This window comes from Tyto alba, unplaced genomic scaffold, assembly GCF_018691265.1.
Source record: "Tyto alba isolate M040663 unplaced genomic scaffold, T.alba_DEE_v4.0 Super-Scaffold_41, whole genome shotgun sequence".
In the NCBI taxonomy this organism is placed as follows: Eukaryota; Metazoa; Chordata; class Aves; order Strigiformes; family Tytonidae; genus Tyto; species Tyto alba.
In genome coordinates, this window is record NW_024881317.1 from 23864842 (window position 1) to 23932627 (window position 67786).

At 46.2% G+C, this 67786-nt stretch overlaps 3 protein-coding genes, 1 long non-coding RNA gene, 2 other non-coding genes and 1 pseudogene across 6 annotated transcripts; 2 read left to right on the forward strand and 5 right to left on the reverse strand.

The window, feature by feature from the left end:
* The first annotated feature begins 8140 nt into the window (after positions 1-8140).
* On the forward strand, positions 8141-22799 carry LOC116961057 (mitotic-spindle organizing protein 2B-like). Its single transcript, XM_042804341.1, has 3 exons — positions 8141-8316; positions 8387-8532; positions 20767-22799. Exons 1-3 carry the CDS (start codon positions 8165-8167, stop codon positions 20922-20924), a joined length of 456 nt encoding a protein of 151 aa, XP_042660275.1. The 5' UTR covers positions 8141-8164; the 3' UTR covers positions 20925-22799.
* A 3562-nt stretch (positions 22800-26361) lies between these two features.
* On the reverse strand, positions 26362-26435 carry TRNAI-AAU. Its single transcript has one exon. It is a non-coding gene; the product is annotated as a tRNA-Ile (tRNA).
* A 119-nt stretch (positions 26436-26554) lies between these two features.
* Positions 26555-26626, reverse strand: TRNAM-CAU. Its single transcript has one exon. It is a non-coding gene; the product is annotated as a tRNA-Met (tRNA).
* Positions 26627-38164: 11538 nt separating this feature from the next.
* LOC104357325 lies at positions 38165-38880 on the reverse strand (annotated as a pseudogene).
* Positions 38881-45019: 6139 nt separating this feature from the next.
* On the forward strand, positions 45020-46531 carry LOC116961048 (olfactory receptor 150-like). Its single transcript, XM_042804313.1, is given in 3 exon segments — positions 45020-45397; positions 45400-45480; positions 46370-46531. Coding segments are annotated over 3 exon segments (621 nt in total).
* A 6126-nt stretch (positions 46532-52657) lies between these two features.
* LOC122154566 (olfactory receptor 12D1-like) lies at positions 52658-53664 on the reverse strand. Its single transcript, XM_042804086.1, has one exon. It carries the CDS (start codon positions 53662-53664, stop codon positions 52726-52728), a length of 939 nt encoding a protein of 312 aa, XP_042660020.1. The 3' UTR covers positions 52658-52725.
* A 980-nt stretch (positions 53665-54644) lies between these two features.
* LOC122154567 lies at positions 54645-59213 on the reverse strand. Its single transcript, XR_006166609.1, has 3 exons — positions 59137-59213; positions 55970-57885; positions 54645-55647 (listed from the first exon to the last, which is right to left on the reverse strand). It is a non-coding gene; the product is annotated as an uncharacterized LOC122154567 (long non-coding RNA).
* Positions 59214-67786: the final 8573 nt, after the last annotated feature.

Below are 67786 nucleotides of genomic sequence, written 5' to 3' on the forward strand. Positions count from 1 at the left end.
GCTTGCTGTGTCTTTGGGACCCTTCACGGGCAGCAATGAGCTGATTTTGGACTTGGCTGTTATTCCCTGTAGAAGAGGGTGCTCTTTGGGATCTTTTGCCTCCTTGTTTTCCTTCATCCCTCCTGTGTCTTAGGCAAAATCCCTGAATTTCACAGATCTTCTGTTCTCCTCTGGGTATTTACTAGCTCCTGTCCTGTTCTTCAGCTTCCTGACACCTTGTCTTTGGGCCAGCTTGCTCCTTTTCTTAATTTGGCTGAAGCTAGATCTGCTGCTCTGTAGCATTTAATGCCTACCTTGCCTTCTAACCTTGTTCCCGGTGTTGCTGCTGTACAAACATACACGTTTCCTCCATCCATGCTTCAGATTAAGCTCAGTCTTGCTGTTACTCCCCTGCAGCGTGTTCCCTTTCCCTTCCCTGGGTGGTCCCACTGTGCTCAGCAGAGGGGCTGGCAGCAGCAAATTGGCTGCTGGACCGGCAAAACCTTTTGCATCAAGCGGAGCAAAGCGTTTGGGGCATTGGTGAGATGTGGTAGCGGTGGCTTGATGAAGGCTTTGTGAAAAAGCATCATCCTCCCCACCACCTGCTCCCAGGAAGGAGCCGGTCCTGCTGGTTTGCAGCGGGGGACAGAGGTGATTGATAGGACCGTGGGGACCTTGCGTGGGTTGAGCGCCGCAGCCACAGCAGGAATCCTGCTCTGCCATCCGGGGCTCTGGGGTTTTCCAGGCTCGATCTGTAGCTGGGGGATCGCTCTCCTGGCTGCTCATCACGGCTCTGAGCTGCTGTGGGGACCCTTGGGCACAGCCAGTGTGGTCCCTGAGTGCATGCCGCGGTTGGGAGCCTGCAGAAACTGCGATGGTTTGTTCCAGGATGCCTCAGCCTCTGCCACTCCTTAAAAGGCAGTGGTTTCAGCTCGTCGGGCGCCTGGTGTCTCCTTACAGTCCTGCTTGGTTGCTGGCAGCTCTTCAGCTGCCTCTCTCCATCCCAGGGAGGCATCTTGTCCAGCGGGGATGGAGGCAGCTCCAGCTGGCGGGTTTTTCTCCCGGCAGTGCCACACCAGAGCCTGCAGAAAGGGCTGGAGGTGCAGAAATCTGTGGAGATGCTCTTGGATGCCCTTGCTGCATTGAAAAGGTTTCAAGGGCCCTTAGCAGCCCTGCTGTGCCCTGATGGCTCCAGTGCAGAGCTTATCCCCGGAGATACTCTGCCTTCTTTGTGGCCATGGCTGGGAAAGCAGAAGCTTCTTGGGTCTGTGCAGCTGCGGAACAAAGGCACAGGAGAGCCTCCCCATGTATTGTGTTTCATTTTCTGACGAAACTGTGGCAGGGAGCAAACTGCCTGGCAGCCAGCGCTGGCTGTATCAGCAAGCTCGCAGCCTTATGGTGAAGTCATGCCCAAGCAGCCTGGCTCCATCTCAGGGGCATCCCTGCTGAGCACCAAGGGGTGTGAGACCTGTGTGCGTTGCACCAGCTCCCCAGAAATAGTCACAGACCAGCGGGACTGCTCTGGAGCTGGGCTTTGTGTCCAAGTGCTTCAGCTAAGCTCTCAATCCTCCCTGTGGCGATTACATCCCTCCTCAGCCCACTCTTCTCCAGGCTAAAGAAGCCCAACTCCTCAAGCATCTCCTCGTACAACATGTTGTTTGGCCCTGACCATCCTAGTGACCCTCTGCAGGACTCTCTTTGTACTTGGGATCCAAAACTGGACACAGTATCCAGTTGTGGCCTCACCAAATAAAGGGAAATAACCACTTCCTATGACCTGGCTACACTCGTATGACAACTTGGGCTGGAAGGGACCTCAGGAGGTCTGTTGTCCACCCTCCTGCTCCAAGCACTGTCAGCAATGATCAGAGTCAAGAAGGGTTTTTTTTGGAGAGAAGCAGAACTTCCTGAAGCCCAGCTAGGTTTGTTTTTTTCTGCTCTTCATAGCATTACCAGGAGAGGCTGTACACAAGGGATAAAGCACAGCATTACCAGGAGAGGCTGGGCACCAGGGTTAGAGGACTGCAAATTCACTGCAACCTGAGGGCAATGCCTCCAGGCCAGTCAAGCCTCCAGCTCCACGTGGGCCCTCACTACGGAGAAGCTCCAGCAAGAAGGATGTAGGAGCAGGGTGCAGGATGCAGAGCCATTGCAAAGAGCCAGCCCAGCCCACAGCTTGACATTGGGTCAGGGAAGGGACCAGCTCTTCCCAAATGGGGCAGATCCAAGCAGGTCCTGGGTCCTGTTTGGACCCAGGGGGTCTCAAGTGTATGACTCTGGGTCTGGCTGGTGCGTTGCATTCTCTGTCTGTGATGGGAGCTGATCAGGAGCTCCTCAGAAAATTTGAATTGAATCTCTCTTGCAAGGGTATTTTAGTGCTATGTTTGCCATCCCTTGGCTGAAGCAAGTGTTGTTTGGGAATGGGGCGGGTGGGCACAGTCATGCAACAGGGATAGAGGGGTGATGGGCAAATCCCCATTCATGAGGATGCTAATCCCCAGAATGGACAAGGGCCTGAGCAACCTGGTGTACTTTGAGGTTAACCCTGTTGGAAGCACGAAGGCTGACCAGAGGCCTTTGTCTGTAGCAATTCCCAATCCGCTTGTCCCGGCAATCCCCCATGTCTTCCCAGCTGCCTCTGTTCTCTGTCCCTCCTCACTGCAAGTGAAACAGCTCTGTCATTCATCTCCTGATCTCTAGTCCCTTGCTTAAACCCTCCATAATCGCTGAGCTGTTTTAGCATGCTGCAGGCCCTGATAATGAAGGAAGGAAGTTTGTTTTGTAATTGGATTAGCACTGCTGGGAACACGCTCTTGCACGGTGGTCAGGGCTGAGCTGGCATGGCCCCCAAGCCCCGCACCGCTCTGTCTGGTTGTGGGCCAGCTTGGGGCTGCGCTTATTCCTGCACAGGACTTCACTAGCCAAAGGATGTAGTCTTGCAGGAGAAAGGCAACCAAGAGGGGTGAAAGGCTGATTCAGGGCAGAATTTGAGCTTGCCCTCCTTGGAAGCTGGGGTGTGTTTGCGGAAACTCCGTCACAGTCCCTAGCGTCTCCCACCTGCTGGAAATGGAGCACTTTGGTTAGTGTCAAGCTTGACGTCAGCCTCACCACCCGCCCCAGCACAAGCCAGCAAGGCTCCTGAACACCTCAGAGGCTGGAGAGCATCACCCATAATTCTGATCCTTGCAGGACTGGGTGGAACCCTCAGATGTGCGCAGGGTGTGATCCATCATCCATGTCCCCTTCCTGCCCCTCTGGCCTGGAAAAGTTCCCTTAAACCCAAGCCTAGTGATTAGTTTAAAACCCCAGCCCTAGCAGTGATGCCTAAGTTGCTTGAATATCCCAGAAAACACAGTGCCCTGTATTCTGTCTTGAACCACAGCAATCTGCAGAAGGATCAAATAACCCAACAGCTCAGCTGCCAAAGTTTATATCAAAGGAGAGAAATTTGTTTCTGATCCCTGCAGGCTACCAGCAAAACGTGCAGAGTAGCACATCCATAGCACCACACATGCATGTGGCACACACATGGCCCAGCTGAATGCCTTTTTTCATATCATAGAGAACATGTCTGACACAAGGGGCAAGTTTCAGCTCCTAACTCAGACTGCCCCAGCACTGTCTCAAACCAGTTACTTGCTCCTGGTACCCTGTTTGAAAATTGTCCCGAAACGTCCATGCTGGGATGCCTCCACCTAATTTTCAGTCTACCCTCGTGGGCAGTTCTCTCCTTTTCCTTGCACAATTTTGGAGGCCTGGCTCCAAAGCAGCATGCTTGGGCAGATCTTCCAGGTGAGATCTTCCCAGTGCCTAGCTAGTGATGTGGCTGTGTCCCTCCCAAAAACACGTCCCAGGCATGACGACTCCACGCTCCCAGCCCTGCAGAGGTATTAACATCAGCAGGGTCATTTCAAGACTACAGTGGAGGAATCATGCTGGAAGCACCTCTTTGCTCAGAGACACCCCTTTTAATACAACCCATCATTTACTTGATGAGCTGGTTCCTCCTCTGCTATATCCATACCCATGACTTCCAGCATTGGAAACTGGTTTATACAGTGTGTGAATCAAACCCTTTCCTTAAATCTAACCAGTCTAAATGCACTGCATTGCCTTGTTGAAATTAATTATGAAAGAAAAATCATTACATTACACTGAGGCAATGTATCTGTGATAAATTTTGTTTCCATTTGCCTTCATATCTTGAATCTGGGTTTCCTCCAAAAAAAACCTCGGAAAGGTATGAAAGTCTAGGTAAGTTTTAATCCCTCCTTTCCCTTTTCTGGATGTGGGAGGCACATTTGCTGCCTTTGCTATTTGAGCCATATCCAGGTTATTCTAAATCTGGTCCTTCCTCCACAGTGACGTGACCTTGCTTTTTTCCTTCCCGATTTTATGCAGCACCTCCTAGTTGACCCTCATCTCATGCATCCAAAGTGTATCCTCAGCTGGTGGTCATGCCTCAGGTATTTGCTGTCCTTCACACCTTGCTCAGCTTGATGACCTGTGCAGCTACAAGTCTTGCTCTTAATTTCCAGGATAAATGTATGCATCTTCTCCATTAAATGGCAGCACATAGCAAGTCCTGATCGGTGCCTGTGTGGGACTGACAGGCTCTCTGCACATGTGTGTCTTCTCCCACTGTTCCCCTATGGGGTAGCCTTGCTGCGCATGTTCAGTGAGCTGTGATTTACTGCCTATATGCAGCATTACAGCCTCTCTGCGCATGCACAGCATGATTTACTGCACGCATTAAGTTCCCTCTCTGCAAATTCACAGCACGTCTGGTTTTCGTGTGTCTCTCTGACCGTTCACAGAGTGCCCTGATTTACAGGGAAGGCTCTTGCATCTCTCTGCCTCTGTGTAGAGCACCTTGAGTCACTGCTCACACATGCCACTGCCCCTCTCCAAGTCTGCCTCATTTGCCCCTTGTGCATGCAGCAGTCTTGGATTTACTGCGTGTGCAACGGGTGGGCAATCCATGCGGTGTGGTGCAGCCCCCGTGTGCTCAGACCATCCTAATTTATTGCATGTGCATTTGCTGCTTTCCCATGCAGGTGTCTTTCTGGTCCTGGACAGGCACACGGCAGCGGTGCTTTCTGCTTGCGTGCAAGGCACTAACATTGTGTCGTGACGTCTGAACAACCCCACAACTCTAGCTGCTAATTTATGGTAGAGATTGCAGGCTCTGTGCTGCACCTACCTAATTCCCTTTTCCTTCTGCACATGCAGGCTGTCTGAGCCTCCTCTGCCCCCCCATGTGCTCAGCCCCTATTGTAACCGTGTCTTACAAGGGCTGAGATGCACCTGGCTTGTCCTGGCTCACGTGCTGCTCTGGAATCTGTGGGCTGTGAGGTGCCTAAGTGTGAAAGTCCTGCCAGTGGTAATGGAGGGTGTTTCTGGCGGGCAGCAGGACCCAGTCATTTAAGCCAGAGTCCCAGGTGCTACCCACATTGCAGCTCTAGTAATTGAGGTCTTCTCAGGGGATGCTTATGGGATCCCAGTGACTTCCTCTACTGACCTGTTGGCTCGAGAAAGCAAAAGGGGAAACCTGGGGTGTCAGAGATGCCAGAAATGCTTCAGAGGGCAGAAGGGACCGTGCAGTCCAGAGGAGAGTATTATTACTCGAAGAAGTTGCAGAATGTGCCCGTCCAGGCCTACATGAAGAAAGGCGAGGAAGGCGTGACCCACCTCCACGTTCTGTGGCGGTCTGTGAAGGAAGCACGGGAGAGGCAGGGTCTCCCATCCATTGGCCTGGGAAGATCTCCAGCCCTGTTTGTGATGCTGGTGATCAGGGCATGCAGGGACACCTGCCAGCTGGAGCTGGCTGGGGCTGGGAAGAAGGAGGTACAAGCTGAGACTTCTTCAGTTTCTTGTAAGGAAGGTGTTCATGGTTTTCTTGTCTGAGATAAAGAGCATCTTTCCCTCTTCTGCTGTGACTTGTAGCTGAGCTCCCAGATGCCATGGGCTGGGGGAAGTGGTCCAGTTGGGACCAGGAATGTCTGGAGAGTGCATCACCCACTTGGTGAGGGCTCTTACCCTTGCATTTGACTTTCAGCCAGTCCCAAAGGAAGCAGCATGTCATATACCAGAGCAGGCAAGAGAGCAAGTGCAGGGAGGTTGCCCAGTCCCCTCTGCATCTCAGACCCCGCACTGCCCAGCTCAGCTGAGGGTCCCTCCGAGAGTCCATCATTCAGGGTGACCTCAGGCTTTGTGGCCTTAGCATTGTCTGCCCTACAGACAGCATGGTAATTCATGCTGGCAGCAGCTGCTCCCGCTGTAAGCACCACAATAATTGTCCCTGCTGTGCTGGTCCCTCGCAGGGCCATTATCAGCAAGATCCTCGTTTTGTCATTGTACATCTCATTCCCCTCTTGGCAGCTGCAGTAAATGTCTGTCTGTTAGCAAGGCCAAATGCCCACCAGGATGCAAAGTTGGGTCACCCTGTGGTGGGTGATGATTTTGACAGGCTGGCAGGTTGCTCAGGGTGTGGAGTGGCAGCATCTCTCTCCTGTGGCTTGATGTCACAGGACAGGGTCTCTTGCGGTGGTGCCGGGGGGAACGTCCCTGCATCATATCCCCCCCACTCTGCTATCCGTTCAACAGGTCTGTCTGTGGTCTCCGTGTGCTGGGACGGGGGGAGTGGGGACAGTCGATCTCTGAGGTGCTGCTCATTTCCATTTAGATGGAGGAATTTCAATCCCGGCTTGACGTCTCCTTGCCACGTGACTCAAGACGCTAATTTCCAATTTTCTTTCCCACACAACACCAGATGCTCATCACTGGCTTGGGAACTGAAGTGCATTAGAGATGCTGCAGCTCGGCAGAGGAGGACAGTTGGGTGTGTGAACGTGGGTGATTATCTGTGTGTAGCTCTACAAGGCAGCTGGCACATACGGCTTCTCCACACGCAGATCTGCTGCACTGCATGCACCTCAGAGTGCTCCCATTGCCTCTCACTAGCTCCCCTTCCCTGCCCCGGTCCAGGAACAGGAGATTCACATCAGCATCCAGCATTTGCCCCTGTGACACAGGATCTGGATTGCTTGAGGGCAGAGGGTGGTCACACAAGAAGTCCTCACTCAGATGACCATGGCGATGAGGAAAACCAGCTTTTTCTGTCTTCCAGCAGGGAAAATGCTAGAAGAAATCCAGCAAGGGTGTGAGGGTATCCTTATTTGTGGCCCACATTGAGTACATGTTCACCTGCCCGCAGATAGGAGGGTACAGGGAAGCTCGTGATCCTCAACCTGGTTTCCTCCACCACGTTCTCAGCACGTCTCTTCCTGTGGGAATAAAGAAACACTGCAGTTTTGCTCAGCTAAGTATCTGACAGCTTGTGGAAAAGAAGGTGGAGAGGGTTGGTGCGGGAGCTACCGCCTCGTGGGCGATGACCAAAGGCTCCAAGTTTGGAGGACCGGGGACAAGCGTCTACTTTGAGAAAGGAGGTTGACTTAACTAAAGCCAGAGGTAAGGGAGGCCTCCTCGGAGAGCTGAGGTCACGTCCCAGAGCAGAAGGCGGGTGAGGTTGGAGCACGTACACACAGGCCGGCAGCCCGCAATGAACGGGAAGGGCAACCTGGGGAAGACGCCCAGAAGTCCCCATGAGTGGCTGCTTTACGGGTCTGAGGGAGCAGCGGAGCCCTCCGGGGAGCGGGAGGAGGGGAAGAGGCCCGGGGTTCCCGCCGAGCACCGGCGGGCCGGCTGGGGCTGGAGCGCGGCTGCCACCTGCCGGGGCCGGGCGGGCGGGAGGAGCCGGGGTCGGGAGGAGCCGGGGCCGGGCGGGCGGGAGGAGCCGGGGCCGGGAGGAGCCGGGGCCGGGCGGGGAGGAACCGGGACCTGGCGGGCGGGAGGAGCCGGGGCCGGGCGGGGAGGAGCCGGGGCCGGGCGGGCGGGAGGAGCCGGGGCCGGGCGGGGAGGAGCCGGGGCCGGGAGGAGCCGGGGCCGGGCGGGCGGGAGGAGCCGGGGCCGGGCGGGGAGGAGCCGGGGCCGGGCGGGGAGGAGCCGGGGCCGGGGAGGAGTCGGGCCGGGCGGGCGGGAGGAGCCGGGGCCGGGAGGAGCCGGGGCCGGGCGGGGAGGAGTCGGGCCGGGCGGGAGGAGCCGGGGCCTGTCCGGGGCCGGGCCTGCCGCGCCCGGGGCCGGGGCCAGGGCCAGGCCGTGAGGGGGCGGGGCGCGAGACGCCGCCATGTCGGAGGCGGCGGCAGCGGCGGGGATGGCGGCGGCGGCGGCGATGGCGGAGGCGCGGCTGAGGCGGAAGCAGTTCCTGAGCGCGGAGGAGGCGGAGTTGTTCGAGCTGGCGCAGGCGGCGGGTAGCGGGCTGGACCCGGAGGTGTTCCGGTGAGCGGCGGCGGCGGCGGGCGGGCGGCGCCACTGGCGCCGGTTCCGCCGCTGACGGGTGTTCCCGCAGGGTGCTGCTGGACCTGCTGCGCATGAACGTGGCGCCGCTCGCCGTCTTCCAGGTGCTCAAGTCCATGTGCGCCGGGCAGCGGCTGCCGCCGGGACCCGAGGGCGGGCCTGCCGCCGCCCCGGGGCCGCTGCCCGCCGACGCCCGAGGTAGGCAGTGCGCAGGGGTGGCGGCGGCGGGCCCGGGTCCCCGCGTCCCCCCGCGCCCTGATCCCCGCGTCTCCCCGCGCAGAGCCCCCCGAGGGCGGCCGCGCCCCCGCCCCGCACCTTCCCGCCTCCGCCCTGCGGCCGCCGCGGCTCGGGGCCCGCCCGCCGCCCCCCCGGGCCCCCCCCGCGGCCCGCCCGCCGCCCCGCGGCCTCCCCGCGCCGTTCGCCGGCCGCGCCGCGGGGAGGGGGCCGCGGGCCGGGCGGCCGGGCCCGAGGGGGGGCTCGGCCGGCCCCCGGGGGGCCCGCTCGGTGTGAGCCGCGGGGACGGGCCCGGCGGGGGCTCGCACGGCGTCCTGCGGAGAGGGAGCCCCCTCGCCCCCGGTCCTGGGCTGCCGCGCCTCCCGCCCGCGACCTTTTTTCTTACTTTTCAGTCTTTTTTTTCGGCAGCGTAGGGGGCCGCGTGTGGAGGAGCGGTGCCGTTTGTCGGGGAGGAGGTTGCTGTAGTCACTTGTACCACGTTTTGTAGCCTCCCGGTTCTGCCCTCCAAGCCTTCAACAAAAAAAAAAAAAACAAAACAACAACCCGCGACCCTTAATACACGATAACACCCAGTGCTACTTTGCTTGTATCTAACTCAAAAAAAAGGTAAAAGTTTATGGTACATCAGGAATCCCCCGAAAAGGAGGGGAGCTGCGATGCTTCCTCTGCTCCATCCCCACGTAGCACAGTGGCTTCTGCTGCTTCGCCAGCGGTTTCTGTGCCCGGCAGGTGGTACTTAGATGAGAATGTGAAATGGGAGGCTGCGTGGGATTGTCGGCTAAAAAAGTGGTTGCTTTTGAATGTATTTATCTTTCGTTATTGCTCTAATCTTGCTGGACGGTAGCAAATGTAGCCCTGACGTTGTTCCACATATATATTTATATTTTATTCCAAACCAGTTCTAATAAAACTTTCACTTACTCCCTGAACTTTCTGAAGTGACTTTTGGCTGGTAGCTCGCAACCTTGGTGGGTTACTTCCAACAGGTTTTAAAAGAGGTGACTAAAATAAGACAGCTGTCACGAAACTTGAATTCACTGTGAAAAGGCTCTCATTTCTCTAGAGCTCAAAAATACAGTAGTAGAGGGCTGCGGCCAAAACAGCAAGGTTGTCTGTGGTTGCCAAGAACAAAATTGCATGCCGAATGCTCGGCTTGCTGCATGCCTCGGCGCTGCCATACCAGTAACATGGGAGCGCTTGTTCACCCAGTGGGAGCCTAGAAGTGGATGAGATCAAGTCGAATTGTATTGTTGTGTCTTGTTCTTCCTTCCTCTCTCTGTTTCAGGGTGAAACCTCTGTTGTAGCAGATGGGTCTCTGCTGACCCATGATGAATTTTGAGGCAAAACTTTAAAAAGTAACTGCCAACAAGGACTGTGCTGGGAACACAGAGAATGGGGCAAGAAAGCAAAACTTTGTCGGCAAAGGTAACTGGAGCAGGGTGGAGGGAAAGTAAGGTGATAGTATACTGCCACTACTGACTGCTGAGGCTGCCTTGGTGGTACAGGGTGTTTATTCTCATGGCTGTGCTTGCAAGTCTGGTGGTAAATCCTGTAGAAAGTGAAGTTGAAAGGCAAGATTCGTTTGGCCAACTATAAGCAGTCAGTTTTAGGATAAGGGCGATGATGCCACAATCAGAGGCACCTTCACAGTGGTAGAGCCTGCTGCTTCTGCTGTGGATTCCCCCATGGTAAGTGGGTGAGAATCACCTCACTGAGCAGCTGAGTGGCCGTATAGAGACTGTAGAGTGGATGTACAGAGACTCTGAGGAAGTTTGCTAAAGTCCAAATGGAAATTGGAGTGTGCAGATAAAGTGTTTGGGACTCCATGGACTTCAGGTTCCCCTTTATCAAGAGATGCTCTTGATTAAGAATTTCCTGCAGAGAAGTTGGCTGCAGTAAAGAGAGCAGGCTCACATGCGATTGAGAAGTGACTAAATATGTGCAGAGGAAAAAGACGACACCTGGCTGACTAATTTTTCCCAAGCAAAATGAGAGGTGCAGCGTTTGGATATTTTAAGTAAGAAGCAATGTGCTACTCTGGTACCATGTTGACAGGAAACATCTCAAAAGAGCAGTGATTTTGAACAAAAGATGCTGTTAAATTTTGCTCTCTTCTCCTCCTTTGTTGGTGCTTCAGGTGTGATGGGCCACTCAAACTATGAAGGAACTGTGGTAAGGTTTTTGTTCCTGTCCGTCTGTCAATCTGGAGTAGCTCTTGTTCTCTCATGTATGCTGTTTGTATGGAATTTCCTGTAAAAATTAGATTTCTTTTTTTTTTTTTTTTTTTTCCTAGCACTGGACCACTGCTGTGAGCTAGTTTTAGCTAGTAGTAGGCTGGCTCAGGTTTGAAACATTCAGATGGCAACTTGTTTGTTCATCAACATTAGATTTCTCAAGAGAAGCCAGAAACTCTGAGGTAGGGTTGATACACCCTTAATCACTGCCTTCTACCACCTTGAGGTGCTGCAAGCACCCCTTAGAGAGGCTGTGAGTTTGCAGGAATTAGTACCTGTCTTGGGAACTTAATTCAGCTGTGCCTGCATCAATCCAGGATGCTCATTCTGCATCTTTAGGCAGAATATCTCCTGGCCCAAGATAGTGCCTGAGTCAGACTGCAGTCCTAGTGTGTCCAGCCAGACTTTCCTCTCCATAATTTCCCTTTAAAATTGACATGTTCATATCCTCAAGGGTGCTGGGAAAAGCCCTCAGAACTGAGGGTAAAGTGTAGCAAAGTTCAGAGAAAGATGGTGCTAGCTCTGCACTGTTTATGGTGAATATTCACAGTATTAGTTTGGCCTTCGCTGTCTCCTCTTGCTGCTTTATTTCACAAGGCTGAAATATGTCATCAGGGCTAGTTAATGCACTGAGATCACCAGATCATACGCAGCTTACTGAGACAGGAGGATTGTGCCCATCAAGCCACAGTTTCACTGCAGACATGTGGTAAAACTAAATGCTGAACTTGGATTTGCTCTCTTTGCAAGCTGGTTCTTGGTAGTGATGATAAAGGGGCACTTGGGCCTGTTCTCTCTCATCACACTCAGTCCTGACTAAATTCTGATGGGCAGCACTTGCATGCCTTGCCAGAAGGTTTGGTGTTCATGAGAGTTTTTTTTGTTTTCTGAAAGCTTGTGTTATATTAGAGGTGTAACTCAGTTTGAATGAAAACTTCCCTTTTTCGTGTCTGTCAGCCCAAGTGACTTTGCTGTCACCCACAGTCCACTGATGTCAGCTGATTCCTTTGTGAATAAAATCACCGTTGAAAAGCTAACTCTCACAGAAAATTCTTCGAGCAGAGCTTAAGCTCAGTGGAAGCTTATCACAACCATAGACCTGCTTCCTCATTTCTGTGAATATAAGAAGTGCCAGTAAGATCTCATTAGTATTGAGAAGAGGACATGCTTTGTCCAGCTCTCCTTGTGAGGATAGATTTCTGTAGCCTCTCGGATGGAAAGTGGATGTCTACGCTTGCAGTGATTTAGTCAAAGGAGGGGCTGTGTTAGCTCAGTGTCCAGCCTGACCTAAGATGGGTATCAAGTGCCAGCGAACAAGCTTCTGCAGCTTTTTGAAAACTTTGGCTAGCTTATGTCTGACTCCACAGTGCTGTGTAGACACTTGGAGCAGTGTGCCTGGAGGGTCTGTGGGAGATGGGTATGGCTCCTGGCAGAAGGTCATGAAAACAAACAGGTTTCCAGAGAAATCTCTTATGATCTAAAGCAGAACTGGGCCATCAGTGCCAGCCTTGCCTGTTATACTGGACCACCTTAGGCTGCATTAGGATTTGAATGATCTGTCTCAAGACAGGAGCTTGTTTTACCGTAGCCCCTGGGGGAAGCTGTGTTGCTGAAATGAAGGTCCCCTTAAAATCAGCATACCTTTTGCCGAGTAATTTTCTCTTCTTAAATTGAAGAAACAACCTGCTAGCTCAAATTGAAGAGGAGGAGGAATCGCTCCTCACTCACTGGGCTTTCTAGTTCTGGGCACAATCCAAGTCCATCGTTCAGGAGTTGGGTAAGTGTTAATAGGGTGATTGGGGGTGTCCTCTGGGCTGGATCTGTTCTGCAGGAGCATTTGGCTTGTCTTGCCTCCTTTCCCTTTGGGAGCTGCTGCAGGGAAGAGAAACCAAAGCTGTATCTGCTGTTGGCCCTGGCATCTTTTGTTGGAAGATGCTGCTTTGGTTTAAGAAGGGGATGGTGTGGCTTCCATGCAGCAGAACCAGGCGTTTGGAGGTGGGATGTGCCTCCTTCTGTGTAGCTGGGACTTGTTTCTGCTGAGAAAGCCAGAGCTTCTTGCACTAGTACAACGAGCAGTGATTGTCCCATATAAGCTTGCCAAGCTGCTTTGCACAGTGTCCTTCAGCTCTGCATATCTGCTCTTTCTCCCATGCTTCCTCCTTTGTCAGAAGACAGACAAGTGGCTGAAGTAATCTGGGTCTCACTAAAGATTAGCCAAGACTGCTCTGTTCAAGTTGTATCAGTACTGATGAGATACTGGTTTAGGCTTCTCAGCCCATCATGGTGCAGGGAGGTTTTTAAAATCACCTAAAAGAAGACTGTTACAGCATTTATGAACAACACTATTGGTGGGGGTTGGGGGAACTACCCCCCAGTAGTTATTTCAGCGTTTTTTACAGCTGAAGCAACAAGGAGTCTAGTATGAATGACCTTATTTTACATTTTCCCATAGAATATAGCCATGTTGTTCTGCACGGAGCTGTGTTTGCTGGTGACATTACTGTGAGTACTGGAGCATCCATCTAGCATATTTAGCTAGATACAACTTCATCCAAGCTGCAGTTGAAATGGTTCCTCAGCAGTTGATTTGGGAGGGAAAGAGTTGATTTTTTTTTAAAGAGAAAGGATATCCAGGCAATTTCTTTCTGTGCATGCAAGGAGGAGGTGTGTGTACCTGTTAAGACAGTGGTGTTGGTTTTGGCCTAGACTAGGTATGTATATGGTTTACCTTTGTATAGTTAAGTAAACCTTCTTCTTATCTATTATTTATGTGTCTTCTGTTCCCACCAGCCAACCCTAGAGCCCCTGGTGGTTTCCCTGCTGTTTTCTACCTCTCTGGACATGCCTTTGTCAATGCCCTGTTCTCTTTTTCTAGGCTGCTGAATGTTCTTTGAGGCTTCTGTCATTCTGTGCTCCAACTGGTTTTTCCACATTCTCCACTTACCCAGCCCAAGAGTCTTCCATAAAGTTACTCCCCAAATCTTTGCCCCAATTTCTTGCACTAAATGCATTGTTAACATGAGCTTGCTTTTCAAATCGTGGGCCTCTCGCCTGGTCTATGGATTTTAAGGCTGCAAGAAACCATTGCAGCCTCTGATTCTCCATAGCAGAAGTCGGAATGCTTTCCTACCCCTTGAAACTGTGTGTCCCACTTAGGTGCCTGTTGGAAGAGCCACTGAGCCTACCAACAGCCATAGGCTCGGTGAAGGGTGTGGTTTTTTCTCATCTGTGTGAAAAAACATGCTTCTGAGAATTGTAAATCTTTTTCTGCCTCTGCGTTGGTAACTGCTTTCTTTCTGTGTAAATACTTAGATATGATCAAGGTCTCTTCTAAGTGTTGCTGTTCAGTTATTTCCTGAAGATCCCTCTGTGCAGCTTGCTGCCACCTTTGTCGTCTGTATGATCCTTGTGTTTTGTAGCCTTCTCTGTTCATCTCTTTTTCTCACTTATTTCTTGCACTTTCTCTGTGTTACCTGTTTTTTAGCTATGGTCAGCCTTTTGGGATGACAGTTGTTGCTGCAAAGGCCCACACTCTTGGATAGTGCTGGTTAGCCATGCTAGCTGCTTTACATTCATCTTATGCTCACCCTCCACTTACTCAGTCTTACATTATCTGAGGGTTCATCATGATGTGGGATTTGTAATGCAGACTTCTGTATTAAGGAGATAAGGTAGCTGACAGGGATAACACTATGTGGAGCTCTGATACAGTGGAAGGAATCCCTCCAGAGATGCTAAGGATTTATCTTAAATGTACTTAATCTGGTTTTTATACATCATACAGTGAATTTTCCTGTTCGTTGTACTGGCTATTATGCTTCAATTGTAGATGAAACATATCCATGGGATCTAGCTGATAGCAATGTGTTCTGAATCGTGCCACGCTCCTGTAACTGTTGTACTCGGGCACTTCATGGTCTGTATGTCTTCCCTAAAAAAAAAACAATCTGTAGAATGATCTATAGGTGACTTGCAGGATCAAAGGACTCGTACAGTCCTGATCATGGTTTTCTTTCTTAGTTGCTTCAGTCATACTCTAGTTTTTTTTGGTATGTCATCAATACCTCCCCAATAAGTAGATTTCCTAAATTCACTAAAGAGCAGTTAGATTGCCTTCCAGATCTTTGTCCTGGAACCCTCTCTCCTTCTAACTCTTTTTACCATAAGCAGTACAGTTTAAGCCTTTTGAATTAGAGGCCTTTATTCTTGTTTTGTGAAATGATGGACGTGGTAATTACATGTGGCAAGAAGTTTTATGTTCAGAGCATTCCTGATGTGGAGTTGTTGCTTTCTGTCAGCCTTCCCCCCAGGCTTCCATTCCAGAATGCACTTTTTAATTTTAACTTTTCTGTATTGTACACATTTATTTAGTCCATCAGCAACTGAATAGCTTCCTTGTTCATCTTGTGGTACAGAAATGACGATAAAGTGTTTTCTGGATTGCAGGTGCTGATGTCAGTTATTTTACAACTGAATAAAAAATTTCTCACCTGCACTGTGCTTTCTTGGATGGTTGAAAATCCCTTGGTTAAAAGTTCCAGCTCCTTTCCTCTCCTCTCCTGAAGTAGTCTCTTCTACTTCAGCAGAAACAGCAGACAAAGATCTTTTATTTCTTCTTCCTTATCCCAGGAACAACTTGCAAAAAGTCTGGGCTGGAATGCTCAAAACCTGATGTGGGTCTAGTCCCAAAAGAATAGGTGGCTTCATTGTTCCCGTGAAAATGTATTTTGCTCTGGGTAATAACGTACTTTGAAAACTGAAGTCTAAACAAACTTGTCATTTTATGGAATCTTTACCTTTTGAATGAGGGGAAAAAACTCTATGGGATGCTGTGATGGGACCCGCACTACCGTCTTTTGGGAAGGAATCGACTTCCTCCCATCTGAGTACTTTTTTAAGGAAAAAAAAAAAAAAAAAAAGCATCATCTGAGAGGCACAGGCTTCTTCCTTGCTCTTTTAATTGTGCTATGTTCTTTGCAGTGCTCTGCATACAGTGGGAGCCTGTTGCAAACTTGCCAGATAATTTAGCTATGGTCAGCTGTGTCCACTGGAGAAGCTGGTAGCTTTTGAGCAGGCCACAGTTGAAGAGGAGGCACTGTGTGCCGATGCATTCCCTGAAGGTATTGGGATCCCTTCAGTAGTCTTTGTGGTTCTGTGTAATGTTTTTATATATGCTTTAGGTGTGATGGGCATGGATGGGCAAGTTAAAACCTGGACTCGGATGGCACTGGCAGTGCTGTCAGTAGGAGCGGGTAGCGAAGAGGACTGGGGATCTCTAGCCAGTGCAGGTTGGTCTCCTCTCACGCTTCCCCCACAGGAGGTTTGCAGGTTTGCCTGAAGCTGTGAACCTTCCTCTCTGCTGGCTGTTTGAGCTAAACACTGCTCCGGGATAGTTTTTTTCAGTATGTCTTTTCAGGCTGATTTTCAAGCTTTTTTTCTTTTTCATGCTCTGTGTGGCAAGAACTGACAGAAAGAAAAGAGATTTAGAGGAATACTGTAAGTGCCAGACTCATCGTGTGTGGCTTTGTTGCAAGGTAATGAGATGTGAGTTTGTGAATGACAGCTAATTCATTCTTCCCCCTTAACCAACCAAAGAAACACTTTAAAAAAAAATCTTATAAATGTAGGCAGAATAGAGCTCCCTGAGAAAAAGGAGGGACCTCTTCTCCATCTTCTCTTTCTGTAATCTCTGTGCAGGAGAAGGAGAGGAAACGAGACTATCCCAGATTCGGTGGTGAAAATGTGTAACACGAGGAGCAACCAGGACCGTGTGAGGATCTGTAGGGGAAAGGCTGGTGCATTTCATGGTGATCGGTGGATGGGAGAGGAGCTCTTCCTGTGGCTCTGCTGAGCAGCCTTGAAGGGAACCGTCTCTGAAAAGAGTGGGAGAGATGAATGAAAACCTTGTCTTCGTTAAACCAGACGCCTTATAGGTGGTTGAGCTGGCAGCCTCCCAAAGTAAGATAGATACTAGAGTAAGGGAGGATCCAGCCATTGTGTAGATGAGAATGAAATATTATTTCAGAGAGTTGCCTTGGAAAAGGACTGTCAGACTGATCAGACCAATGCAGACCTCTGCCCTGGGAGGGGGGAATTGCTCTGTACCTTAACCTACCTTCAGACATCTCATTTAGAGGCTTCTTAGCCTGATGTGTTAAACTGGGATGTCTGAGCACCCAAGGAGGCTTGTCAATATCTTGAATAGGATCTGTGACTTTGTTAATATAAGCTTGCTTTTGCAGTGATATCTAGTAATGCGGTTGAATACCTTAAATTGTTATGAAGAAACAGGCTTGCTGGAGGATAGAGGAAGGCTGTAAGTTCCGTGTGGGTGATTGATTCACAGGCCTGTGTAGTTCTCCACTTACTTTGTGTTCTTTCTCCAAATCTTTCTCTTCAGATAAGAGTTTGCAAGAAAAAACGTGCTTAAATAATGGCCCTCTGCTCAATGCATACTTAAGGTCTTAGTGAAGTGCTTTGGAAAATGCATTTGAAAACCACCTTCTTATTTTTTCCTCCTCCTCTGTTTCAAAACAGTTCAGCTGGATTTGTTGAGACATATTTTGCCAGTCTTACCTGTCTGCTTTACTCTGTCTTCTCAGGGAGGCTGCTTTAGCAGGGGTGATGTTTTGGCTCTGGAGAGAGGCCAGTGTGCAAATTAGCTGATAAGGATATGGTAGCATCTTTGAAGATCTGAGAACCTGACAGTTTGTGTTGCAGAAGAGGACTACTTGTGATATTTATGTAGGGATGTGAGTAAGACTGCAGGGTAAATCCAGCAGTCTGGAAAAGGACTGAGTATAATGAGCCAGAGTTGCATAGTGGGACTGCTTTGGGGAGTGAAGTCTAGCTGTGTCAGAATCTTCCATGGTCAGGAGGTGATGAGATTGGAAGTGAGTCCCATTACTGTGCATGCTTCTGGTGATGGGGCAAAAGGTGTCCCTTTAGTTGGGTGTTACCTAACACACAGTGATTGCAAAAAGGAGGGACTTCTGCTCTTACAAGTTTGTTTTATTCACACCAAAACCTGAGTCTTTGCTTGTCTAGAAAAGCCAGCTGGTTTACTATCCCTGGTGTAAACCCTACTGTGAGACAGAAACAGGATTTTGGAGAATTTAAATGTACTGTCACGGTTGCTCTAGCCCGTAGTCACTGCCCATATGCACTACAGGAGATATTTTGAGATTTTTGCAGTCCTGATATCCCTGACTGTTACAAGCAAACGTACCAATAGTAATTTATTTATTTATTTGCCAGCGGGAGGAAAATCTGTAGTCCCTGTTACTGCTCAGAGGTAGGAAAGGATACCCTGGGGAAAACAGTGGGCTGAGTAGAGAGGAGACTGGAAGAGAAAAGCTTTAGATTTCTACTTCTGAAAGCATATTTGGAGTTGGGGTTCCTTCCTTAAATCTGATCAGTCTTCACTTGCCTCCTGCTTGACACATGAAGGTGCTTCTTCCTCCCACTACTACTTAAGGCTCTCTCCTCTTGCCTGGTGCCACCCTGCAGACTCCTGCCTCAGTACCTGGTGGCAATCCTCTCCTAGAGGAGGCTGTAGCCTTTTGGCCTTGGGTTTCAGCAGAAATGGTCAGCATTAATGTGTCCAGTGAGCAGCGTGATCACAGTGGGCACTGCTGTTTTTAAATGGGGGGAACTAGCAGTCGGTGGTAGGCAGGGCATGCTTCTGACACTGCTTACATGCACATACCATTCTTCTCAAACTGTGTTTGGCTCTTGAGGAGATAGCTTCTTTCAAAGTCATCTTTGGGGAGGGAGGTATTTGATTAGTCTCTCTTGGCATGTCTCTTGCATCTGTAGGTATTTGAGCTGCGGTTGTTCTATGACAGCCAGACACATCCAAGATAAGGACATCTTGTGTCACCAAGGAAAATATCAGTGGAATCCTTTTGTTTGTCTGTAGTACTTGAATTACAGAGAGTTTGTGGTTATCACCTTTTTTTTTTTTTTTTTGTCCTTTGCATTAATTGAGTCTGTTATTTTTGATGTTTTAACTGGCAGAAGTGCAAAAACCAGGCCCGTCCTTGTGCATTTCATGGGCTGTTCTTGACTGGTTCACAGGTCAAGATAAGATGCTTCCAAAAACATAGTTGTTTTTTGTGCTGTTGAAGTAACTGGTTTGTTTCACTGTGATTTTGAGGCTAAGAGGATGGAGAGCATGTGCTTTGACTGAGCACAGCTTCTCTTCCATAAAGGGATTCTTTTTCCCCAAGTTGTTTCAGCTAGGTCAGAAGATCAAGGGCCTGACTCCCAGTAGTGCTTAATGGTACAGTTTTGCATGTGCACGTGGTTGGAGTTGTCGTACACAGGTTGAGGACCTGCACTCTCACTGGATAGACGCATGTGAGGAAGGGGAGGGCATTCACTTCTAGAGATGTCCTGGATTGCTAAAAGTGAACTATATGGTGAACTATAATGCTTTTTCTTCCTGCCAATGTTTTTTTCATACTGTGAGATCATGTATTGCCTTTGTGCAATTTGTTTGTTTTCATGGACAATACTTGCGTTAGGGAAACTGCTTAAAGTGCTTGAGCTACAAAGAAAGATTGCAAGGCTGGTTGGCTGGCTTGGGGTGGTAACTGCTGGCAGATCACTAGTGTGGTTTACACTAATAGACTTTTTTAAGAGCACCGATTTGGCTGGGATAAGTGAATGTATTTCTTTGGCTGCCCTAGTCTGTCAAATTTTACAGATACGAAGGGGCCACATATTCTTGTTTGGAAGCTCTCAGGTTGTCTTTTTGATGTTGCAAGGTGTTAACTTGTGGTATCGATGTGAGTCCTGTTCTCAGACAGCTGTTTGAAGGAGACAGGATGGTTTGGTAAGTAAAACAGATATCTCCAGTCTGTGCTGTCCATAGCACAAATGATCAAAGATGATGATTTCCAAACCATGCCCACGGAGACTCCAGTGTATGGAGTGGCTGTTGGTATTCTGGAAGTTGCTCTGATAATGATTGCTAAAATGTCACACTTCATTTTAACTGCATGCGTGTAACTACAGTAACTACAGCTCACTGCATTCCTGTGTTTTGTTTCCTCCTTGATATTACTAATTTTTTATGATGCTTCCTGGAGCTTGCTAGCTTTAGTAGAAGCTGTGATCCTTTTGCCTCCTGTTTCTTTTATTTTTATTATCTTCCCTAATGCCTGTCCTACTTCTCATCTGAAGTAGTTCTCTCCAGGGCCAGGGAAAGTCAGTCCCTTGCTTATCCCTTCCTGTCATTTGTTTTCAGTACACCTTGGTCTGTTACTCTCCTCTGGCTGCATCCATCAGGGTGGGCTCCATGCCCCTTGCCTCCCTCGACTTACACCTTTCTACCCATTGCTTCCCTCTGCTGTTGCATTGCATTTTGGAGACGGTCAGGTGTGCTCACAGAAGGATAATTCTTACCTTCTGAGCACAGTAAGAAAATCTGTGAGTAGGTTCTGTGTAGGAGTCTGAGCTTCTGAAAACTCCAGAAAACGATAGGAAATCTGAACTTGCTCATCAAGTTCCAGAAGTGACGTGAAGAGAAGGGTTTCTGATCTGATACTGTGACTGCAGCCTTCAGAAACTGGTGGATGCTGGCACGTGGATTCACTTATCCCAACCTTGAGGTGTCAGATGCTCTTCATGTTATTCTTGAAGTGCTGTTTGCAGTGCTGGTGTTCTGTGCCAAATGAAAGCAAGTGTTTAAAGAACAAAGTGCCTGGTTACTTTGTAGATTAAACCTGATGAAAATTAAGAATGCTCCTGCTGCGACTTGTTTTGGTTTTGTGGCCCTGATACCTGTTGAGCTGAATTCACAAATTAGCTTTCTGTGCTGGATGCTGGATACATTTGCGACATCTAATAGAATTTTGCCTTTTGCATGACTTCTTAAGGAACGCTTGCAGCTGGGGTGCTGTGTGGGTGACATGTAGGGTTGGGACTTGAAAATTAATGTATGTATTTGTTTATTCAGGGAGAAATAAAACCAATTCTGTCAGTGGGACTCAGGTTCTAGCAGAAAGGAGCAGCCGGGAAGGATCTGCCCAGAGGATGCCTCGTCAACCAAGTGCGAGTCGGCTGCAGAAAGCAGGAGCTTCTGGAAAGAACAGTGGAGGAGGCAACAGTACCTAAATAAGGCCTTGGAACTGATGTATTTCGATGTTTGACAATGTATATAAACTGTGCTTGCTAAAACTGCTTGTGTTGTGTGTATTAACCTGGCAAACATGATTTGTGATTCATGGAACAGAGCTGCTGTTTCTTATTTCTGAAACTTCCTTTGGCAACGCAGACTACTGGAGATTACCCGAAGACACCTGGGACAAAGAAAAAGATATGAAGCCTAGAAAAGTCCGGAATAGTGTTCAAGTCACTGTAGAGAAGTCATGACTCCTCTCACAAGCCAGTGCTTCTTGCTGTTTCTTTCCCTAATGTCCATTTTGATATGTTCACGCTAGTTATAGCAGCAGAAAGTCTGGTTGGCTGAATTAAGAGGTGAGTAGTGCTGAGCTAGATCGTATATTAGTATCACTGAGCCCTGCAGTGATGGTACCTTGCGCTGGAAACCTGACTGTCTGGTGGGGATATGTTCTTGTACTTTAACTGGTGGTTGCCCCGTTCCCTTCACGTGCATGCTCACGTGGATTTTAGCACCTCAGTCTGAAAACCAGTTTGACCTGTGTCGTGGTTTGAGCCTGGTCGGCAGCCAAGCACCACGCAGCTGCTCGCCCACCCTCCCCCACTTGGGGCCGGGGAGGGAATTGGAGGGGCAAAGGGAGACTCGCGGGTTGAGATAAAAACAGTTTAATAACAGTAATGAAATAATGGGGTGGCAGTATGAACGGGTGATGTACAATGCGGTTGCTCACCACCCCCGTTCCCGGTTAGCCATCCCGAAACATAAAGATGCTGCGACCGCAATCCCGGAAGTGAGTGCGCGCCTCTTCCCGCCCACCCCTCCCTTATATGGTGAGCACAGCGTCACGTGACATGGAATACCGGCCAATCCGGGCCCGGTGCTCCAGCTGTGTGCCCTCCCTGCGCAGGCAGGGCGCGTGGAGCTGGAGTCCCTGGAATCTCAGTGTGCTGCAGCACTCCTCCAGCTACCAAAATGAACAGGAGCTCTGTTCCAGCCCGAACCAGGACACCCTATCACATACCGTAATCACACAGTGAGTCCTTCCAGTGGTGTTAATGTGATTATTCATTTATAAAGTGTTACAAAACCCTTTACCTGATGAGGCAGATTAAGTACAGAGGTTATGGCAGATAAGGGAGAGAACAGCTTCCAGTGTGGGCTTTCCATGGACTGCAGTTCCTTAGGGAATACCCATTTGCTGTGTCAGGGGCCTGCGTGGCTGTCTGCTACAGCGTGGTCCTCTTCCCCAGCCTGCGGGGGAAACTGCTCCAGTGCTGGGAGCGTCTCCTGCCAATCTCTGCCCTTGGTGTTAGTGGGATTGTTTCTTGCACGTTTATTTTCCTCGCTCTGGGCAGTGTTTTGTCCATTCGTAAATATATTTTTACAGAGGTGCCCACCAGCTTTGCTTATTGCTCGGGCAAGGCCACCCCTGCAGCACCGCCCCCCTCCAACCTTGCCATGTAAACACAATGCACCCTTCCATGGAGATCAGAATTCTTCAAGGGTGGGAGTTGAATATGGGGCTAAAGTAGCTCAGGGCTTGCAGTAACACACCCTGAAGCTGTGCTATAGGAAAGGTATTCAAATGAGATAGCTTACTCTAAGGAAATGTGCTTACACACACACCCCCACCCCCCCCCCCCCCCAAAAAACACCCCCAAAGCCCAAAGGGTACCACACCAATGGGGAAGCTGTAAGTTGAATTTACTGGTAAAACAGAGCAGCTGAAGGGCTGTTTTTTCTTTTCGAAGAATCATTATTGATGCTTTTTGTTCCTAGAACAGGGGTGAGCAGATGAGATGCAACTGAAACCTCCTCTGTGCAGAATATTGACCTTTCTTGAGAATAAAAGCACTTATCAGACATGATTTTTGCCTGTGTGCCCACTGCCTTCTCTCTGACTGGTTTCATACCTGCATTTTTTTCTTTAACCCCCTGCAGCTTGGGATTCCTCCTATTTTGTATCTACCCACCCCTCTCCAACCCACCCCTCCCCATCCTCCTGAGCTCTACTGCCCACTCCTCAATCTGTGGATCAGTGCTCCATCCTTCCCGGTGCCCAATTTTCCTGGGCAGGCCGGCCTAGTCTCCTTTCCCAACTGCCTGGCTGAATAAAAGTGCTCAGTGTGTGCGTTTATGTCATGGTCCTTCAAAACCTCTGCAGCTGGTGAGGCATCCCTGGAGTCGATGTTGCTTTTGGAGCACCTTGATTCAGTCGGTTCTCCACTGTGCTGTTTTTGCATGCAAGCAAGGAAGCGCTTCCAAGGTACCGCTCTGGAGAAGTTCCCCAAACCCTTTCGGGGCTACTGGCATGCCGGGCTGCCTCTCTGCTATGGCTGTCTGTGATGCACACAGCACGGAGAATAGAGATGAGGACCTGGGGATCTGTGCAGTCACAGGATTGCGGTCTTGTTGGGATTGTGGAGATGTGGTGGGACATCTTACATCACTGGGGCGTTGTGATGGAGGGACACAGGCTGTCTAGGAAGGACAAGGCAGGAAGATGAGGAAGGGGACTTGTCCTTCAGGTGAGGCAGCAGCTGGAGTGCCTGGAGCTCTGCCTGGGGAGGGGTGAGCAGCCACCTGAGAGTTTATGGCTTGGGATTAAAGAGCAGAGCACTACGGGTGACACTGTCGTGGGTGTCCACCATAGGCCACCTGACCAGGAAGAACAAGCGGATGAGGCAGCCTACAGCCAGCTGGAAGCGGCCTCACATTCCCAGAGCCTGGTCCTCACGGGGGAATTCAACCACCCGGATACGTGCTAGTGGGAGAACCCAGCAGGGTGTAAACAGCCCCGGAGGTTCCTGGACAGCATTGATAACAACTTCCTGAGCCAAATGATGGGGGAGCCAACGAGGAGAGGTGCTCTGCTGGACCTCACGCCCACCAACAAGTTGGGGCTCACTGAAGGTCAGAGGCAGACTTGGCTGCAGCGGCCCTAAGGTGGTGGAGTTGAGAGTCCCGAGGGGAGGTAGCCAGGCAAAAATCAAGATCGTGATGCTGGACTTCAGAAGAGTGGATTCTGGCCTCTTTAGGGATCTGCTTGATACAGTCCCATGGGATGGGGCCCAAGAAAGGAGGTTGATAGTCAAGGACCACCTACATGCTCAAGAGTGGTGCATCCTGACAACCCAGATCTGCATCCCGTGCCTGAGCTCCAACTGCACCCCTGATACCCCCTCTTAGAGCCACATCCCCACATCTGACATCCAAAGCCGTGCCTGACCCCTCTCACGACCTCATCCTTGTTTCCTTCAGGCCCTGCAGAGCTGCAGATGCTCCTGTGGGGTTGCAGCGAGGCGCAGCAGCCGGGGCCTGGCTGGGGTGCAGCACCTTGAGGCGAGAGCAGTGCACCACAGCACCTCAGCCTCGGGGTCCCGGGGTGCCAGGGGCCGAGGTGGTGCCAGCCCCAGCAGTGGTGGGGGCTGTGGGTCCCCTGGGGCTGGTGCAAGGGCCACTCTGGAAGGGACCGGGGAGGGTGTGGGATGGCACGGGAGGTGTCAGGGTCAGCCAGGGCTGGCATGGAGAGGAGCAAGAGAAGCCAGGGCTGGTAGGGGCAGGGGCTAATGCTGGTCTTTCCTTCCTGGTTCTCTCCCCAAACCACTGGTGTGGGGGAAGAAGGAGCAATCAGATCTGGCTTTGTTGCAGAACGAAGTGGGGTGTTGGCGAAGGCACACTGTGCCTGTTGGAAGGGGCTCTGGGGGGTGGCACAGGACATCATCCTCCACGGGTGCATCCCTCGGGGCTGGTGGGTGCAGGCAGGCTTCCTCCCCTACAGCGTCCCCAGGCCTGGGGTGGGTGCAGGCTGCCTCCAAAGCCCGCGCATCACGAGACAACATGAGGTTACGTGATTAAAGCCTCATCTCCATGAAGAAAGAGGAGCAGAGGAACAACAAGAGGTGGAGGAACCCTGGGAACCTCCACAGTGCCAGAGATCCCCCGACCTGACGGCTCCCAGGGCCGTCCGTGGGCCAGGAGGTGGCACCCATCCTGATGGTCAACTGGGGCAGCTCCCCAGATCACCTCTTGGACTGAGGGGGTGAGGGACGCGTTATGGGATGTAGGGGAAGAGCATTTTGTGATTGTACAAGACTTATTACAGGATGTTCAGGGCAAGGAACCAAAAGTGGGGAAAAAGAGGGATCAGGGTCCACAAATGTAGGAAAATAGAGGGATAAGGATATGGAAGGGGCTGTGTATCTTCTATCTAACTACTCATCTACCAGTTTGGGGTGTATGTGCCTCCTGGGGATACACACTCAGCCTTGCTGCTGGCTAAAGCTGGGACATGGAGCCAGGGCAGCCTCGGCCGTGTTGGGCTGCTGGATTTGGCAGCACTGAACAGAGCATCCCACAGGTATTACACAAAGGGTGCTGGTACAGACTCGGAGGCACCGAAAACTACTAGCTGTGTCTGTTCCTGGTGGAATACATTGGAATACATTAACGATAAATACTTATTATGGGCAAAAATAAAAAAAGGGAGAGAGAGAGAGACAAAGAAGGGGGAGGGGAAACCTCTCTGCAAAAGCCAGCTGGTGTGAGATGCACCGAGCTCCCGTGTGAGCAGCAACCTCAGCCTCCCCTCCAGTGCAGCCAGCTGTGACGGCGCTGATGGTGATGATGTATTTTGCATATTTCGCTTGATCTCATTTGTGACACTATTAGGACACTCAATCACGTGCACGAATTGCACCCTTGACTGGTCACTGACTTGCTGCGCAAAGCTGATTTTTTGACAATTCATCAACGTTTCAATGGGCGCTGTTGTCCGTAGCGTGCGGTGAAGTTGGTCCTTGAATTCAAACGACAACCTGCAAAAGAAGGGGTGGAGAAAGTGTGTGAGGGAGACTAGAGGGTGAAGTGCTCTCAGGGGACTGTCCCCCAGCGCTAAGGGGTGTAGGAACAGGGTGTGGAGGGCCCACACGAGTGCATCTAAACAGGCGGTGCGGAAGCAGCACAGGAGAGAGCAGAGTGGTGCAGTGGCAGTGTGCTGCGTTCATAACCCAGAAGTCAATTCATCGAAATCATCCTTTTACCCCCTCGGTTGTTTTTTTTTTTTTTGTTTGTTTGGTTTTGTGTTTTTTTTTTTTTTTGTTTGGTTTTTTTTTTTTTTTTTTTTTTTTTTGGGCTCCGGGCTGCCTCCTCAAACAGCCCGGGTTGCGCGGCTCCATGACAGGGCTCTGTGGATTTCCACATCATCAGTGCCCGGCACTGGGCAAGACAAAAAGAGGGTCGAGGATAAAATAAAATAAAATAAAAAATAAAATAAAATAAAAATAAAGAAAAATAATAAATAAAATAAAATAAAATAAAAATTAAAAAAATATAAATAAAATAAAATGAAATAAAAATAAAGAAAAATAATAATAAAAAAAAAAAGTAAAAAAAAAAAAAATAAAGTAAACCAACCAAAACAGACGTGTGTGGCCCGTACGGGGATCGAACCCGCGACCTTGGCGTTATTAGCACCACGCTCTAACCGACTGAGCTAACCGGCCGCCCTGCGCCACCGCCTCCCCCGCCGCGCCCAACTCCCGCCACGGCTCCGCGCTCGGTTTTGGGGGCGGGGCCGCCCCCGCGGCTGCCGGGAAAAGGCGCAGTTGAGAAAACAAACGGCTAGCAGAGGATGGTTTCGATCCATCGACCTCTGGGTTATGGGCCCAGCACGCTTCCGCTGCGCCACTCTGCTGCGCTCGGGGTGCCCCGCGGGTGCTCCGCCCCATGGCAGCCACCCGCGGCCCGGCCCGGGGGGATGCCGTGACTGGGGGGGGCGTGGGGTGTGAGTGGATCCCCGCGGGGGGGGCCGAGCAGCGGTGGCACCTTCATTAACAGCCCCGCTGCCCCCCCCCACGAGTGGGTGGCGGTGAACGAACGCGCTGCGGTGCGTGGCTGCCCCGTCTGCTGCAAGAGCTTTAACCGTCTCCCCGGGGGCTGGAGGCGGAGGCGCCCACCGTGTTGCTGAAAGGTGAACAGAGAAAAAGCCCACCCGGGAGCTATTCCCTGCCCGTTGGGCAGGAGCTGCCATTCACCTGTGGGATACAACGGCCTGTGCCCAACATTTTTGGAAAACAGGCAAGTATACTGCAGGGACCATAAAAGAATGAATGCGGGTGTATTTTTGCACAAGTTTCTCACAAATTGGAGGGTCTAGTTTGCAAAACTGCCGGTAGTTGGGAGATTTAAATGTTTTGGGAAAGAAGAAGAAGAGAACGTAAAACGTGGGAGCTGGGCTACTCAGCACATCACACATCTCCTGTCTGCCTCCAGTAGCACCAGCGTATTCGCACCAGCTCCACAGGAGCAGCAGTCAGGTGCAAAAGGGGGACAACCTGTCAGCGCCGCGATTTGTCTCCTCATTTTGGAGAAGCTGAGGCTGCCACCCACATGGTTTTCCGGCACAGAGCCTGTCGCCTGTCAGGCTTGTGGTGGGTTTCTGGCAACGACTGCTGTCTTCCTCCCTTTTCACTCCCACAGCTCATTTCCAGTGGGTGCAAGGAAATGGACTGCACCTCCTGGGGGTTGTTGTTATGCCGCATCGGTGGTCCACAGATCTTTTGGCTAAGCACTTTCCTCTCCTTGTGTCCTGGGATGACAGTCCCCAAGAGTTGACTCTACCCTTTCAAGACGTTCCTGTCTTGTAGCACATCTCTGCTTCTGGCATCTTGTTGGATTTTACTGGCGGACTTGACTGCTAGCATCCAGTCAGTGGGGTAACAGCCAGACCTTGTGCTGGAGCCAAAGTCAGGCCTGTCACAAGCCACAGCTCTGTCCCCTGGTCCTGTCTGCTTAAGCCACCCGGGTGTGCAGGACCTGCTAGGGCGTTTTGACAAGCAACAGCAACACACTGATGTCACAAATGCTTTGTCTTGATCTCCCAAGGAGGTCAGTCAAGCACCCAACAAGGGCTCGATAGAGGTACTAGCTAGCCTGGCTCGTGCAGCACTTGCTGCCTCTGTGGTGAGGGTTTGTACCTTGCCCCTGGGGGAACTGAGGTGTGTACCGGGGCCATGCTCAGAGAAAAGGACCTCTCATGTTTAAGCCGTGTCTGACTCCAAGAACTGGGCTGCTGCAGAAGGTGTGGATGGCGCATAAGGGCATACTTTTTGTCCTTGAAGACAGACAAGCAGTGGAGCAGGTCATGCAGTGAGGCTGCGCAGCCTCTGTCCTTGGAAGTTTTCAAGACTCGGCTGTATGAAGCCCAGCCTGACCCCAACAGCTGACCCTGCTTTGAGGATGAGGTGGGGCCAGAGATCTCCTGGGCTCCTCCCACTCATCTCAGTGTTGTTGGGTCTCAAGAGCTGTGTCCATACACTCTGCTCACCTGTGGCATCTGCAAGAACCTGCCTGCTCCTGCAGCCCTTGCCCGTTCTGCATCTGCAGTGCTTTCCCTGCATCTTCCCCATGGGAAACTCCCCACATTCCTCATTCCTCCACATGTCTCCCAGTTGCTAGAGTGGCAGCCCCTAGCTTAAATTTGAGTCACCGTATAGGAGATATTCACAATTTTTCCTTTTCAAGACTGACGGGAGATGGGCACATAACATGGAAAAGCATTTGGTGAAGTGAAAGGACCTGTATTTCCTGTTCAAAGTGTGGGAAATGTTCCAAATTTCCATGCTTTTCATGTAAGTTGTCCCTTCTCCAACCCATTCCCTTCCCCAAAGCCCCTGCCAATTCCATATCTAAATCTCACTTCACCCCAAACATCCCTGCTCAATGTTCTGGCCAGTCAGCACATCCTGACACCTACTTACTACTACTATGCAGCCACCTCAAAAGATGATTTCTGTTCTCCCTAAGCCCAGTCTTGGGCTTTTTCTAGCACTTCCTCCCCTCCTTTCCCTCGCACTGTTGAGGCCAGTCTTGTTAGAAAGAGCCCAGGGAGCACAGAGACAAGGACGCAGAAGATGAGTATGTACTCACATTTCCAACCCAAGTGTCCACTGACCAGCAGTCCTTCACTCCTCTGCAGAACCTTCCCATCGGTAGTGAGTGGCTTTGTCCCACGGCACAGCCTGATGGCCCAGGGAAATCTTCCTGCTCAAGGAATCCTTTTTAAGACGAGTCTTCCTGGAGGTGCCTCATGTTTTATCGCCTCACTAATACATCCTGAAATGCTGTTTTCTTGCATACCCCTGTTCCCATACTGCATGGGTGGGTCTGCAGTTGTACCTCTTGGACAGGGTTCTGAGATGTTCTTGAGAATTCCTGGTATTGTTTGAAAAGAGTTGCAAATAGCAATACTCACTTTTAACAACCTGTAGGCTCACCTTGGAGATATTTGAAAGCCATCTGGACATGATCCTGAGTTTTATGTGGTCCTGCCTGAGCAAGGGGGTTGAACGAGATGACCTCCAGAGGTCCCTTCCAACCTCAACCATTCTGTGACATCACACAGTGGGATCCCTAACCACCCCCACACAGCCAGAGCTGTATCACACTCATGTCTCCAAAAAATAATGGATACAGGGCCATGGACCCTGATTTCAGTTTCCTGACACTCTTTTGGTATGGCAGTTGGAGGTCTTTTGGGTGCACTACTGTGTACATTCCTCGACTAAGCTGCAATATAGGTGTGACTTGAAACATCCTTGGCTGGCTGAAGTCCCTAGGGTTGTCCGTTACATCTGGATTGGCAAACACAACATGGGTTTATGGGAAACTCAAACCTGTTTGCACTGTAACCAAAATAAGATGATTTAGGATGTTTCCAGCAGAGCTAGTTATCTGTGTTCAAGCAACCAAAGCAAGTTCTTCTCAGTTGTTCATTCACTTCTTTAATGTTGCTGATTGTATTGACTAGATTGTCATTAGCTCTAATGGGCATGTCAGTACTGACTTAGGTATAGGCACCTACGGTTGGATGTCATATTCTTCAACTGGATCCCATTTCTATATCCAGTCAACTGAATCCCTCTACTTACTCTTTACTTTCTGGTGGGAATAACTGATTACCATGGGATGAACTATACCAATATGCCAACAATCTGTTGGTGTATTTTTCCTGAAAATATGCATAACTTCTTTTTTCCGACTTTGCTGGAATTTTGCTACAGCTTAGGTTTATGTATGCTAGAGTCATATGTTCCTATGACATATTTTACATATGCTTGAAAACAATTGTGCAGAAGAAGGGAAGAAGGCTTAAATATTTTATAGTTAATGTACAGATTTTATGGATTATTTCTGTAATATTTTGGACAGTTACATTAAATATATTCATTTATTCATTACACAGATGTCCTGGGTTGAGTGAGTGGTGGAGTTTTTTGGTGGCAGGGGAGGGGGCTATAGGGGTGGACCCTGTGAGAAGCTTCTCGAAGCTCCCCCAGCTCCACGTCAGCTCCACTTCTGTTTGGGAAACTGAGCCAATCGGCTGCAGCCTCTGCGATAACGTATTTAAGAAGGGACGTGGTGACGGGCAGTGGGACTGGTGAGGAGGAGTTGCTGCAGCTGCATGAACACCAAGGTCAGTGGAGGAACAGAGGAAGAAAGGAGGGGGGAGGTGTGCCTGAGCAGAGACCCCCCTGTATCCTGTGGTGAGACGGCAGGGCGGCCCCCCCCTGCCACCCATGAAGATCTACGGTGGAGCAGACATTGATTTACAGGCCTGTGTTTCCTGCTCTGATTGATCAAGGTTCTGTGCCCGAAGAAGGCCGGGGTCTCATGGGAAAAGGCAGCCCCGCTGCTGTAATTCAGCGCTGGGAGGATTGCAGCATGCGGGGGAGTCCCACGCCGGAGCAGCTCGGGAAGGGCTGCAGCCGTGGGAGGGAATCCAGTCGGAGGAAGTTAGTGACCCATGACGGAGCAGTGTGGGGAACGCTGCAGGCCCATGGGAGGAACTCATGTCGGAGGAAGTTTGTGGAGGACTGTCTCCTGTGAGAGGGGGACCATGATGGAGCAGGGGGAAGAAGTTCCAGAAACTCCCCCCACCTGAAGATGGAGAAGTGACAGCCCTGACTGCACCCCCCCATTCCCTGCCCCTGCGCCGCTGGGGGAGGAGGTAGAGATATCGGGAGCAGAACTGAGCCCGGGAAGAAGGGAGGGGTGGGGGGAAGGTGTTCTCAAGATGTGGCAATGCTTCTCACTGTCCTGCTCTGTTACGTGTTGCTAGTGTCTGTAATAAATGTATGTTCTTTTTTCCTTCCCCTAACGAGTCTGCCTTTTTCTCTTGACCATAAAGGGTGATTTTTTCCCCATCCCAGTCCTATCTCTGACCTCAAGCCTGGCTCTCTGTCCCTTCTTATTGCCGGAAGAGAAGGGAGAGAGAGTGGCTGCGTGGTGGTTGGCTGCTGACCAGGCTCAAACCATGACAACAGATTATGTATGTTTTTCAGCATTTTCCAACAAAAGCTAAATTGTCTGAAACCTTTACAGACTTTGAGGGATGCATTAATTCTTTGATTTTTAACCTTTCAGCTGTGAACAGTATTCAGAAAATCAGTGAGACTCTCTAGGCAGAGGCACCTTGCTGAAAAATTGTCTTCTCCCAAATGTCTTCCTCAGAGCATGCTTTACTTCTTTGTTTCATAAGCTGCAGATGATTGAGTTCAGCATAGGAGTTACTACCATGTAAGAAAGAGCCACCAGTTTCGTTCTGTTTGTCAAGAGGCTGGACTTTGGCTTTAAATGTCTCAAACCAGTTGTGCAGTCAAACAGTGTCACCACCACCAGGTGAGCAACGCAGGTGAAAAAAGCTTCCCTTGGCAGAAGGCATTTGGAGGATGGTATGGATTATCTGGATGTAAGAGGTTGCTATCAAGATACATGAGATCAAAACAATTACAACAGTAGCAATGAGCATAAGAAGCTCAAATAAGTACGTGTCTGAACAGATCAGATCCAGAATGGGAGAAACATCACAAAAAAGAAAAAAAGTACAATCTCCTTTGAGACACGAAAGGGGTAGCTAAATAGCCAACCAGTGAGTCCTACAGAAAGTGGAATACCAGCAATCCAGCATGCTATGACCATATGAAGACATACTCTCCTGTTCATTGTTATGGCACAGTGCAAGGGATGGCATATAGCCATGTATCAGTCATATGTCAGTGCACCCAAGGGGAAGCACTCAGAAGTGATGAAGAACATGACAAAGTAAAGTTGTAGGGCACAGGCAGAAAAGGAGATGGCCTTTCTCTCCAACAACAAATCCACAAGCAACTTGGGCACTATGTTTAATGTAAAGCAAATTTCAAATAAATACAGGTTTTTGAGAAAATAGTACATGGAGGTTTGCAAGGCAGGGTCAGTGGTTGTAACTATGATGATGAGAAAGTTCCCTGACATTGTGATTAGGAACATCAGAAGAATTCCCTCAAAGAGGAAGACCTGAAGAGCAGTGAGGTGGGAGAACCCCTGCAAGGTGAAGTAGGTCTGGTTTCCAAACCCCAGTGCTTCAACAGCTTCCATGTGAAAGAGAAACAACACAGCCTGTATAAGCTGACAAGGAATACATGAGAAGAAAGGCCTTTATAGGGATGAAGTATAAATAGTGAGCTGCTCTGAAACTGCTTGCATTATTTAGTAAGTGGGACAACCAAATATAGCTGGGCAAATAACATTTTTGAGAGGCATACTAAAAAAAAAAAGTGATAAAAATGAAGTAACAAGAAAAACCAACGAGCTTCAGTGCAGAAGAGATAGGATTTTCCTTACAGTTTTACTGTTTTCATTTTTAATTGAGTTAATTATTGTCATATCTATTTCATATTTCAGTCCAACTGGTATTTTCTGAAATGTGTTTTTATCAACAATTCAACTATTTTATTTTCTGTGTGCAAAATATGTAGGAAATATTCATTTCCTACAGAACTGAAATCTAATTACATTCTCTGTTTTCCCCTGTTTTTATACACATGCACATATATATGTATATACAGATTTAAACTAAACAAAGGAGAATAAAATTGTTGATGGTACAGCTATATGTTTGAAGTCTGAAGGATGAACAGAACACATATTTTACTATTTGGTCTTATCACTGCTAAAATATAAAATAATGACCTGCTAATTTTGTGGTTTATTTATTTTTTTTTTAAACTGTATTTGTTCTTTATTCAGTACCACTGGACAATTGCTTATGAATTCAGTACTGTAAGAAACTGTCTTCTTGTAGACCATCTGCAGTCTGCCTGTCCATATTTAGGTATTTGTGATGTAGATAACCATTTGAATTGCCTTCTCAGTGTACGTGTCTTTACGCCAGCAACAAAGGTAAGTCAGAAACCTTGATTGTATTTCTCACTTAACCCAGTTATCTGTGTTGGGGTCACTATTTGGGGGTGCCTTTCATTAGCACAGAAAGGAGCACCTATGTGCATTGCAGAAAGCAGTATTAGCCAGGAAAGGTCCTCCCTGACAGTTTGTAGTTAAGGCATCCTCCAACCTGCACTTTATCAACGCTGGTTGACCTTCACAGTAAAGTGAAGCTACAAGTCTGCATTGCTATAAAACACAACCTCTTTCAATATGTTACCATCTTGACCTGTGTTCCCTCCAATCATCCTGGTGGTCCTCTTTCGGACTCTCTTCTATTTATCAAACTCTTTCTTGTATAGAGGAATCCAAAACCAGGACATCTTTCTCCACAGGTGTCTTTGCAAGTGCCAAGCAGAGGGGAATGGCTGCAATCCTTTGATCACCTGGCCAGCTCTTGCTAACACAGCTGGCTTGCTGGTTATTCCTCTCCAGTGCAGGGATAGACTGCTGGCTCAGGTCCAGCTTGCTATCCACCAGGAACCCCACATCCTTTTCTGCTCCTCACATGGTCAGTCCCAATCTATACTTATGCAACTTTTGTGCCATGGCCAGCACTTGGCATTTGTCTTGAATTTCACAAAGTTCCTGTGTATGGCCCTCTTCCCCTGTCCCCACATTTGTGACATCTGGAAACTCCCGAGGATGTTCTCCATCACATCTTCCCAGTCACTGATGAATATGTGAAACAGCATTAGACCCAGTATCAGCCCATGGAGAATGTCTCTCATAGTCAGCTACCAGTTAGAGTCAGATTGTTGACCACGACCTGTTAAAGCCTTGATGGTCCAGGCCATCCTAATGTTTTCTCACCCAGTTTAGATCTTCTCAGTTTGGTTACAAGGCTACTATGTCAAGAACTGCTGAGGTCATTAAATGGCATCCACCAGTCTGCCTTCACCCATTCTGAGCCAGTCATCTCATCATGGAAAGGCATCAGGTTGGTCAGGCATGACATGTTTTTGGTAAATCTGTGCTGTTACACATCTTTTCCTGATATTCATATGCCCAGACATGGCTTCCAGGAGGTTTTGCTCCATATCCTTCCTCAGGGCTGAGGTGAGGCTGACATTCCTCAAATCTTTTTTCCTGGCCTTGAAAACGGGTACATTTGCTTTTTCTCTGTCACTGGGAACCTGGTCCAATTTGTCAGAGATGACAAATATCAGGCTTGCAACGGCATCAGACAGTTCACTCAACACCGTCCACTGCATCTGTGGGTTTGGTTGGGTTTAGTGTTCTGAATTACACTGTAACTTGTTTGTCCTGAGTTGTGGGTAGAACTTTCTTAAACCGTGCAACTACTTTGTTTCTTTTAAAAAAAACACATTTTAGAGCAGGGAGGGGTTTTTTTATTTATTTTTTTTTTTTTTAAATTTTTTTGTTTGTTTGTTTGAAACATCCATATTTTTACAAGTGAAGTATTTTCCTGAATGGTCAAGAAAAGCTTTTGTGTTGTTTCTGCAAACAGCCATATGGCAAAGAGCAGCAGCTTAGATACCCATTGATGTTTCCCTTACAACCTATGAATAGAAACAACTCTCAGATGTTATTTTTGTTCATTCTTTTCATTCTTCAGAAGTAATCTAAAATAAGCTAATTGCCAGAAGTACTTACATCTCTTACATATCCATGAAAGTCTTAACATATAGCTCAGATGCATTCTCTTCTATCCTTTAAAAACATTAAATTACATTTTTCTTTTGATCCATCTATACTAATAAGCATTTTTCTTGCCAGTTTTCATTATCAAATAGTATAGAGTGAGGTTCAGCTGTTCTGAACTACATGCTATCTTACATTGCTTCCTGAGAGAGGAATCCCTCTCTGGATTCATTACCAAGTATAATCAGAAGACAAAACATCTCCCTTGGTATCGTACCAGACTATGAACAATTTAAATTAATGAAAGTTAACTTTTTTTTTTTTTTTTAATCTTACACGAGTAGAAGTAAAGTTAACAATAATTAGGTTAAAAATTAAATTTAAAATAAAGTGTGGTTCTCCATTTGAAGGTAATGGGAGGAGGAAAACACCTTTTGCTAGATGCCTTGTTTGAATTATTAATCGTCTGTCTTGATGGAGAAACAGGAACCCCCAATCAGACCATTTGTTTTAGACATCTATCTGAGGACAGGTATATCACCTTCTGAAGACGGCTAGCTGCTTTTTATTATCAGGCATGTAGTAGCAGCATGTGATTTAGCTAAAAAGTCTGTAGTTGAATGGATAAGTTTGGGTGAAATGAATCCTGCTTGAACTGCAGCTATTCAGAAAATTAGAAATTCAGCATGAGGTTTCCAAAACTAATTTTTGGAAAGTGTCCTACACCCACATTGAACAAAGTGTTTTGTGCTAGGTAAGGAAACCTGGTAGCAAGGCAAAGAGAGATTCACAATACCTAACTTCAAACATCTGTAATCCAGTAGTTTTAATTGTATTTGACATATGTAGTGACTTTTAAAATTCTCTAGAGTATCCAAGATATCTGATTAAGACTGGCAAATATGATAGTGATCTGCAGGAAACCTTCTGGAACAATACTGGAGACCAGCTAAGATGCTCCTGGGTGTCTCAAATGGCACTGAAGGTCTGTGTTTGTCGTTGGTTTGAGTCCTAAATTTCTACATCCAAGCTTTTCACAGAAACACTTGCCCTGTAATCAAAGGAGAGGAACAGGTAATTCTAAATCATAGCCTCAAAAGTCCAAAATGTGCAGATAAGTCACAATGTAGAAATGCCTTTTTTCCATTTAGTGAATATGTTGGGAGACTAGGTGACTAACACTTGTACAGAGTTTGTAATGCAGATGTCTAAGTGTAAATGGATATCCGTTATAGTAAATAAAGCAATAAAGACATTTCTGGACCTGGTTAATTTGGCCTATTGTGGATATATGCTATGGGACAGATAGATATGTGTTCTTTAGTTCAGAGCTGTAATTAATTGTTTAAATTTAGCCAAGGCATGAGAAAGCTTTTCCTGGCTCATACACCTTTGTGTGGCAAGTGGTTCATATTTCTTCCTGGTTTTGCTAATCCCCTCTTCAGTCTTGCCCTCCTCCACACCCCCGGGATGCTTCCCATTAGCCATTTCTTGCTCTGCTAACTGCTTTCAAAAGCTATACTTCCTTACTGTGATGGCCACCCCTGTTCCTATGCTGTCTCTTCTCCACTGCTTATTGCACTGTGAGACGCTTTAGTGAAGTGTGAAGCTTTGCTAACTGCTATTTCTTTTATTTTTTTAACCATGTTGAATATAAGAACACACAAAGCAATCACAATTCTATAACCTACAGAAGATTTCTAAACAGCCCTTCTTATTTCCTAATTGTTATCAAGGAGGATGAAACTACAAATGCAAAATGAACTAATTTCAGGTTGGTAAAGATGGTCCTTTCTATTTATCTCCCCTTCTCTGTACCAAATATCAACAGAGTGTGCATTCCTCTTTGGAAGTTATTGCAACGTTGCTGTGGGAGTTTTGTTTTCATTGTAAGGTTCTAATCGTCAGTCCAGATATAGCTAGTATTTAATTAATTTTAGACTGGATGTCTACATTGTGTGTTCTTCTGTATGGGGTAGCAGTTCTTTAGTATATTGAACTGAGCCCTTCTAGAGCGTGGTTTGTATTAACCAAAACCACACATCCAAAATAGATCAGATGAAGCACGTTCAAGCAATGTTTCTCACTCTCTTCATTTGCAATCAAGGGAGTCCATATAACTATCTCGGGTGTAGACATCTACACAATAGATGTAAAAACAAGGAGCAATCCAGAACATAGCATTAATAAAGAAATGGTCTATTCACTATAAATTGAGTTTCAATTTACTCTGAACTGAATTTCATCTGTAGTGAGAAAAAAGAAAGCCAGCAGGCAGGAAAGAAGATATCACGTTCAATAACACATATATAATGACATTTATGGAGTTATTTTACTTACTTGACAGTGTTCACTATATATTCATGTTCTTTTTCCATATCACTCTGCAACTGATAGCAAGTTTATTTACTTATTTTGTTTCTCTGCTTATCTATTTTTAAGGTGTACAGCTATATATTTCCAAGTTTTATTCAAATTAACTATATTTACATGCCATGTAATTGCATCTAAACCTGTAACTCGTTAAGGATTATTAGCTCTTTTTTTTTTTTAAACAGAAAGCTACCCTCTGAATGCCAGCAATTTGCTTGTCTGTTTTTGCAGAGCTTCCCTTACTTACTTGTTTCTCAGGCTGTAGATAAGAGGATTGACCAAGGGAATGAGAATAGTATAAAAAACAGAGAAGACTTTGTCTGGACGTATTTGGGTATTGTGATTATTACCTGAAAAATGGATTCGTGCCCGGTGTGCAATAAGCCAACCTTAACATGCTCAGGAAAGATATTGTATTTTACTCAGGCCTGGGTGCTCAGCGGATTTTCCACAAAACAAGCACCCCTACCAGCAGGTTCAGGTGCTTTTATACACAAAAATCACAGGTTAGTACTTTTGCAAACATGTCTATTAGATACTGATTGATCAGTGATTATAACACGGATCATGGAAGGCTTTTATCACTGCACATGCTCAGGGGAAGGGTCTTTAACCTGGGCAGGGGTCGTTCTGACCTGGGGTGTGTTTTTTAGTATTATAATGAAGGTAGTTCACTTCAGGAAACTTTAAAAGTTAGTTTAATTGCCAAGTTACTTAACCAAATAGTCACCTTGCCAGGTTGTCAATTTGATGTATGCTAACTATTGACTATAACCATCTGCAAGTGTGGAGTGTACTTCTATCAATTATTAACTATGGCCACTGGTGAGTGTGAAGTATACTACATGCATCATGATGAGAAAGTACATAGAGAGTTAATATTGATAAAATTAATACTAATATTAATAATTAATAAATAATAACAAACCATAACACTTTGTTTAATTATTAATTAAATAAAAATTAAATTAATTTAATAATATTATTATTATTAATAATAATAATAAAGATGTGAGGAACATGTGAAAAAGGCCTTCTTCCTTCCAGTGTCAGAAGGAATTCTCATGACTGCAATAATGATGTAGAAATATGATGAGAAAGTGAACACAACTGAGTCACTGAGCCCACACCCACCACAACAGAACTGACAAGTCCTGAAACATGAGTGTCACTACAGGAGAGTTTTATTTGGAATGAATCACAGAAACAATTTTCTATTTCACTAGTCCCACGGAAATCTAAATTTGAGATCAGAAATGTTAGGCTAGAATTAGATAGAAAGCCACTGATTCAAGATGCATCACCTAGCTGGAGACAGACCTTGTCGTTTATATGGGATGGATAGTGCAGGGGTTTGTACCTACTGTAGGACATCACTGCAAGGAGGCAGCACCCTGCAGCTGCCAGGCCACCAAAGAAATAGTACTGTGTAAAACGTCCGTTGGCTGAAATACTTCTGTCTCCACTCAGATAGCTAAGCAACATCCTTGGCAAGATATCTGAGCTGTAGCAGATTTCCAAGCAGGGCAAATTGCCCAGGAAGAAGTACATTGGGGTGTGGAGGTGCAGATTAGCTGTCATCAGCACAATGATGAAGACATTTCCAATTATGACCACAATATACATTGACAGAAACATCAGGAAGAGAAGAGAATCCAGTTCAGGGCCATTCCCAAACCTCAGGAGGATGAACTCTATAATAACCATTTTGTTTTCCACTCTTGTTTTGTCATAACTTTTGTTCTAGAGATAAACCAATAAATGTTAGCACCAATTAAGACCTTGACCATTAAGACTCAAATAATGAAATTTTATTTACAGAATGGAGAAGCATTATCAGACCTGTCACCTGATTTCTATAAAGATTTCTCACATGCTAAGAGAACATTATTTGTTACTCCATGTACTGAAAAGAACACTTAAAACTGAAGTAACGCCCGTGCTTCTTCTCTGGCACAGAGGCCATTTCTAACATGTTTCCAATCTGTGCAAGCAAATTAAAAATCAACTTCTTTCATTAGATGACATCACAAGTTTTGTAAGTCACAAGTTTTGTTGTGAAAAAAATGAGCATGTGGTCTGATTGCTCCAGTAGTAACATAGCCATATGTCCATTGTTAATATGTATTGTTACATATTAATATATTTACTATATATAGGTATGTAGCATGATCTTTAATGCAGACTTTTTTCTTATTTGAAGGAGGCTGAGAAAGAATCCAACTTGCACCAATGAAAATAAGTATGAAGAACATCTATACCATCCTCAGCATTTGTTCACCCTGCCAAAAAAAACCCAAACACACACAAAAGTAACTTTCAGTTGTTTCACCCTTAAATCTTGTCAATGGATAGAATGGAGGATTACAGATTTAAGGAGTTTAAATCACCCTAGAACATACAGGGTGAATCATCTTGTGCAAGTACATATTTCTTGCCACTGAGAACTCAGAGATTGAGTTCCGTTGCCAGACCCTTAATCAGAAAAATACAGTTTAGATAAATCCTACTGCTTGTCATGGTACTCTTTTTTATTTTCCTTTTGTTGTGTACTGAATCATGTCATTCTCTAGATTTCCTTACAAATCCCATTTTCTAAAACTCCTGAGGCTTTGGCTGATGCTTTCTGGATTTGTTGAGTACAAAAATACTAAAAAATTAAATATTCAGCAGCCCAAACTAGACACAACACTGTGGTTAAGGAATCCAGGCAAAGGAATGGAACAGAAAATCTACTTGTTTTTCTCCTGTATAGACTCTCCTTGTCAGCTCTGTTTTTATCCAGATGTGCATGGAGCTGGGAGAGTTAAAGAAAATGTACTAATGGAGTGCATTTTTCAGGCCCATATAGCTGGCAACACAAATTTCAGCCATGACCCTTCACAGACTGGGAGGGACAATCTTCAGCCCCAGGGTTGTGTAAATGTGTCCTCTACTACAAATACAACTTTGGTGGGTTTTTTCCAGCCCATTGTCTTCCCAGATCTAGCACTCCAATTTAACAGCATCTACTTGAACCATCTTCGGCAAGATTAATGTCACCTGTATCTGCACCTAAGGCATTCACCTCAGACTCCTCTTATAGTTTCTCTTATAGTCTACAGAGAGAAGTAAGCTCTGTGGGCTGTAATCCATCCAATATGTTTTATATATCTACTTTGTATGAACTAAATCATCTAAGGAATTTATGTATTTCTTTCCATGGACGATAGCAGGAGGTTAAGTTATTAGCTCAGAAGTCAGCTTCTGTCATGCAGACTGCACCTCCTTTTTGATATTGCTTGTTACATTTTGCCACTATAGGGAGGTGACCAGACACTACAGTAGTGAAGGCCGTATAAGGACACTTATCCAATAACTTACATCTGGACCACCTATGATGGCATAACTTTGTAAGACTTACACATTTCTTTCCACAGATCTAATTAAAAATTTTCCTTTAAACTCTTTGTCCTGGGTTGGGCTGGAATAGAGGTAATGTTTCTTTTTGGCAACGAAAATAGTGCTGTGTTTTGGATTCAGCATTAGGTTTGGTATGAGAAGAATGCTGATAGCACACTGACGTTTCGGCTGCTGCTGAGATTTCAAGGACTCTCCAACTCCCCATGTTCCGCCTGTGTGCAAGTGCACAAGTTGCAGGGAGGGAGCACAGCCAGAGCACAGGAACCAAATTGGACAATGAAATATTTCATATCATGTAACATCATGCTCATTATATAGAGGAGGGGTGATCGGGGAGGGGCTCTCTCTCGCTTCTGGGATTGCGATTGTGGGGTCTTGATATTTCGGGATCACTAGCTGGGAAGGGGCTGGGTATCAGTCAGCAAGTGGTGAGCAATTGCATTGTGCATTGCCCACTTATATTTTCTATTACTGTCACTGTTTTCATTTTATTACCATTATTAAACTGTTTCTATCTCAACCTGCAGGTCTCCCTTTACCCCTCCAATTCCCTCCCCTATTCCCAGGTGGGGGGGGAGGGTGTGTGAGCGGCTGTGTGGTGTTTGGCTACTGACCAGGCTCAACCCACAACATGCTTATTCATTCAAAATCCCATTTTTCAGCCAATATGCCAAAATCTGGTGACTGAAAATGTTGCAAGTGTGTCCCGTTTCCATGTCAATCAACAACTGTGTCAGTCATTCTCTGCAGATGTTGCTTGATCATTTTTTTCTGCAAGGTGACTGTGTTCCTAGCTGTGGTATCACAAATAAGTGAGATTATTATTTTGGGTCCTGGTTTTTAATCTCAGTTTCCTAGCTCACATTTAAGAAGGCCAGGTGGACTGTCATTTATTAGTTAATGCTTGGACTGCTTAGTCTCCAAGGCCAGACAGAAACAACTTGATGATTATATATCTCTTGGCAAAGTAAAACTTTGCATCAGCTTGGTGAGCCTCAAAAATAAAAGAAGAAATTGTAAGAACATGGGGAAATTCAAAGACCATATGAAAAAAGGTAAGTCTCAAAAAAGTAGAAGGGGAAGTTGTATTATGCAAATACCGCTAGATGGGAGTGTCGTCAAAACAATCTGAAATATACATTTCTATAACAGTGACTTTGGTCTGTGAAGGTGCAGAGCTGGTCCTAGATGAACTGCAGAGACTGACTGTTACCTGTTTTGATTGTTAATATGAGATGGAATAAATATGTTTCAAAAATACAACATCTACCTGTTGACTTTCACATGGAACACCCTTAGTTTCCCCCTAGGTAGCCACTCTGTCAGTTCCATGGTAGAAATAAAATGCTTATGTTCAATCAGTCTCAGCTACATCATTGCCACAGTCTCTATGTATGTCATCTAGAGGCTTTAGTTTGGGGGACAATACACACCAGAAGACAGATCTCTGTTCCTGGTGCCAGAATGCCTTCATATAATTAATTCACAAACTATTGATTTGTACTTAGCCTCAGGTAGCTATTTACAAGCTCCATCTAAAAAGTGAAGAAAGAATGGGCAACGAGAGTCTTCAAATACCAATATTATCACCTGAAGAGGCTATGGAAACTCTCAGAAGTTTCTGTCTCCCTCTACTGAGAACGTTACAGTGAGTATCCTGTTGATTGTAGATATCCAGATATCCCGTTAAAATAGTCAGATGTTCAGGAGATTAAGTTTGGGTGAAGTGACTCCAGTTTCTAAGTATCTGAGGAGATTTCTGTCCTTTTTAAACCTGAGAATGTTTACAGCACTTGCTCAGTAAACAAAATAATTGAGTCCTGGCTGCCATGTAGCTCAAAGAGTCACTACCCCCAGCTTCCCTACTACCAGATGGTACCCTAGTGCCTAAGTTATGGCATGATTCATCATAGGATCTCTGCCATCTGTCTTCATGAGTTGTACCATGGGGACAAAGTAATGCAAGGTTCATGAGTGCAGAGGTGGACTTATCCAGGACTGTCCCAATCTGCAGTGATGTTCTGTGCACATTGTGTTCAATGTAAAATTCATTATCTGCTTCTGGTGAAAAAAAGGTAGGCCGACAGGAGGAGATTTTGCGTATTTCAGGTGCGTACCTACCTTTGGCTACATGGAAGGCTTATACCTAGTGTTCTTGTGAATTAAGGAAGAGAGAACAAAATGAATATTTTACGAGTTGTGACTCTTCAGAAGCATTCATATTATAACCATATAACACCAACTCTGAATTTCTTTTGGATATTGTTTTAACCAGGTGTTCCACCAGCGTTTAGGCCAAAGAACATCTTGCCAGTACAGATACGATCTTCCTGATGGATTTATTAAAATTTCAGTTTTCTTTTGGGCTATGAGATTACCTGAAATACAAGGCAGCCAGCCATACTGAGCATTAGCAGTAAGTAGGCCCTGGAGACAAGTAATAAAAATTAGTGCTTTTGGGCTGTACGGAAAAAGAATTTCAGAGAGTTGTGTAAGGAGCTTCTCACTTTATCTGTTGGACATGAGTGAAATTTTTTGCAATGATAAACTCAAAGAAGAACACATAATCACAAAATGATATTTCTGTTCACCTGAACTTGAGGGTTAAGATTTCCTCTGGCCAAATTTGACACTGAATAAACTCAAGTTAACTTTACTTCACATGGAGTTTTTTATCTTCCATAAAATTCAAGCTAAATTATGTGTATTGAAAATTGGATTAATTTACTTAAGTATCTGTTCAGTGTCATTTTAAGTTCATTTGGGTTTCGGATGCAGGTCTATTGTAGGTATTGTGTCACATCTGTCATCAGTCTGCAGAAATCTCAGAATAAGATCTATGTTCAAGTAGATGAACCCTGCACTTGGTCCCAGAATCAAACACTTAATGTTGCAGTTTCTACCGCGTAGGCCTGTATACACGGTTCTGATGTCTAAATTCCCATTTATAGTTTATGAAGATTTAGTCAATATGGCCTGGAGAGCTATTCAGCTGATCAACCTACAGTGGGATTCAGGTGCCAAATAAAGGAGCCAAATGCCATTTCACATACTCTAGGTTACGACAGACATTTTCCAATCAATGGTATGGCACGGGACCTATGGGACATCCTTCTGGAGTGATAGCTGGAGTTCTGATATTTTTGGGCATCCAAAATAGTCCTAGATGCCTGTGTTTAGGCAGTGTAATTAAGCTCATTGCTCAGGAGACTTCTAAAATTAGACGCTTGAGTTTGGCACTGAGATGTTTATGTTAGGCACTGTCTTTTCTCACTCCTAGATCACCAATGCTAGGTGCAGAAAGCGCAACCACTGCTAAAAATATGCATACCACATGTGAACAACTTAATGTAATCATTTCAGTTTGTTGTTAGACAAAAAATTGAAGAAAAAGTTATAGGAAAAACTAGACACTTCAACCTTTTTGAATTTCTGCCTTATTTTTATCCTCTGTCTGATATTTGCTGTGTGTTTGACACTGAAGGCAAGAGATAAAAACACTCAAGAGATCTGGGGTCTAGCCCAGACCATGCTGAGCTGTCACTCCAGTGTAGACTGAAAAGAAAGCACTTTAGGGTTTGGTATCTGCCAGGGCATTCATACGTGTTTTTACCATTGACTTGACATCCATGCTAACAGTCAGTCTGTGTGCACCACTGACTTGGCCTACTCTGTCTTTCACCCTGGGGTGCTGGTCCCTTTTATAATCCTCACAGCACAACTATTTCCATGTTTCTTGTTTGCTTCAGGTCGTCCTGTGAGGGAACTTGGGCAATAGTGGCACAGTAGTTCTCATTTACTGACACAACTTTATTATGCCAGTCACAGGTTTATCCAAATGTCCCAATATTTTTAAAGTGACAAGGCATTGACCAAACTGCATAGACCCTACTCCCTATGCCTAAAATTTCCCTACCCTGCAAACACACTGGGTCACCCGAGGTGCAAAGTATAATACATCTTGCGTGAAGATTATCTGGTTGCAGAAACCGATCTGATGTGTCTGCAAACTACCTACTTTTAGGCGTAGGGAGTTTTGAACACCTTTCTCTATGCTGGCATAGCTGGGTGATCTGCAAAGGAGCAGAAGTATATAAATCTATATCCACAGCACAAAATTTCAGAATTAGGGTATGCCTCTACAAGACAGGGAAACAGGCCGGGACACTGAGGCAAAAATTGGCATGTAATCATCTACACTCCTTAGAAAAGAAGATAACTATCTTGTCCCTGAGGCATACCAGCAGTAATTGGCACTGAGATAAGACTTTTTTTTTTTTTTTTTTTTTTTCACAGAAAACATTGATGAAATGTTTTGAGTTGGAATTTTATGTAAGTTATAGGCACATAGAGACTGGATCCAAGAATCTTTACGGCCATGCGTGGAAAACAGCTTTTAAATTTTTATATTACCTTTTAGTGTTTGCTTTCCCCACGATTCAGCATGATGTCAGCTACAGAGAAGCAAAACCAAGCCTGCGTTACAGAATTCACCCTGCTGGGATTCAGCAATTTACCTGACCTTCAGGTTCCTCTCTTCCTGTTCTTCCTGGTGATCTACCTGGTGACAATGATGGGGAACATTCTCACCCTCATGTTGGTGATGGCTGATCAGCATCTCCACACCTCAGTGTACTTCTTCCTCAGTAACTTGTCCTTCTTGGAGAAGTGCTCCAGCTCCGCCATCCTGCCCACGCTGCTGGCCAGCTTCCTGACAGGCAGCAGAAGTATTTCCTACAGCAGCTGCATGACACAGTTTTTCATATTTGCTCTTCTAGTTGGGGTAGAGTGTTACCTCGTGGCAGTGATGTCTTATGATCGCAGTATATAACAGTAGACAAACCTTTACGATAGGTCACCCTAATGTATCTGAAGCTTTGCTTAGCACTAGCTGCAGGGGCCTGGGTAAGTAATTATTTTAATCATCATCACCATCCCGAGAATCCCTTCAGCGACAGGGAGGCAAAAGGCATTTTTCCACATGCTCCTCTCACCTCATTGCGGGCACTATTGTGGTCTGTCTTCTACACTGTGGTGACACCTGTGGTGAATCCACTTATCTACACCTTAAGAAACAAAAAAGTCAGAAGAGCCCTAGGGAAATAAGTCCAGGCATTTATGGGTTTATAGAAAGGACACAGCAAGAGCTATGCTCTGTGAGCCTTTTTTTTTTTTTTTTTTTTTTTTTTGAGGAGGGGGCAGGGCTTGGGGGACAGACTATAAAAATATAAAGCATTGGAGGCAATTTCCACAGCAAGTATACGGTCACGGATGTAACAGTTTGCTTAGTCACAAGTGGATCTGGGTGGCTATTTGGGGAAAAAAAAAAAAATATGTTTTTTGGACTTCCTCAAAAAAATCCCTATGCAACCCCTATACAATTTTGCACTTTTTTGAAATAACTAGGCCAGGATCTTGGTCCATCGCACATTAGCTGCTCCTACTATGATCAAACCCAGCAAGTGAGCAGGGTTCTTCAGAACTGCTGCTATTCACTCCACAGAAGATAAAGGGCAAAGTCGATCTCACGTGTCAGGCATGGGAGCCACCGCAGCTCGATCTAAAGAGGAAACCTTCTACAGAATATCCTCAAACAGCTTGGGTGGAAGGGCACAGCTAACTCTGGCATTCTACAGTGTAGATATGCCTAGATAAGAAGACTCCCTTTACAGCCAATACGAAGACTTTGTCACTTCTTGGGTGTGATTCATCCCATCCTTTAACCGGTATCTGAAATCATCTTCTCTACCAGAGTCCTCACTGTGTTTGCTGAAATTCCTGTCGTGTACTCCAGTACATGCCGTACATTGCTGCAGAGTCCCATTCCTTCTGCTTATCTGCATATGTGTTTTGGGAGCAATTAGGGATGCCAGAGGATGGCTATTTTTCTAATGAAGCTTTAATCTGGGAGGATACGATCTGGGTTTTGGACAGGAGAGAACCTAACATCCCATAAGCATCCCATAAGCATGACATATTTCTTTCTCTCTTTTCTGAAATGCTTTCCTCTGACAACAGCGATAAAAGAAGTTAATGATTCAGGGTATAACTAGGCAGAAAAATCAGGGATTCTTTAACTGAAATGCTTATTGTAGAACTTAGCTCTTATGCAATCTGAATTGATACTCCTAATTAACTTCAGAAAGAAATTACAGACACAATGAAGTAGAACTCTGTGATCTGGATATATCTGATGGAAATTTGAGCTCTACAACCTAAGAACTCTTCTTTTTTTTTTTTTTTTTTTTTTAATTGGGAAGGGGAAAATAGATGTTTCCAGCTGAAATCTGAACACTGTGAAACTGCCTAAATAAGGAAATTAAGAACTGTAGGAAAAAAAAGAAAGGAAGGTAACTGATGTCACTGAGATGCATTAGAAAATTCAAACTGATGTGTGCTAGGTAGGCTGATGAGGATTTAGCAGCAAGCCAAGCCTTGACAAGCAGGATGAGCGTATAAGATAGAGACCAGCTTGCCCTGTTTCCCAGAGAATCTGCTCCCAAGGGAGTTGCAAAGAGTGCATGAGTCAGAGGGTTCAGGAAAACAGTGTCCTATCTGATGGGTCTTCCACGTCTGCTAAAGAGGCAGGCGCAGAGTCCTCAGGGTAAGCAGCTGTCAGGAAGCCAAGGGAGGGGTGTTCCTGGAGGTTATTTGGGCATCTGATGCCTGCCATTTTCTGGTGGATAAAGGGTAGAGAAAACCCTGCAGAGGACCACAGCTCTCTTTTGTGGACTCCCGGGATACAACTTCAGGATTGGCATAGGTCATGTTTTGTGGACTCTGGATTTATTTATTTTGTGTGTGTGTGCGTCTTTGGCTACTTTTTCAACAGTGGAAAACAATAATGATGCATTGCTCTCTATGAGGACTTAATCTAACAATAATAGCTATAATGCAAGGATAGCTGTGTAGGCTAGAACTTGACACTTACCCATGAACACCAGAGATTCCAAACTGGGCTGAGATGTCTTCACTGAGCTGTCTGCATGTTCTGAGTTATCTCAGTTAATAGTTAAGATAATATAATCCTGCAAATGATGAGATAGGACCTTAGTCTAACTTGAAATACTCCCTTCTGCTTTCTCTTTATGCATTTCAAGTCATTTTTTCTTTTTTTTTTTTTCTTTTTTTTTTTTTTTTTTGCTGTGGACACTGTGGACAGACATTTCTCTCCACTTTTAGACAGTGGCAGAGGAACTGTTGTTTCTGAGCACCCACATCACGAGTACGTATGCATTTTACTGCTAAAAGAACTCTCTACATCAGAGGGGAACTCATACCTTGATCTCTGACACATAAAACCTTTACAATGACCATTTGACAGAATCATTTCCATTGAACATCCCACTGGGGACACTTGTAGAAGAGTGATGGCAGTTCAGTGAGGGGCCCCGGGTGAGCTGGACAAGTATTGCAGAGGTGGAGGAGCTCAGAGAGGGCAGTATTTCAGGGAATTGCTCCAGGCTTTGAGATGGGGAAGAGGGTATGGCACTGAGTGTGGGGTATCGGGAAAAGTGACTTGGCGAGGGCTGTGTTTCAGGCCTGAGCAGCAGCCCTTGAGGCCGGGGCACACAGGGGAGGAGGGCAGCCCCAAACTGGGATAGCAGCCGTGTGTGGGCCGGACCGACACACCTTTGCTCAGGCACCTTTGCTGTGTGGTCGCTGCAGCCTCCCAGGAGCCTGGGTGTCTCCTCTGCACACCCTACGCTGACCAGAAAGAAGCCTCAGGCAGGCGAGGCCTGAAAAGGTCCTGCTGTTGGTCGGCATGCATCCTCTTTCTTTGACAGGATACGTCAAAGGGGCTGTCTGGTGAAAAAAACCTTATTCCCTCCTTTAATTTCCTGCAACCATGCTCAGATTTTCTGCTCTGATCAGCCCCCTCAGGAGGGCCACTGAGACTTCCTGCAACAGCTCCATCTTTAATAGCCTCAGCAGGCCCCATTAAAGCTCCAGAAAACTGTACTCCTGAGACCATCCTTCACACTGTGCAATTTTTACCCAAGGGCTTGATAGACCGAGCAACGGGTAATAAGCTTTTGCTTGCCGCTAATTCTCTGTACAGTCACCAGGTGGCTAATAGGAGAAATAGTCTTTGAGAAAGAGTTTTGATAGACTTCAAGTTCTTAATGAGCATATGATGCAACAGGGCATTTCTTGTTTCTTACTGAAGTCCGGTGATGTAACTTAACATACTCCAAATGAACGTAATAAACATAATTTTTCCAATAGGGGATGATGCTATCAAAGAAAACCAACCCATGCTCTCTTAGTGGTCAAGCCTCTCTGTGTGTTTTTGGCTGTTTCTCTCGGGAGTTGTGAAGGGCAAAGCCGTCTGTGATAAAATTAGGCCCTCTTACCATCTTCAGAAACAACACTGCATTGCAAATCCAGTAAGAGCTCCAATTCCTTCTGGGGCTGTTCCTGTAAAATTACCTGCATGCTCAGTTAGGATGGCAGATACCTTTCTGCACCAAGAATCGTGACATATATAAAATTATTCAAAAAACAGATAACATCTTATAACATTTTGAAGATGGGTTTTCAAACTCTTTCACTTGACTATAAGGTATACCAACACAACAAACCCCGGTTGCATCACTGGAGATGGGCATAATATCAGAAGACACAGAAACCAATATGTAGATGAGAAACCAATATCATAAAATATGAGAAGATCAGAGGCAGGGATTAGTGATGGTACTTGTTCAAGAATTAAACAGGCAAATATTGGGCAGGACAAATATCAAGCTGATGGAACAGATATTTGACAGATAGACAGGCAGGCAAATAAGCTTTTGTAAAAATGGAGAAAAAGGCAGAAGAAAATTTAGTGGATGGTGAGCTAGCTAAAGAGTTAAGAACAGAAGTAAGTGTCACGCACACACAGACTTTTTTTTTTTTAGCGAGGTGGTTATCGGTCTCTTTTTCCCGGTTAACCAGTACTAGGTCAAGAGGAAGCGACCTCAAGTTGCGTCAGGAGAGGTTTAGACTGGATATGAGGAAAAATTTCTTCCCTGAAAGGGTTGTCAAGCATTGGAACAGGCTGCCTGGGGAAGTGGTTGAGTCACCATCCCTGGAGGTATTTAAAAGACATGTAAAGGTGGCACATAGGGACATTGTTTAGTGGTGGAGCTGGCAGTGTTGGCGTCGTGGCTTGAGCCTGGTCGGCAGCCAAACACCACACAGCCACTCACTCCTCCCTTCTCTTCCAGTGATGAGAAGGGACAAATGAGGCAGGCTTCGGATTCAAGATAGGACTAGGTGGGGCAGATCATCCATTATGATCACGGGCAAAAGACAGACTCAGTGGAAGAAAAAAAGAACATAGACTTATAACAGACACTAACAACAGCATTTAACAGAGTAGGACAGTGAGAAGCATTGCCACATCTTGGGAACACCTTCCCCCCACCCCTCCCTTCTTCCCGGGCTCAGCTCTGCTCCCGATATCTCTACCTCCTCCCCCAGGAGCACAGGGGGCAAAGAATGGGGGGTGCAGTCAGGGCTGCCGCTTCTGCCATCTTCAGTGGGGGAAGCTTCTGGAACTTATTCCCCCTGCTCCAGCGTGGTCCCCCTCTCACAGGAGACAGTCCTCCACAAACTTTCTCCAACATGAGTCCCTCCCACGGGCCACAGTGTTTCCTTACACTGCTCCGGCATGGGACGCCAACTTTCTCCAACTGGAGTCCCTCCCACAGGCTGCAGCCCTTCCTGGGCTGTTCTGGTGTGGGACACCCCTGCATGCTGCAATCCTCCCAGCGCTGATCTACATCAGCGGGGTCTACTATTTCCCACAAGACCCCGGCCTCCTTCAGGCACAGACACCTTGATCATCCATGTGAAATACAGTCCATAAATCAGTGCCTGCTCCACACTAGATATTCATGGGTGACGGGGGGGCCGTACTGTCGTCTCACCACAGGATACAGAGGGGTCTCTGATCAGTTTTGGTGCAGAGGTGGAGCTGACTTGGAGGTGGGGGACCTTCGAGAAGCTTCTCACAGGGGACCACCCCTATATCCCTCTCCCCTGCTGCCAAAAATCCCACCACTCATTCAAACCCAGGACAGTTAGGTTAATGATTGGACTCGATGATCTTAAAGGACTTTTCCAGCCTGAATGATTCTAACATATCATTACTTCCCAGTATTACAAGAGTTTGTTGAGCCTTCTGTCTGTCTCGGGGGCAGTTATTCTTAGTGGCCAAGAGTGCTGAAGGGAGCATGTGAGTGCTCAGGGAGGGTGCAGAAATGCTGCTGATGGTTCCATGAGAAAGGATTGTGCTGACAGAAAGAACTCCTATCTTGTTCGTAATGCCCTTTTTTGGAGTTAGGGTTGCCATCTTCAGAAGTCCTGAGGAAAGTATTAACACATTTGGGCTTAAGTAAGAAAGATGGGCAGGAGAGTGGAACTCAGCTCAAGGCGCTTGTTGCAGTTGTCTGAACATACGCACTTGAGGCCGTTAAAGATACTCTTTTACACCCAAGCCTTTAGAACAAGTCTGTAGCTTTGTTCAAGGACCAGCAAGACAGACCTGCCTGTCATTTTGAAGTGCCAACTTGAAGGCCATGCAGGGTACCTTTGGGCATCTGGAGTGGCAGCAAGCTCCTACGGGAGGTATTTGTACCTTGGTGGAATTTAGATGCTTAGCTGATATAGGGACGTCTAAGCCTGGATCTCTTCAGGGTCTGTTGCCAACATCCAGGAGTCTGTTCACATCTTAGATTGCTACCTTGCACGTTCCACAAGATTGGCACGTGTGAAGCAGAACCAAATGGATTCCCGTGTCTTTCTAGAGCATCAGGTGGAGGACACACAAGTCTCTGGTATGATGCCTACAGATGCCTTCTCTTAGGTGACCAAATCACATTTGTGTTCTCGTAGTGAGTATTGTTTCAAATGCCTCACCGTTTAATGCTTAATGCTACTGCATGGATCTGAATTGTCAAGCTGGAAAGGATGAAGTCTTTCTAAAAATCTGTGGATTGCAAACACATGGCCAACTGGGTCAAGGTATCATCTCCAGAAATCATACCTGTAGCCAGGAGTTTGTCCTCCATCCTCTGCATCTAGGCCATAATGAACTGTCGTTCAGAGCACCCCTTGATTCTCTCCTCAGTAATCCAAAAGGCAGACATAACACATCTAGTGCCTGAGAATGTCATATGCTTTTCATCTAACTCAACATGGACCTGCAGGTCAGGCTAGGACTGAAGGTGGTGAATGTCTGAGTAAAGAACCACAGCACCAAAAAATTAAGCACGTGCTTATAAACCGCTGCACCCCACCTTGGGAACTGGGATTTAGTGCCTAAATATAAGTAGAAATCGAGTGCTACGAGGAATGTACATACTTTGCAGGCATGAATTATGACGAAGGACTTGCAACAGGCCTGTTCTCTTCTGGATCCACAGGTAAGGTCTGGGCAGGCTCCCTGAGGACATTGAACGTGTCTGTAGCAGTCTGTGTAAATGCAAATCAATTGTTTCATCATCCACCATAATGTGAATCTGGAAAAGTAGCTGGACACATAGACATTGAAATATATCAATCTAGGCAAGATAAGCCACACTGCTAAAGCTAGTAGAGGGGAAACTCACATCCATTTTTAAGTTTCTGTTTAAATCTGGGTTCATTAGCAAGGTTCCCCTTCTACTTCATGGAAATAAACCGATCCCTCCAGAGGGCTGACTCAAGCCAGTTGTTGACAATACCGTTCTCAGCCTGTGAACACCCAAAATGTAACACATGGTACCTCTCTTCAGCTATACAGAAGGTCTGAATGACAGGAGGGTCATTCAGCTGCCTACACATAGCCATCAAGTGATCACTTCATACCTTAGATCATCCAGGACAACTGCATGGGGCTGTCAGCTGTGCCACAAGGCCTGCAGGAGACACGCGTGCTTCTGTATTGGAAGCCAGAGACCAGATGGGGCACTGTTAAGACATCTAAAAATGACAGGAGAAGCATCAAGTCCTTGAAAATCTCCCCTCATCTACATCTATGCAATTAACATCTAGCTGTGCTGAACTACGTGAGGTAATGAATAAGTTTTCAGTCTCTTGAAATACAGTGTCCTTTTGACCTCTTTCCTCATAAATATGAGAGGTGGAGGAGTCACATTCTGAGTCTTCTTCTTGTTTTAGTCACTTTCCTCCAGGAAAGAGTTTTCTCCCTAACGTTCTTTTCAGGGCAGATCTCACCTCCTGGTTCCTAAGAGTGTAGATCAAGGGGTTCAGAGCTGGGACGACAGCACTGTATATGAGAGACACGTGCACCTCTCTTTTAGGGGAGCTTCCTGAGGAGGGTGGTGTATAATTGAAGAGCACTGGTATGTACAACAGTGCCACAATGGTGAGGTGGGAGGCACAGGTGGAGAAGGGCTTCCATCTTTCCTGGGACTGGGCTTTCTGGAAGATGAAGGAGATGATGTAGAGGTAGGAGAGGACTATGAGAATGAAGGGGCCTAGAGCAATAGATGACGTGACAACATTGAGGAGGGTCATGTTGAGGCTGGTACTACTGCAAGCCAAACTCAACAGTGGCTTGATGTCACAGAAGAAGTGATGAATGTAGTTGTGGCCACAGAAACTCAGTCGAGAGGCCATGACTGAATGCATCACGCTATGTACAAAACCAGTCGACCAGCTGGCCACAGCCAGCAGCAGACAAGTCCGTGGGCTCATGACAAGCGCGTAGCGCAAAGGGTTGCAAATGGCCACGTAGCGGTCATAGGCCATGGCAGCCAGGAGCACAGCCTCAGTACTGCCCAGGAAGTGGAAGAAGTGGAGTTGGGCCAAGCACCCGGCAGCAGAGATGGGCTGATGCCCAAAGAGAAAGCCAGCCAACATCTTGGGAACAGTGACTGTGGAGTAGAAAATGTCTAGGCAGGACAGGTTCCCCAGGAAGAAGTACATCGGTATGTGGAGCCGGGGCTCAGATATCACCATGGTCACAATGGCACCATTTCCCAGAAGACTGGTCAAGTAGAGCAACAGAAAGGAGACGAAGAAAAAGTGCTGCAGCCCCGGGATATTGGTGAGGCCCAAAAGGATGAACTCACTGACCTCTGTCTGGTTCACCATTGCTAGAATCGTAAAAAGCAAAGGCAAACTGTCAAGGTTCCACAGTTGTGAGGAGTAACAGGATTACAAAATTCATTTGCTTCTGTGCTCTTTTAATAGAAACAAATGCAGAATAGAACAAAACATAACACATGTAAGCAAAAATAAAAGCTGCGTAGAAATTCAAGTAATTAACATGGACAAAAAGAACTTTGATGTAGTCTTCTACCTTCTGTCTAGGACAGAGTAAAATGTTAGAGGGGAAAATATTCAAACAGAAACTTACATCTAGCAAACAGCAGGACATGTAAGATGCAAAACATTGCTGCTCCTTCACCTTCAGCCACATTCACATTTCAAATCTGCTCATCTGTAACTTGCTGGTACAACCTTTCATGTCACCAATGTCACCAATAAAGCTTCTAACTCATAATGTGAATCAGGCCCAATGCTGTCTTTCTAATACTGTGCCTAGATTTCATTAAGCCAGCTTCAACTTTCACCTTTCTAATGGCTACCATCTCTTCCAGAGAGTTCTTTGATCTTAAAAATTACACAATTTCCAATTTTGATCAACAACCACCAGAAGGTGCTCCCGGGTACCACGGAATCATCAGCCTTTCTTCTGCATGTTTCCGAGAATAAAGGAGAGGATGCTTTAGCATGTGATCACAAACTGGTTTTGTTATGGGACTGTATGCTTTGCCTAGAGAACGTCTTTTTGTTGATCAGCAGCAGATGAATGGGACGAAAGGCAGCAATCTCGTCTCCTACAACACTGTGATGGAGCAAGGCTGAATTTGCAGGAGCTGAGTTTGCTGGTGTGAGTTGCAGACAGATTTGTTCATCCCACTGAAAACTGATTGTCCTGCCCCACTGAGACAATCTGATCAGTTCTGACAGGATCGCTCCTCTCCTCAAACGTGAACGAGTAAGCACTAGCTTTCACTCTTTTTTTCTGTTTCAGATAAGTTTCTTTATCGCTATGGGCAAGTCCCAGCCATAGACAATAAAGAACAAAGTCCTGAGATATTTTTACAAGGGCAGGTAGGCAGGTACTTTTTTTACAAGGGCAGGTATTTCTAGCTTACCATATAGACTGCAAATTGTACAAGACAAGTTGTTTTCTCTGTACATTCAATGCAGTGATGATTAATATTGATGAATACGACGAATGAAAAAAAGAATCACTTCCAAAATATTTCTTGCCAAGAACGTAAAACACCTATAGATACATTTCATAGTCTTTCTTGTCCATTTCACTGAACTATATGCTTTTATTGAAAACAGGGGATTTCTGAAAGTCCTTATGATAGCTCTCCAGCCCAGTCACTCTTTTTCTCATGTTTCTTTAGCTTATTGTTTCAACATAAAACCAGTAAACAAACAGAAAGCTTCTAAACTGATTTCATAATAAAAGACCATGAGCACGTAGCCTAAAGGTAATTTACGCACATATGCATCCACTCTAAAAACCTGATCAAATTTCTCTGAAAATACTTTTAGTCTGATCTTTGAAGAAGTTCTGCTGGCAGCATCAGATTTGATAATATTATAGCCTTATCAAAATTTTAGTCAGTCACCTGTATTTGAAGAGGTATAGAGGCAATTTCAATTAGAAGGTTCTCCCTTAAATGCAAACACAAAGAAAAGACTGATGAAGCCTGCCTATTTTTCCAACTACATAAATTGCATAATAGAAAAAAGATAATTCTGCACAAAGCTCACCTCACTACCAATCAGCATTTTCCTCCTTGTAGTAGGGCCCTCTGATAGTGAGCCAGAAAGCAAACCTGAGGACAAAACAACTTATTCTGCGGAGTTAAAAGACTGATAAATTCTGTTCTCCCTTTTCCCTCCATATCTACTTGGCATTCTTCTAGCTGAGAGATTAATACTGCAGGTGTGATGAAAAGGACTACCGCAAGTTCCCAGGGGCTTGTACTTATTCAGGTAGGATGCAAGGAGGAAGCTTTGCAAGCTGTACCTGAAACCTCTGATGACCTAGTTAGAGGGGGAAAAAAGTCTTTTTATCATGTTCAGAATGTGCAAAATATCAACAACATCGCGTGGGAGGTAAATTTCCTATTGCTTTGATCGGTCTCCTGAGATGAGATTTGCAAATCAATGGTGAGTTTCAGAGCAACGAACAAAGCATTCCCTAAACATGTATATGCAAGGATGAGCCACCTGTAAAACAGAAGACAAAAAAGGAAGCAGACCACAGACACTAGCTAATGAGAAAAAAAAAAACGCCAAACCCAAACAAAACAACCAACCCTCCCACCACCACCCCCCTGAAAGAAAAAAAAAAAATCCAACACACATATCTCCATCTCGGTGCACGGATTTGATGGTTGAAATTTCTACTGGCAAGAGAGGCATGGGTCGTGCAACCTCAGCTGAGCTGGAGCAGTGTTTAGGCAACGTTTCCTAAATCTCTTCCAAATATTAGAATTTGCAAAACCTAGTATGTGTTCCATCCATTCAGATGTGTTAGGATTTCTGAAGTTTTATTTTTATTGGCATTTCAGAGATAAGGAGGAGTTTCTGGCCCCTTCATAGTCAAAACCATCCCAGATTTGCATCTTTCTTAAGCTTCATTTTCAATCCGGTGCAATAATTTCCACAACTGTTTACAGAAGTAACATGTTCAATTCTAGTCCAAGTAGTTCAGAAGTCGGTCTGTAAATCCCACAGGAACTTCTGAATCATACAGAGGCCTCTTTCTAGGAAGGTGGCTTTAAAATTTCTTCCGTAAAGTTCCTGGCAGCTCTCCTCCAGCCCAATTGCGGGTTTGAAAACACAGTGTGTTCGGTGTAGTTTTGTAGACATACACAATAATGTAGGTTGGAAGAAACCTCTGCAGTCTCGGGCCTGCCCCTGCTCAAAGCAGGACAACTGGGTAGGGTCTTGTCCGGTAAAGTTTTCAACAATTTCAAGGACGTTTGGGCAAGCTCTCTGGGCAGCCTCTTCCAAGTCTGAACACCCTAAAGGTGAAAAAGTATCCCTCAGTATCTAATCCAAATTTACCATGTTCCAACTTGCACCCATCACCTTGCATCTTACGACCGTGCTCCTCTGAGAATGATTTGCCTCCGTCTTCTCTGAGAGAATCCACCCCCACACTAAGTAGGTGCTGACAGTAAGATGATCCCCTTCCCCTAGGAAGGGACAAGGATGAAGAAACCCAGTCTCCCAGCCCTGCCTTGCCCTTGGGGTGTGTCAGACCACGAATCACCCGAGTGTCCCTGTGTTCCTCTACTGGACTCACTCCACTAGGTAACGTCTTTCCCGTACTGGGTAGTCCAACATTGGACACATTCTTCCAGACAATGATCTCAGAAGTGCCAAAGAGATCACTCCCCTCCACTGGCTGCCTGTGCTCTTGCCAGTGCACCCCAAGGTGATTTTGAACTTCCATGAAGCTAGGGCATGCTGCTGGCACACCTTCCACTTCTTGTCCACCTAACCCCCAAAAGTGGCTTTTTCTTCAAAGCTGCTTTCTACCTAGTCATCCCTCTGGCCCGCCCCGTTGTGTGGGATTGTTTCTGTCTTCCCAGATGTCCAAGTCCTCATTTGTTTTTCTGGAGCTTCAGGAGGTTCCAGTCAGACCACTTTTCTGGCCTGTCAATGTCCCCCTCAGGACAGTCTCTTCCCTCCAGTGCATTACCACTCGCTCCAGTTTGGAAGCATCAGCAAACATGCTGAGAGTGCGCTCTATTCCATCACTCAGGTTCTCAAAACAGAAATTAAACCGTACTAGCCACAGTACTGGTCCCTGAGAATTACCACTGGTAACTAGCTGCTAGCAGGATCTCTTGCCACGTAGCCATTGGAGCCTGGTAATCCTGACCACTGTCATTATTATCCACTTGCCCAGAGCATATCTTCCAAATTTAGGTCTAAGGCGTCCGTAGGAGATTGTGCTGAAGGCCTTGCTCAAATTAAGGTACTCAACATCCACTGCCCTCCCATGTCTATCCAGACAGTTATCTCATCACAGAAGTCAGTCAAATTGATCGGGCCTGATTTGCCCGTGTTGTATTCATGCTGGCTGTTCCCACCACCTCCTTGTTCTTCGTGGACCTCAAAACGACTACCAGAAGGGATTATTCCATCACCTTCCCAGGTACTAGAGGTGAGACTGTAGTTCCTCAGCTCCTCCTTCTTGCTGTTCTCAAAGAGGGGGGTGATGTTTGCCTTCTCCCAGGCATCAGGGCCTCCTGTGGTCACCACAACCTTTCAGAGACAAAAGAGAGAGTGAACTTGCAGTGGCACCAACCACCAGTCAGTCCCTTCACCACTGCCCTCAGGTGCTTCCCATGCAGTCTCACTAACTTTTATATATGCAATTGAACTAAGTGTTCTAACAGAGTCTCCTTATCCTGCTCATGCTGTTTCGCTCCCACATACTTTGCTAGTAGGCTTAAGGAACTGGGGACTTAACTGTCTCAAGGCTGAAGAGGAGCCGTATTGGAGTGATGTATTGGACAGGCTGCACTGGTAGCGTGCCTCAAGATATTGTTGACCTGAACAATGAGGGGAGGCAAGCTGTAGCTAGAAGACTATCCCTGGACACCTGGAAAGGTGTGTTAGGGCACCTTCCTGCTAACTGAATCAAGAAGTACAAAGAAGTGACACTCAGAAGTAAAAGAATGACAAACAAACAAAGAAAAAGCAGACAATGACCCTGCTTATTACCTATAATGACACCTGTAATTACCTCACAGCAAGCAGGAATCAAAGAACTGTTGAGCAATGCTGGCAGCCAGGCAAAGCCTTTTTGTCTAAAAGGCTGCGGCATACACAAAGTCAGGGGGTCACCAAGACAAGTATTACTCCAAAACCCAGGTGGTATAAATGTAAACAAGCAGCTCTTGAAGGAAGAGTGAGCCACTTGGGCCAACCGACGTGTGGAACAGCAGCAGCTGAGGAAATGGCAGTAAGAACATAAACTCTATTATCTCTGGTCTCTCTGAGGCTGAGCACAGAGCATGGCATCATTCCGGCTGTTTGTGGTTCTCCCCCTGAGCTTGTTAAGTGATGTTAGAGCACGGCCACCTCCCCCAGCTGCGCTGGCCCAGCACCCTCCCACCCAGCAAAGGGGATGGCGGCTGCCGCTTTCCCATCCGCATGTTCAACCAGCAACGAAGCCGAGCGTGTATCGCAGACACGTGCAGACACACAGTGGTACACACACAGAGAGGACGCCGACACAGCCGGTCATGCAAAGTGCCACAGACAAGCAACAGCACCTTCAGAGAGGACTCACATAAAACATAAGCACAGACAGACACGTCCCCTTCCTTCTCTCCAGCTGGTCAATTCTTATCACCCCTTGTCACACTGAAAAGGTTCTTGACCAGGTTCCCCTAAAGGAGCAGGCACTGCCCCGCCACATATCCTTACGAACGTGTTTAATTCTCTCACCATATAGGCTATGTCTAGACTGCTTTTGCTAGCTTTGGGTAACGGCCCATGGCTACTCACTATGTTTCAGGGAGGAAATTCACCCTGCCCAAATGAGAACCCAAGTGTCACGAGGTGTGGGATGTGGTGACTTCGGGCTCCACACCAGCATAACACCACAAACAGGAGCGTTGGGAGTATAGGTTTCAACTGAAGACATGTTTATACAAGCACAAGGCATTTACTTAAGACAGAAGTAAAAGTGGAAACTTTGTATGAGGGAGTGGGTTAATTGAAAACCGCCAAGTGACTCAGTTTATTCTTAAATTTTCTGCAACTGTGTAAGCATCCTACCTGTTGGCCACTCCCCGCTCCTGTGGGGAGAAAATCAAAGGGAACTGAAAAGACTCGTGGGTCAAGGTAATACCAGTTTAACAAGAAGGGCAAAAGCGGCACACACAAGCAAAAAAGGAATTAATTCACTGCTTCCCATCATCAGGCAGATGTCCAGCCGCTTCCTAGGAAGCAGGGCCTCAGCGTGTCTAACTGTTACTTGTGAAGACAAACGCCTTAACCATGAACATGTCCCCTTCCTCCTCCATTCCCCAAGCTTTTACTGCTGGGCACAACATCCTATGGCATGAAATATCCCCTTGGGCAGTTTGGGTCAGCTGTCCTGGCTGCATCCCCTCCTAGCCTCTTCCCTACCCCCAGATACTGGTCTTTGTGGGGGGTGGGACTGGAGAGAAAGACTTGACTGTACAAGCACCGTTCAGCGACAGCCAAAATAGTGGTGTTTTATCAACACTGTTTGAGCCACAAATGCAAAGCACAGACCGTACAGGCTGCTCTGAGGAAATCTGGCCCCATCCCAGCCAGGCACAGTACAATCTCCACACTTTATTCCATACCATCTGCGTCACGCTCACGTCCGACCTCGTCTGGTACATCGGCGTATCCTCTGACCATTCCAGTCACCCGCTTTCCTTTCTATAGCCTACTCAAACCTTCCCACGTACCTAACCCACACTGCATTAAAACATGTCATCCCTCTTTTTATGTCCCATTTTATCCATTTCTTATTCCCAAAATCCCCTCTTACCAACACTCGTAACTTACACTACTATGTTGGCTTGATCTTGGACTGCAGCCAGACTCCAACACAGCCATCCACCCATACCCCCTCCTCAACAGGACAGGACAGGAGGAGAAAATAAGACAAAAAAGCTCTTGAGTTGCAGTAAGATTTTGGAGGTCATTGACTGATTACCAGCATGGGCAACACAGACCAATTTGGGGTAAGTTAACTTCATTTATTGCCAATTAAAATGGATCGGATGGGTAGAAACAAAGACAAAACTAAAACACCGTCCCCCCACCCCTCCTTTTTCTTCCCAGGTTCATCAAAACCTAACATGTACACCCAATACACCAGGAATCGTATGATCGTCCTTTTGTGTTTGTAGTAGTGTGCCTTTGTTGCTTCTGCTTTACCAGACAGTGATGTCAATTAGGTATTCATCACACAAATTGGAAGAGAAAATGCTGCTCGGATAGAAGCAAGAGCAGAATTGGGCTTGAAGTTAGACTGAAATAAGCAGAGAGAAATAAATGCGCAAGTCACATTTCGCTTTAATGAACGCTCCACGTGGCAAGTCAGAAAAAGAATCAGACAGAAAGTATCATGCTCGATGAGTTAAGAAACAATCCCCTCCCATAGTTTGCTTTCAGCCTACATGAGAAGGGAATCAGTTAAAACAAAGCTACTGCAGCTGGCTGGCAATGTGTCAGTTGACCCTTTCTGTTTTGAACTGAGCAAGTCACTAGCTACTTTGGGAAAGAGATCTTTGTTCTGAGAGGAAAAAAAAATCCAATCAAGTCTAGACTTGAACCCGGTCTCTCCCGTCAGTAGGAAAGACACTTCCAAGAGACGCAGCTCCTTTCCTCCAATCATAAGATACCAACTTGTTTCTCAACTCATTATTGAGGTGTTTGGGTGTGGGGTTGGTGTTTTGGGGGGGAGGGGGGGAGGGGTAGGGGCGGAAGGGGGCGAGAGAGAGAAGTTCCAGGCTATCACTTTTGCTTTCACGGTGAGGAAAACAAACTTCTTTTTTTCCCAACGCAGAGACTTTATAAACTTATGGACATAGAGGTAGAATGATGGGGGAGGATAAGAATTTTATAATCCGCTTTTGTAATATTCTGTAACACTGAATCGGGTTTACGTCTTTGTCTGCAAGCCCAGAGGTACAGCAACTATAATTCATTCTAATATGCCAAGTAAAAAAGGCTGGATATTTTGGGGATTTAACAGCAAAGGATTGCTAAAAAGACACAGGTCTTTTTCAAAAGCATTTCACTTAATTCATAAATTCCATTTAATGTTTTCACTTGGGTAACACTTCTGATTTCTCTTCTGTGCAGTGACAAGGAATCTGTCACCTGGGCAGAGAAAAAATAGCCATCTGCTTCCTAAGTAACCGCTTGCCAACTCACCTCTTCAGGCTTTGCTTGACTTTCTGATTCCTCAAGCTGCAGGTGATGGAACAGAGCATGGGGGTGAGAATTGTGTAAGACAGGGAAGCCATTCTCTTCCTGTCATATGAGAGGCTGTACTTGGGTCGCAGGTGAATGATGCCAGTTGTGCTGTAGAAAAAAGTCACTGCCACCAGCTGAGCTGCACAGGCGGAAAAGGCTTGCCTCTGGCCCACAGCCAAGGGTATCTGAAGAACAGCATGGATAATGTGAAGGTAAGAGGTGGCTATCAGAGGAAAGGGAATCATCGCTGTTACGACAGTAGCAATGAGAATCAGTAGTTCAGACAAGGCTGTGTCTGCACACACCAGCTTCAACATAGGAAAAACATCACAAATGAAATGATCGACCTCATTTCTCCTGCAGAAGGGCAGGGTAAATAACCGTGTGGTGAAGCCTGGAGCCACAGGGACACCAGACAGCCAGGACCCAGTAGCCACCTTGAAGCAGCGATGCCTGTTCATCGTGGTGGCGTAATGCAATGGGTGCTATATTGCCGCGTGCCAGTCACAAGCCATTGTACCTAAGAGGAAACCCTCGCAGGTGACCGAAAGAATAACACAGCTGAGCTGCAAGGCACAAGCTATGAAGGAAATAATTTTTCTCTCCACCACCACAGCCGCGAGCAGCATGGGGACAATGCTCAGGCTGTAACAAATCTCTGTCAAGGCAAGATCCTGTAGGAAGCAGTACATGGGTGTGTGTAGGACAGGGTCAGTGGTTGCAATCACAACAATTAGAGAGTTCCCTATCAAGATGGCCAGGACCGTGATGGAAATTAGCGTGAAAAATAGGAGCTGCATCTTGTCATGGAAAGCAAGCACCAAAAGTAAGAAGTGAGTAGTGACAGTTTGGTTTCCTGGCTCCAATTCCTCAACAGGTCCCATCCTAAAAGGGAAAAAAAAACAAAAACAAAAAAACAAAAACAAAAACAAACAAACAAAAAAAAAAAACAAAAAAACAAAAACAAAAAAAAAAAAACAAAAAAAACAAAAAAACCACGCTACAAAAGGATTAGTAGCTTGGGACAGACTTGTGGTCTCAGAAATAACTACAGTTGCAAGTAAAACCAGGTTTAAAGCATGGGGGGAAACTTGGATTGGGCATGACGATGACCCCAGTGTAAGAAATCTCAACTGGAGAACCTGTGCAAGATCATCTTTAACAGTCACAGTCTGGGATTCATCTTCCCTAAGTTAGGTGAACAGAAGATAGACATACACATTTCAAATAACCGTTCTGTGTTTATTTTATATAGACAGAGATAGACACCTTCAAAGGGCAGGTCACCTTAGCGTAAGAGTGACATCTGTGATGAGACAGAAGAATTTCACTTTGGATGGGCTGGATGCCTCTCAGTTAACTTCAGCATCTAAATCTCTGCAGACATCTAAATGTGAGCCAGTCTTCTTAGAATCACTTTATATTTAATGACGAGAAATACAGCACAAGACAGAAACACAATTTCTTTCCTCTAAGATGGATGTCCAAGGATGTCAGCATTGGTGGTATCATTAATAATGAAGTGAGTATACCTTGACCAAATATTTAGATAGCTGGAATTCGCTGAAATTCATTTCATAATTGGTGCTCTAAGCTAGATGATACAAAGATCCTGTGGCTCTCCACCTACTGCTTTGACTCAAGCCAAAGTGACCTACCCACATTATTTTCATTGTTAACCCTGCAAAAGTACAATCCAAACCTAAACAAGTTTGAATCAATAAAAGTGTTCATGCACTTACATTTCTTTCACCAAACCGTATAAAATCCATATTCTGTCTCTTCGTAGTCAGAAACATAGATGAGCTCTGGGGAGGAAAAAGACGTTCAGCGTGCAAACAGCTGCCCACATAAAAGTGGTTGCCAGCATCTACACTTTGCTGCCTTTTTCTGGGAATTTATCGTCTCCTCAGATCTGCTAACACAGTTATTTGTCTGCAAAACTTCCTGGACTGTTTCAGCCAAAATACACTTGGCTGATTTTTGGAAGACACATAAAGAGAATAGTAGAATCATATTTTTTCCTTCTGTATTTACACCATCGGGATTGAGATACCGTGACCCACAAGATCTGGAGTTTACTTTTACTCTAAGTGAACTAAGGATTAATGCTTTCCCTTCAGGATTCACGTGCATGAGATGAGAATATATAGCTACGTGTAATAAAAATCCCAAACTAATAATAAGAAATAGAATTAGAGAATTAGACTCCCGTGAAGGTATTTGTACGTCCAGTGGGATTTTGGCTTCCACCCACAGAAGGAGGAAGACTCTTGCTACCTACACAGCAGTCATACTGTACGACTAATATACTTTTTCTGGAGTCTTTGGGATTTCAGGATTTCTGAAAATGCCTTTTCCTTTTCCTTAACAATGTTGAAAGGGAAAATGAGAAGACGAGAAAGTACAGACTCGTGTGTGATTCGTTTGTTCAACATATTCATCAGCAAAATAGGCAGCTACAGTTGCCAAAGTTTTCTATAGACAAGAGAAATAAGCAAGTAGACTGTCAATATAATTAATGTTTCTACACCATAGACATCTAAAATAATAAGAATCACTGATGCTACAGAGGTTCCTATTTCTCTCCGACGAGCGGGTGAGTAATTCACATGTAAACATCTGCATTGCTGGTGCCTCAAGGCAGGTGGGATAGATTCTTCTTGTATATCGTAATAGCAGTGCCAGGCTCCAGTTAGAAAAACAAACCTTGGAAACACACTTATGTTTGGCTTTGCCTTAGGAATCAACAAAGAATGAGGAATAGAAATTGAAATATTACCTTCCATTACTGAAACTGGTAGAATTTTTCCTCTGTCTTTGGTGGGGCAATATTCCAAAGGCAGAGAGGAAGAGAACTGACAAATAGGGAGAAAAAAAAAAAAAAAAAAAAAAAAAAAAAAAAAAGACCAACAGAAAACCCCCCTTTGTTTTCCCCTGTAAGAGGCAGCATCTCCTCTCTGATCCCAAAGGCTCCTACAGCTAATGGGTGGAGGTATTTGAATTTCCATGTGCTCTCGGTAGGATCAGGTCTCCAGACAGCAACTGCTCGGTACGATGAAATCATATGTTAAATGATCTTTTTTTATCCATGGTCTGTGTAAACATGCAGTGTGTTTTAAGACATACTAGCTGTCTAAGTATAGTACAAGCAAAGTTTCCTTCCACATGTTCAGAGTTGTACAAGTAGCGTGATATCATTGTTAACAGTAATTATAACAGTCCAGTAACAGTAATAAAACCAGCAGTATTCTCTTATCGTTTTTCTTACCATCTAGCTTACTAATATTAGGGGGGAAAAAAATGGTGTTTGGCATCTGTTGGTTTCCCAGTAGCTGAAGAGACTTTCAAGAGTTCATAAAAAATACTGGAGTAGCAGTGGTGTTATGAATATCGAGCATTGCAATATGGTACCAATGTATTCCATAGCCCTAAATACAGCAAGCAATAGTACAATAAGAGCTTATCTTAAAGACCTTTTTTAAAAATTATTTCTTCTTTTGTCCACTTTATTCTGGAAATGGTAGATTTCTTTTGGTAAATGTCTGCTGGTCATCTAAAACACTCTCCCTGCTGGTGTGGTAACTCAGTGTAAGACACGGGTGAAAAATTAGGTGATGTGAATTCAGGACTGGAACGTTTAACCCTTAATGAACTCCAGCAAAGTCTATGTCTGTATCCTGAAAAATCCAGAAACACAAGTCAAACGAGTGGAACAAGAAGAAAGCTGTTGTACCAGTGCATCACAACTGGGAAACGTCACAGAGGAGCCATTAATACCCTCCTGTTGAAAAAGGTTTGACTTGAACCCTGACCCCCTGACTGTACACCATGCAGATCTTATCCTGCTTCTGGTCTGCCATGAATTACGTGGCTTTCTCATTTGTGTGAATTCTCTCACTCGTGCGAATGCAAAAGTCTTTAGCCATGTGTGGTAGCCCAGCTTTGGCGGCTGCCAGGCTCCCACCCAGCTGCTCCCCCACTCCCCCTCCTCAACAGGGCTGGACAGGGGGAGAAAATAAGATGAAAATGCTTGTGGGTGAGGGAAATCACTTAGCAGCTGCTGTCACGGGCAGAACAGACTGACTTGGGGAAAATTATTGCCAATTACAGCAGATGAGAGGATGAGAAACAAAGACAAAACTAAAAATCCTTCCTTGCACCTTCCCCTTTTTCCTGGGATCAGTTTCATTCCTTCATTCCCAAATCTTCTATGTCCTCCCTCTTGGAGCAGTGCAGGAGGACAAGGAGTGGGGGGTTGTGGTTGGTTCATAACAGTTTGCCTCTGCTGCTTCTTCCTCCTCAGATTTTTCCTCTGCTCCACAGTGGGTCCTCTCTGGGGGCTGCAGTCCTTCACGGTAAACCTGCTTTATCATGGGCTTTCTGTGAACAGGCAGCTGTTCCATACTACTAAAACCTTGTCATGTGCACCCATTACACCAGGAATTATATCACTGACCTTTTATATTTGTAGTACAGTACCTTTTAATTCTTTTTTTTTTTTTTTAATGTTTTTAAGTCAGACCTTTGACATTTAAAGGTTAAAAATAGCCTACCACGTTGAGTTATTTGGCAGATGTCCTTCTACAGCCTGTCCATAAAAAACTACAGGTAATACACATCTTTGTCTCTCTGTACCTGTCTTGGTTTGGGCTGAAATAGAGTTAATATTCCTTTTCAGGGACTAGATGAGTGCTGTGTTTTGGATTTAGCTTTGGGTTTGGTATGGGAAAAATGCTGATAGCACACTGGTGTTTTCAGCTGCTACCGACACTTCAAGGACTCTCCGACTCCCCACGTCCTGCCCGTGCGCAAGGGCACAGGGAGCAGGGAGGGAGCACAGCCACAGCACCAGACCCAAATTGGCCAGTGAAATATTCCATATCACGGAACGTCATGCCCACTATACAGAGGAGGGGTGGTTGGGAAGGAGCTCTCTCTCTCTCTCTCTCGCTTCCGGGATTGCGATTGAGGGATCTTGGTATCTCGGGGTCGCTGGCCGGGAACGGGCTGGGTATTGGTTAGCGGGTGGTGAGCAATTACGCTCTACATTGCCTGTTTATATATTTCTTTTTGTTTTCCCCCTATCATCGTCATTGTTCTCGTTTTATTGCCATTATTAAACTGTTCTTATCTCAGCCTGCGAGTGTCCCTTCACCCCTCTAATTCCCTCCCCGCTCCCAGGTGGGGAGGGGGAAGGGAGGGTGATCAGCTGCGGGGGTTGGTTGCCGACCAGGCCCAAACCACGACAGTACCATGGAGTGAAGTTGTCTGTCACCCTGACCTGCATTGCTAACATCGAAATGCTGTAGTGACCTCTTTCTTATCTCAGAGGCGTAAACCATAGTGAAGCCTCAATGTATATTCTCTCTACTGACCATAAAGGCAGACTCAGATTTTGATTTCTACCTTTAAGGTGACATGGTTAGGACTAACAGAGTCCCATACTTGAGTTCCCTTCACCAATAGGCACTAAGCTCTTTCTTACCTGCGTGCTGTGGCACACTTCAGCTTAATATGAATGTCTCAGATGCTTTAGAAAGAAATTGCCCATGAAGGCATATCTTTCTTGTGACCGCAGGTGAAGCCTTCTTACACGACCAGCTAAAGTGACTAGCTTAGCCTCCGACTTTACCTGTGCTGCAATATAAAGGTGAAACTCTTTCATTACTTCGTGACTTACGGTAGTAAAAGAGTGTTGCTATAGCAAAAAAGAGAACAACCCCAGCAAGAACAGTTTCTGGCTCTATATGCTGAAACCAGGAGCTACCTAAGACAGCATGAGTAGTTTGTCAGGGGGAGGGACTTCACCTCTTCAGACAGGATCAGCAGAGCAAGCGTTGCAAGGAGTCCACCCCATTGCTTTTCTCTCGGGCAATTTTCTTGTTTGAAGCTTTAGTAACTCGCTGGCCCTTCACAGCTGACATAAGAACCTGGTACTGTTTGGAGTCTGTAGGAAGGGACAACAGCCTTCTTACTAGAAGTGACCAGCAACTGATGAGTGAGTTTTAATTTGGGGCATTGTTACCCGTTAACTATTGCCACGTGTTTCTTACTAAGCTAGTATAACTATTCTACCTTTGGAGCTATTCGTGTGTTCAGATTAACACGCGTAACATGTAGCCATTTAGATTTTAATTAATTGTTGGCTGTTTGTAGTCGTTACAGAGAGAAACAGGAATTCCAAAAGAAC

What these genes read in the sequence shown, in the direction of transcription:
- LOC116961057 (XM_042804341.1), top strand. Translation starts at nt 8,165, where the DNA reads ATGTCGGAGGCGGCGGCAGCGGCGGGGATGGCGGCGGCGGCGGCGATG. An exon ending in CTGGACCCGGAGGTGTTCCG is followed by an intron (nt 8,317 to 8,386) that starts GTGAGCGGCGGC and finishes GTGTTCCCGCAG; the next exon opens with GGTGCTGCTGGACCTGCTGC. An exon ending in GCTGCCCGCCGACGCCCGAG is followed by an intron (nt 8,533 to 20,766) that starts GTAGGCAGTGCG and finishes TTGTTTATTCAG; the next exon opens with GGAGAAATAAAACCAATTCT.
- LOC122154566 (XM_042804086.1), bottom strand. Translation starts at nt 53,664, where the DNA reads ATGGTGAACCAGACAGAGGTCAGTGAGTTCATCCTTTTGGGCCTCACC.